Here is a 72089-nt window from a genome sequence, read left to right as displayed (position 1 = left end):
ATTGCAATGCACGCCAAGTACCTGACGTGCAGCTCTTAAGCTAAAGTATCCGATGTGTGGAATGGATTTCCTACTTTGTTGGGTATTCAGATTGTTTTTGATCAATTCCGTTGAAATGTAGACGATAGCTTTAAATATTCAGAGCCACAGAATCCAATCCTTCAAATCGAAATGAGACATAATTTGGAGACAATGTTCTAACAAGGCTTTCAGCTGTTTGCCTACCTTCAAATTAATTTGCTGCCTGAAAGGGAGCATCACGCTCATGGTGCATTTAAATTAAGCACGCTTTGGTGTCTGTGGCTGTCTTACAAATAAGAATTTCACTGCCGCCTAACATGTGTCCTCACAGGCCTGTAATCACCACAATGCATATGTGTAGGGTGACCGACCCAAAACCCGAATGATAAAAACAATCCGAATTAGGCCAAATTATCAATGCAATTGGAAGAAAACAATATTTGATAACATGCAAAAGTATCAGAGGCCCCCAAAGAACTGAACTAACACTGAGCTCACCCCATCCAAAGAAGTTACAATTTTTATAGCGGAAAACCGCAAATTAACAAACTATGCATATGAAAGATCACAACATGATACCACACTCTGCATTGGCTTACACCTATACACATTTCTAATGATCCCATATAGTCCATTACCATATTGGCCACACATTATCTAAAATGTATTCCCCTAAACGAGTGATCCACTACATAAGTCACTATGAAACTTAGAAGTTGATTAACTACCAGGTACATTGTTGCCATAATACATTTTGTTAATGAGTAAAATATTCTTGACCAACCCAGGATGTGCATCCCTCCGTTGGATCCTGATCAAAATGTGAATAGTGAGGTCAACACTGCTTTGATAATACAATGGCTCTCCTCATTATACCAGACAGCCCCTGACTGTGTAGATACATATATTGGCATCACTGCTGCTCCTCCTGTCCCAAATCATGGTACAGCCCTAGCACAACTCCCCCCTTATCTCCCTGGGAACACAGGTGCCCATGAATGACATGTTTGGGGCACCTCTCCTCTGAGCTCTGCCGCTGCATTCAATTATCTCTTATTGACACAGCACAGCCTGTGGCCTTGACATCATAACTTCTCTCGGGGGTTTGGACTAATCTCAGAGCTGTCTAGGTTGAGCCGCAGCTCCACATTAAGCCTGCTTCTCATACTCTAAAAAATGCATCTTGTTACATGCCCTAACATCCAACATAGCAGAACTCTTTCTACCTTAGTCCCCAGACTTAGGGCCTCATTACACGGATGGCGGTGGACCAAGTTGCTATTAGCACCTTGGTCCATGCCGGTAAAATACCGGCACTGCCTTGGTGGAAAGGGGAATTACCGCCCCATTCCAAGGTTGGTGGGGCGGTAATTCGCGCTTCCCCCATTGCCCGTCCCCATTCCCATTTTTGCCCCATAGGGCTTTATGGGAATGGGGAAGGCGCTAATTACGGCACCACAAATTGCGGTACCGTAATTAGCTCCCTGGTCCCTTTGCGGGTTGGTTTTTAACGCCTGCAAAAAGCAGGCGTTAAATTCCCCAACCCGCAAAGGGACCTTGTAGTAAGGCGGTAAGGGTTTACCGGTACCGGTAAAATACCGGTACCGGTAAACCCTTACTGCCTACCGTGTAATGAGGCCCTTAGACTTTATGGCAACACTTCCCTGACTCCATCTCCTATGCTTATCTATGTCAGCTACCTCCTCACACACCCCTTAAAATATAACACCATACACTACCCCTAAATGCAAGATAAATCACCCTATCTTTAACCTCTGCAACCGCAGTGTGAATACATTGTTGCTCTTTTTGTATGGCTATATGGTGCTTCTAATGTGTGTCAAAGCTAACTTGAACATTCTGCTGCGCCCAACGAGAACTGCTAACACTAGGCCACCTGCTAAATATGTTTTGCAGTCTAAATCTCTTTGCCTGCCTGGGACATTGCATTTGCATCCCAACATATAGATATCAACCAGAAAGATCATATCTAGAGGGCCGTAGATATGGTTGTGCTGCAAATGGCATATGTATAAAGTACTGAATCTTAAAATACCATAGGTGAGAGGGGGTGTCCTCACAGTCTGAGGTGCTAGATTCTCCCAATCAAGTATTCCCTAAGGCAGCACAACAAGTGGAGATTCCGCTCCCCATGTCCATCCATCTTTGTTAGTTGCTCTTTCTAATGCTTTAAACACGTATTTACTTTAATTTAAATGTACGCTTTGGGAAACTATGTTTTCCTTTATTTCTCTTCAGAAACTATGGAATTCATTTTAGTGTGCCAGTGTTTGAAATGATGATGTTTCTTTTGTATTTTTGTCATGTCACAGTTGTTCTTACGATATTGCATGCTGATGTATTTTCTGTACTGTGCCCGAATAACTATGCATTGGGATTGTGCTTCATACATGTTAAAAAGAAAGCAAAAATAAATAAATAGCTACGGTCAGGTAACCACCTTTATTGTCCCAGTTGCCACAATAATGGCAATGCTATTGCCGGAAAGTGGAACATTGAGCCTGTTAGGTTGTGGGTTATGGACGTGATGTGCGTTGCTTAGGAACCAAAAGCATTTAATCTTCAGTGCCTGTCAAGAATTCATACCCACCAAATCCTTCCTTATTTTGCTATTTAACCCCCTCAAAATATGTCATGTTCCGAAGAACCGTGTGCTTTTGCCAAAGCAAAAACGCCAACTGACACCTTCCACTGTTGCTACGGAAAACCCAGGCAAAGGCATAGGTCAGTCGCATTTTGTGACAACTTGAACTTCAACAGAGGAGCCTCTCTGTGTCTCATTCTCACACATCGTTCAAGGATATTTTGCAGTACATAATCTCCTTCACGTGCTTTCCCGTCTGTTATTGGACCTCCCAGCTGCACATTAACAAGGCAGCATTCTGGAATTGTGAATAGACCCAGTTTACAGATGCAGTTAACATAACATTGAATTTCAATTTGAAATGAAAAGTGTTATAGGAATATGAATAATTTCAAATGTGTGAACACATACCGTAGCCAACGTCATAAAAGCAATCATAAAATTAGCCATAGATTTGTGTAAAAACAACCAGGTGGATTCGAACCATTTTGTGGCCACAACTCCTAACCTGCATCTGACACCAGGCACCTCTGGATTGTTTGCATTTCATCTTGACTGGTTAACTCAAAGCTTTGCTGATTAGTCTTCATGCGGGATACCAGTTGTGCCTGTGCTGCGGAGCGAACCTGCACTTATCACGGTTGTGGTATCCAAAAAGTAGCCCATTCCCTGTGTCTCTTCAGGCAGTGGGTTTCCTGGACTGCACTGGTCGGGAAAGACTGCCACATATAACCCTGCTGCAGTGCATGCATGCGCCTACCCGTGGGACTCAGACACACAATGACTCACTACTAATGGTCATTTGTTTACATCTCCAAAGTCCAATATTTTGATAAATGTTGTCCCCTGCAGGAACACTGGTACAAAAAGTAGTACTCAATCCTGTGGCCGAATGTTGTATCCTGTGTGATAGAGTGGGACACACAAGTTGCCACATATGGTCATGGTTTCTAACTTCCTGTAACGGATTGCAATCTGTTAGCCAGTAAAGAAGGCCCTTGCCTTTTTGGCACCCAACCCCTTTTGCAAAATAATTTACCTTAGGAAAAGTTGTCATCATTCCTTGATGTGCAAACACGCTGAACGCCAGAATATTGAAAGACTTCAGATGCTCATAATTTGTTCAATTCTAAGGAATCGCTCCAGGGAAAGAAACGTACACTGTGAACAGTAACTAAAAGACACTAATTGCATTGGATTTTCCATACAGAGAGATGATCAGTTGATCACATAGAGAACGTGTAATTTTTATCAAAACATTGATTGGAAATGCATGGGGAATTATAAAAATAGGAATTGGCCAATATTACTTAACGATATTGAATGGGAATTAATGTTTTGTTTTGTGAATTACCTTCACATACAAGTTCAGAATAGGAAGGAACTCATTGATAGTAATTTGTGATTCATAAGTAAACATGATTGGATTTTGCTTGATAAAACCCTTCAGGGGTAAAACACATGCACGTGCACCAGTTGGTTTGTGTAGGCATATGGAACAACATTATGACAAATTTCACTTTTTTCATTTTTATTTATTGTATTTCTTATGTTGTATCCAATAGGTTCCAGCACACTATGCTTATTTGATTTTGGTACAGACAGGGCAGATGCAAGAGGGAAGAAAACAAAGGCAGTTAGACTCAGGTCAGGCTCGTGTATCACACTCATAACTACAGAAAAGTCTCCAGAGCCCATTCACTGAGACAAAGGGCTTAGCATTGAGTAACGTGTGTATAGTTTGTCGGTCTATATTACATTTTGTTTTATTATTATTATTTGCTTATACATAATAAGCTTTAACAAACAACAATACAAGCTAATGCAAACAGTGAAGAAAAACAATCCACCAGGTTATTACAATGATAAATACAATATTACAATTGCCTCAAGTTATTTTTTCAACACATTTATTTCACAAGTAAAGATAGCAGCACATCAGAGTAAAAATAATCCTACAAGAATATCAATTCAATACACCAAATACCTATAAAGCAAGAATTGAGTATAAAGCTACCCCTCCCTCTAATGTCCAGACTTTGCATCACCTATAACACAAGTGCAGATTTGCAATAAATGCTGCACAGAGCCTCACTGGTCCTGTTACATTAAAACATGTTTTTCAAATGTATTTATCAATATTTCATGACACACAGTAAGCACAGTTTAAGACAACGGAAAACTGTTTCCCATACATTTAACATTCAACATAACATTCTGTTCAATGAGCAAATGAGCAAAGTACCATTTTTCCAGCTCTTTGAAGCGCACACGTGCGATGTGATGTGAGTAAAAATGGGTATGCTCACAATTTCGATTAAATTAAATTCTCTCCTTGAACTCTCCAGCCTATTCTGTGACCACCTTCAGCTAGAATTTGTTAAACCTAGCCTGCTGCTTTTCATACCTACCTCCAATGCGTGGTTGAACAGGGTAGCTGTTGACTCTTCTTTTCTCCCTCTATATGCAACTTACCCTCTTGAGTCAAGCCCTCCTTAAACAAAAAAGAGGGTTCCTCCCTTTGCCCGATCTATCTTTTACCTTGAAATAATACATTTGATAGTTTATTGATGCTAAAAACTTGAGAACTACTAATCTATTTTAATGGAGATTCAAAACTAACACAATCTACTTCCAACTTCCAGTCATCATTTGAATCTGCCAAATCAAAACCCTTTGAATAGTCATTTGGCTTAGAGAGGGAAAACATTGCTTTAAAATAGGACACCCAGTCTTTTTCAGACACTGGGTTGAGCTGAAGAGCTGGATGAGAAACACCTTGGTCATTTATCAACATCCAAAATGCTTGTGAATCTTATTTTGCACAATTAGTAACATACATTTGGCATCCCTTTTACTCCTGAGTGCACAATTCCCTCTTAGCCTGTATTTATATGATGATTTATAACCTATTGATCTTGACATAAGTTGCTAAAAAGTCAAGATCCCCTTTTAACTTTAAATGTATCATCTTTGCTCTCATATATTTCAATTCAGCAGTTACATCAGCATAATAATCGTATAGATGTGTCTTTGTTCGACTAGCAAAGATTTTGAATTAGACAAAGTTGAATTTAAAGTATTCCCCAAGAAATTATCAAAAGTATCAACTGAAAATGTTGGGTATTTCCAGTCTAATGAGGAGACCTTCAGACATGAGGCCAGAACTCAATTGAACACCATGATTGAGCATCATGAACATGATTCACGGAACTAACATTTCAGTTTGCTCTATTGCCTGTCGGCTTGACTATTAAATCACGGTCTCCTTTTCCAACATCCTTCCAAACTTGCACATCAAATTCTGCAGTTAGCAGACAGTGATCACTCCCATCTGTCTCATCAATCTTAAAGGATTTGCATTTATAAAATAACCAGCTGCCTACAAAAATATAATCCATAGTGGAATGCACAGTCCTGTTATGCCAAGTATATTTCCTTGGAACACCATCATGGATAGCCCCATTCAACATGCACAGGCCAAGGCCACCAAGATCGTTTACCAAATGCCACTCATAATATTGGCATCCTTTCATCTGTTTGTTCTACATCTATGCATACAGCATACCACCAGATGAGATAATCTGACCATCTGGTGATTTATCACTTGAATAATTTACATACTGTGGGATGTTTTTACCCATGCATCCAAGCCCTACCACAAAACTGTGCATTACTGGCATTGAAAACATCATGATGGCCAGGACTCACCAGAAAATGCACAGTGAAAACATGAAAAATAGGTTGCCATCCATTTTGCCTCTGTCAAATATTAATACAAGAGACCATTGGCAGGCCCTAACCTTGGGCTACACACAGAGCTAAAACCAGTGCAAGAAAGATGGTGCTGTTCAAAATCCTTTCTTTTTGAAATGTATTAATTCAAGAAAACTCCTAAAAAAATAGGTGCAGTACCGGCATTGGACACTAACCGGTGCTAGCGGTCTAAACTCTGACAGGAGAACTGTATTTCAGTAGCTGACAAAGGAGCATGAGCCAGCCTGGACTTCAAAGCCTTGCTGGGTAATGGAAATTCTTAACACCTGCGGTTCCCAGAAGACAGTCTGATTCAATTAAGAGTCCAAGAGGCTGGGAAACCTTCTCACTTCAGAGACCCATACCAGGAGGCAGGATATCACATGGCCCTGTTGATTGAGAGGGAGGGGACTTCCCTGCAGCCTGCTGGACCCAACACAATAGACCTTTTCAATTGAATGGGGTATGCTGATTTCGGGTGTGGGCTGTAAACAGTGCCCTGCCAGCACAGAAGGCCATGTGACCATCCGACTCCCCAAGCTTCTGGGGGCGGACCCAGACACTTTTGTGACTTGAATTGAAGGCAAATATATATTTTATAAAAATACTGATAACTAATTGTAACCAGATGACAGAAATGTACAACTTTGAGATTCTTAAAATGACACAATTTTACTCACGGTTTAAGGCTCAGCTGGCTGCTCTGTGATGTTCTGAGGCAAAACCCTGCTAATTATTAATACTACAGACACTGTGTTTATGCTAGAGACACAGTAAATTACTGGAATATATGTAGAGAGATGGTGTACATCTGTGTAATTTTTGGTAAAAATCCAATATTGGAAAACCAACCAAAAAGCGCAAAATGTTGTCATTTCTTAATCCAAGCTCTTAGAAACATCAGAGTTGGAACAGAGACTACCTTATGTGATATATGATGTGTGTATGTAATGTCAACCACTTGGGTATCTGGGAAATATCTGTTTTGGGGTCAAATTCATTTTCTAAGCAAAAGTAAAGGGGAGTGTTCTTTCTGTATGCCATAAGATGACACCTGATGACTCACTCTGACACACAACTCAGTTCCCCAATCAAGGGGGAGAGGAAAACTTGGCCAATGATAAGTTCTGAGGGGCAGGCTTAGTTACGCCCACACACACACCTATTTTCAAAACACATAAAAAGGACCACTGAAATCCAGGTAGGGACATTTTTTTTCAAACCTTCAACTGAATTCAGGCGCAGCACTCTGACGGAGAACTCCAGAATCCAGAACTCCACAGATCCAGACTGACTCCAGGACAAAAACTCCAAAGAACTCTAGAACCCACAAGCTGAGAACTCTTCTCAGCAGGCCTTCAGAATCCAGCAATCCAACCAACTATTCTACAGCCGGGCGAGCTGTTGGATTATTTGCCAAGAACTTTTGACAGAACCAGTACCCAGAAAGCAGTGTGGTATCTAGAATCCACTTGATCCAGACCAGCAGAACCAGAGACCCAGACCAGACCGTTGTGAGCAGAACCGGTGCCTGATTGAATCGCCGAGCAAAGGGAACCACAGCTAAACCTGTTGACCAAATCCGTGATGAGGCCATTCCTTTTAAACTTATAGTGTGAGTACTCAGCCTGAACTGTGCAAAACCCATATCTTAGTTTAAAATAGTCTAATTCAAACTATTTTAACCTATTTAGAACTGCATCATAAGAACTCGTGTGGCCATCCTGTTGATTCAAACCTTCCAAAGTGCATCTGTCATTCTGAAACTGTAATTTCATTTCTAAAAAACTACCTTCACAAAATTGCCCGTATCTTTGTAACCGTGCATCCTAGGAACAAAATGTAACTTTTATTTTAAAGCTACTCCTTATAGTGCCTCCGTAATCGCGATCGATGCACTCGGAAAAAAGTGCTGCGATTTGACATTTTTCTTCATTTCACTCCCGTGTAAAAATATCTGCCCTTTGCTTCCATTACTGAAATCCGTTTTCAACCTGATAATCCCTCATTAATCATTGTTAGTGTGGACCTGAACTCATTCAAAGTAGCTATCACCTACCCTGAACCTCCTATAGGGAATCAAAAGCAGTTTTAGCATATTTTAACTTCATTGCCACCACATTTAAAGGGATCTTGCCTGCTTCAAAATCATCCCTGGTGCTATAAGCTTGCTAGGGGGGAACTGAAATTCGCATTGTATTGTGATCGTATTCCTGAAGACTGTGTGTGTTACTTCCATCTCCTTAAATTGCATAGGGGGGGAGTGAATTGCCACAAGGGGAAAAGTGAACATATTATCTCTTGTGAAACCATATCAGTTTATTTCTGTACTGCATTTTATTCATCTTTGCATCTCCTTGAACCATATAAAGCATTCTCTGCTACCTTATTCCTCTGTTCCTATTCATAAGCATCCAAGAACTATGCTACAGTAGGATTACCTATTGCTGATTACTGCTCATATTCACAAGTGTGCTATCAATTATCAATTTATTTATAAAAGTGTGATATATATATATATATATATATATTGTGTGATTTTCAAATAAACCTTTTAATTTGCAAAACAAACCTACTTCTTGGCTCAGTGGGGTCATGGGGATTCTGCGAGAGGGGTGTTATATAAGGATTGTCATCCAGAGTAAACGAACTGGACATAAAAATACATCAATAAGGGTTTCCATCAGCATCCCAGACTAGGTATTGACTTAGATGTAAGTGTTGAATTGAAGCCGCTTACACAATGGGGGCTCAAGCCGGAGATTCTGGATCAGATCTACCATTTGTGCAGCTTAAATGCAGTGTGCTAACTGATGGGATGCATACATCCGGTCGGATCACCACGCTGTGGTACGCTGTAAAGCACTCCTCAAAGGGACGCTCTAAGGAGACGGTCTGTTTTGCAAAATAAAATACTAACGTCTGTAAATCAGGAAGGAAATCAATTTCCAAAATGACGACCTTGGTAGATATGAAGATAGCTAGAGAGCACCTCTTACATAAACTTTTTGTGAGAGGTGAATGGTCTGAACAGGACCAAAATGTATGGTTGCAGGCGATCACACAACAGGTCACTGCAACTGGGTCAGATATCTGAAGAGATCAGGGTCCCTTACATGTAGCCCTGAGTGAACTATATATGGCTCCTAAAGCTAAAGATGAACACGACAAGATTGTCAGAATAGCGGCATATTATTATCTATATATGGGAGCCGTGCAGGACAAATGTGCTGAAGGCCAAGATCTGGCAAGTAGACAACTGTTGGCATTAGAGAAGGCCCAATCTGATCTGGACTCTACTGAGCAGAGGCTGCACAGGAGCCAGGAGTCAGAAAATGATAGTAGACAGTACATCATTAAAATAAAGGAGGGCATGGATATCCCGCAACAGGAAAAGGCTGACCAGGATAGCAGAATTCTGGCTTTGCAGAGGGAGCACTAAGACAGTTTGGACTCCTTACTGCAGTGCCAGAAAAAGCTGGAGCAACAGATCAATTTCAACATGGCATGCACAGAGCAGGTAGCCACCCTGCAAATCCAACTAGACAGAGAGAAAGAGGAAAGCAATAAATGGATTTTGAAAGACCTGGATACCCAGGCAGAGTTTGATCAAGAACGCCAGAAAGCTGGTGCCTTTCAAAAGCAGAGGGATGACCTGGCGGCACAGATGCAGGCTCTTAGTCAGGAAAGGGACACCTTAGGCCATGAAGTCTGCCAATTAAAAGAAAAAAATTGAAGAAAATCACTTGGCCCTCCAGGGACTGGGTGACCTCCAAAAAGAGCATCAGAACTTGTTAAAGCACACCAGGAGGGTGGAAGATGCTCTGGCAAGAAAGGAGCAGGCCAATAGGGATGGGACTCAGGAGGTAACCCTCCTGCAGCAAAGACTTACCCAGTGCTCCAGGACCAATCAGGAAGCACAGAGGGAAAATGAGGCTCTCTGTCAACACAATTATAGGCTCCAGCAACAGTTAGCCATGCAGGAGAGACTGATAGAGTCTAGTAAGGCCTTGGTTGAGGAACTGAAATCCCATGCTCTTGCATTGCAACAGGGAGCAAGGGCTGATAGAGATGAAGTTCGCTGGGAAAGGGAAACCCCTGAGCATAACCTCAGGAACCCTAGTACCAGAGGCCTCCACCTCTCCCAGTCCCTGGACTCTACCACCCCCATGTCCCTTGGCGCACATGAGCACAGGGCCAAAGGGATGGCAGATTACTATCCAGCCAAAAGTATAGGGCTCATAGGCCAGTACCACCCAGGAATGGAGGGGCAGGCATCCGGGTATGGGCACCCCAGCACAGTGCAATTTAGTGGGGAACCCCAGGAGAGTAAGCCCACTAAGGGAATCCTGAAAACCTTTGCCCAGTTAAGTCAGTGGGAGGGGGGGGGTACCCATCAAATCCTGGCAGCAAGGAGGGATCTGAAGACTCCTCTGAGCGTCACAGGACACAGGAGACTGGGTCCCCACATTCTGCTAGCCATTCCCAGGCTCGCAGAATCCGGGAAAACCTGTAAGATCAGACGGGCACCTCTGGGAGCAGTGCTTCTGAGTTAGAGGGTGAATGGACCAGGGTTACCCGAACCAAAAAGGCCAATAAGGCAAAAAGGGCCTTGCTTAAGGACCCGTTAAAACAGATTAAGGCAATCAGGAGTGTCATCACGGCTTATCACAAGAACTCCAAGTATTCTGTTTGGGAACACTTGGAGCTCTTTGAGCAAATGATGGAGACTTTCCATTTGAAGGACAGCAGTAGCTGCATTCAGTACGTCAAATGGACATTCTCCACAGAATACTCCAGTTTCTTTGCAGGGCTGGAGGACCAAAATCATTCAAGATGGTCCACCTATAGGGCGGCCAGCTTGAAACATTTTTCTGTTCATAGAAAACCTCAAGAGGCTCGCAAGGCAGCCTACAATTTGCAATGTGGGGAGGATCAGGCCCCACAAGAATTTGTGCAGGAGTTAAAGCGTGCTTTTGCGCAGACTACAAAAAGGGTGCGCACGGACAGTAAAGAATTTGTTAATACGTTTTTCCATGCCTTACCCAAATACATAATGACTCAGCTCGTGAGAGATTTTCACGAGAAAAGATCTTTAGACTGGGTCATTGAGCAAGCCACCCGCATCTATGAGGTGCAGAAACTGGTGGAAAACAAGAATCAGCCCAAAAACCCCAAAACGAACAGCACCCCTGCTGCTGCCAAAGTGGCAGAGGTAAGGGTTGCCCCCGTTTTAGATTTGGAGATGGGGGGGCCTAAAAACCGGCCTGCACAAAATAATTCTAAGCCCAGAAGGCCCTCGGGCCAGTCACAGACAGGGAGCCAAGGAGGTAGTCCCACAAATGGGGTCCCTCACTCCCCTGATTATGTAAGTCCCTGTTACAAGGGAAACCGACCCATCCTGGGTTATGTGTGGTCTCCTCCAGCGCAAGGGGGAGGATCCAGCCAAGTACCCAACCCAGGACCCAGGGAACTCCCCTCCTAACTTCTCACAGGAGGGCAGAAATTCCCCAGACCCTGGGCAGAACTTTTTCCCCAGGTATCCACCCAATTTCCAACCCCAAAATCTTCCATCCGTTTTTCCCCGCTTTCCTGAGCCCAGACCACCTAATCCGGGACAGGGGAGGCCAAGGGTGGAGGGGTACCCGGGCAGAATTTCACCAAATCCTGGGCAGAACTTGTTCCCCAGGTATCCACCCAACTTCCAGCCCCAAAATCATCCATCATTCTTTCCCCAATTCCCTGAGCCCAGACAACCGAATCCGGGAGAGGGGAGGCCAAGGGTGGAGGGGTACCCAAATCTTCCTAACCCAGGGTACTAACAGAGAAGGGATAGCTACCCTTCCCAGGATCAGCCCCGGGGAGAAAATAGAACCCCGTATCAGCCTAAGCGGGTTTCACAGTTAGAGCGCCAGGTCCAAAATATGGCATGGGATCTGGGTCACATACTGAGGGCTCAACAGAACCCTCAGATGAGAATGCCACCGCAGAATGCCCCAAACTCTGGGCCTGGTGCTCCAGAACAATGAGAGGGGCAGCACCCCGATAACCCACCGGTTCCCAGGGACGAGGCACAAGTGGAAGGGGCCTTGGAGAAAGCTTCCTTCCCCACTTGTAAACAGCCCCTGGAAACCCAGGAACCGGAAACAAAATCTCCTACCCCTGGAAGTCTGCCACCCAAGGAGCAGAGAGGAGGTAGGAGAAACAAAGGACCCAAACAGACCCATTTTGTGAAGGAGGTACAGGTCTTCCAATTTGAGGGAGAGGGATCCTCAGAGGATCCTGGGAAAAGGATCTTCTCCTTCAGAGATGGGGGAACTCCTCCCACGGAAAAATGGGTCCCAAGGGATTCCAATCCAGACTGGGTAGATGTGGGGATTGAGCTGTCGCCGCCCATCATTCTATTCCAGAACCAACAAGACCGAAAACCCCTGGTTCAAACCCATCCTGGTGTCTGCCTCCAAAAAGGGGGGGGGGCGGCCCAGAACCGGAACCAGGGGAACCTAAAACCAAATCAACAGACTGGGTAGATGTGGGGATTGAGCTGTCGCCGCCCATCATTCTATCCCAGAACCAACAGCATCAAAATCCCCGGGTTCCAACCCATTCTGGTGACTGACTCCAAAAAGGGGGGGGGGCGGCCCAGGACCGGAACCAGGGGAACTCGAAGATCCTCTTTCAAGTTGCCAACTTTTTCTTGCAGATTCCCATGACTCTCCACAGAATTCTTCCCAAATCTCTTCTCTCCCAATGTCCAAAACCAGGAAATTAGCCCACCAGTTGTCCAAAAATGTGCATTATCTGTGCCCCCTTGAGGAGAAGGAGGGAAGATACTATGCCCCGGTACAAGTACAGGGGCAGGGTTCAATTTTGGCACTGGTGGACACTGGATCCCAAGCTACTCTTCTGTCCAAAAGGGCCTTTGATGAGCTAAATTTAGGAAGGGGGGAGAATTACCAAATTCCTCTCACCTCGCTTCCTGGACAACTTAAGAACTTTGACGGGAAGGAAATTCCCGTCGAGGCGAATGCAGATTTGGACATCAAAATTGGGCGACACAAGGTGAAACACCCGGTCATAGTAGTGACTCCAGAAGGCACCCCTTGTTTACTAGGGAATTACCTCCTGAGAAGGTTGTCACCCCTAAACCATGTTAGTTTAAATGGCACGTGCCACATGGTTGAACAAAAATCTGACCAAGTAGAATTTCACTTCCAGAATAACCAAATTCCAGACATGACAGTAATAGCAGCAGGACAACAGACTGCTGATGGGGGGTCCTCTCTATTTCTGAAAATCAACCTTCCTTCCAGTTTAAGGTGGTATTCTACTCTGGAAGGAAACACTCTGAAGTTCTTTACTAATCCACAATCAGACATTCCCACTCCGATGGTCCAGAAAGATGTGAAATGAGGTCAGAGCCTGGCTGATGTTCAGCAAATTGGAGAGCAGTTGTTCAACCCTGTTCAGTTAAATGAGGGGAAGGACTCTGTTCTCGTCCGAGTGTGTGTGAACAACGGTAAGAGCTTCATCAGCGAAGCCATGTTCCGCCAACTCCTAAAAGATCCAGCCATTCCCGCATTCAAACTGATAGACAAATGGGAAATGGACCTGGAAGCACCTAATTCCAAACATCTCCTGCCAAGCAGGTGTTTGCTCAAAATCTCAATTGGCAACAAGAGGATAGTCCATAATTGTTGGGTCGTGCGAGACGTCACTGCCACCTTGTACTTAGGCAGTGACATTCTCAATCGCTTTGCCATTAGTTTGGACCTAATAAACTTTAAAGCTTGGTCCCGATTAGCGGATAATCCCATGGGCTTTGATGATCCAGAAAAAGCATTTAGGTCAGCTCAATTGTTACCTTATGCAGTTGAAATTCAGATTAAAGAGGAAGTCACCATCCCAGAAAGGACACGACAATTCTCCCTGGAAGTGAAAGTTAAAAGAGGACAAAAATTGAAAAACCCTGATGCTTATATTCATCTAAATGCTTCTCTCCAACAGCAAGGGTTGGGGGTGAACCCAACTCCACTAGTCAATCTAGAGCATGACACCATTCCAATAGAGGTGGATAACAGCGACTTAAAGAGTATCACTCTAGCCGCAGGCACCATTATTGGAATGGCGGTTGATGACCAACATTTTTCCATTGATCTAGGAAATGAACTGTTAGGACCAATCCCCAAGGATTGTTTTGACAGTGACAGTGATGACAATACAACACCAGACAGGATCTTTACCCGGCATGGGGGGAACTTCCTGGTGTACACGTCCTGCCCTTATGGTAAGGAAGATGTGACTTGTGACTTCAGGAGGGATGAGGTGATTTTCCAGGTCCATGAGGGCTGCCTTTCCCACCTGAAGCCTCCAGTCCAAATCAGCACTCTGACCAGGGATTTCTCCACCCAGCTGGAGGAGGCCGCTGAGATAGCAAAACCAGAAGTCTTTCCAGGCTTCAGGCAGATGGTGGAAGAGAGAGTCGACCTAGCTCATGCCTGTGTGACTCTGGAATAGAAGCAAAAGTTGAAACAAGTTTTCTTGGATTTCCAAGATCTCTTTGCGGTAGACTCATATGACTGTGGTCGCACCGACATCCACACAACAACAATTCCCACGGTCCCTGGCATGACTCCAGTGTTTGTGAAGCAATATCGCTTGCCTCTCGCATCAATGGAGTCCCTTACTCAACAAACGGGTCCATACTTCCCGATGGCCTCTGCCCTACATTGACCAAGGGCTGGTCCAGATTCAGGGGTCACAAGTATTCACTGCAATAGACCTGACTGAAGGATACTGGACCGTGCCTGTCAGTAGGGAGGACCAATACAAACTGGCTTTTACCTTTGGGGGCCAGCAGTACACATGGACCCGGACTCCCTTCGGATACCTCAACTCCGGCAATGAATTCAACATTTTTCTACACAAGGCCAGGCCCGACCTGGGTGCAAGAGGTAACTTGGCTTATGTAGATGATGTCCTCATCAAAAGTTCATCTGTGGAGGAACATATAGTGGATATCCGTTATGTTTTGACACAGTTGAGGGCCGCCGGAGCAAAACTTTCCTTTCAGAAAGCACAGTGGTGTAGAACCTATGTTAATTTCTTCGGGCATGAGATTACTCCTCAGGGTCTATGTCCCCAGGAAAAGAAAGTGGAAGCACTTCAGAAACTGAAAGACCCCACAACTCTGCAGGAACTAAGGAGCCTCCTTGGACTGACTAATTACAGCAGAAAGTTCATTGAGGGCTACGCAGAGATCAATAGACCCCTGATTCATCTTTTGAAGGGGGGGTCAAGTGGGAATGGGGTCCAGAACAATCCGAGGCAGTAAGACAACTCAAAAGAAGCCTCTCACAAGCTCCTTGCCTAGCTTACCCTGTCAGAAACAAGGAGTTCTTCCTGGAGACAGTGTTCTCTAATACGTGCTTGACGGCAGTATTATACCAAAAGCATGACAAGGTCAATAAAGTAATATCCAATGCGAGCAAAACTTTATCCTCTGTGGAGGAAAAATTCAATGATTGTGAGAAGGCACTCCTGACAACAGTGTGGGCATGGAAAAATTACCGCCCATTCATCCAGGGGGAACACATCATAGTGGAGACTCCACACCAGCCTCTGCAATATCTCCAAAGTGACAGAATCCGGGCCGGAAATGTGAGTAATTCCCGAATTACTTCCTGGATTCTGTCAATGCAAGGCTTTCCTGTGGAGGTCAGATATGGACAAAACAAGAAGAGTCCCCTCGCGCAAGGTCTGGCTGACTTGCATGATTGTGCCAGAGAAAACTGTCTCGAGGACGAAAGTCTGAAAATCAAGGACAACATGGAGGCATACCTTAATTCCCCACACAAAGGGCCTCATTACACGGATGGCAGTGGACGAAGATCTCCCCAGTCGCTTACAAGATCCGCATCCCCAAAGGTAGTTTGGCAGAGGGGGAAGACAAGTGGGTCCATATTAATCAGCTAAAGTGTTGCCATCCCAGGCACGCTCTGCAACAACTGGGGGAGTCATCTGCAATACCAGAGGGGGCAGCTCCAGAGTACATCAGTTCCAACACTAAAATATTCCACATATCAAAATATAGTAACATAATGTAAATGTCTCCTAATTATATCCTATTTTTAAAAAAAACTGCAAAATGTATCCTGATGTATAAAATGTATCTGTTCGCCACACCATTAATAGTGGTGGAAAAATGTTTAGGAATGTGTATTGCCGCTTTGCTTTGTCATCCTAGGAGAAAGAAAACCTGGAGACTGACCACAGAAGACGACCTGGAGACCGGAAGCAAAGATCCGAAGGGCCAGGGGTACCGCCCAATACTCCCATCAGGACCGGCGAGGAGATCCATCCTGATGGAGGAAAAGATGCTGAACTTTGTCATCTGTGGAATCGAAAGAAGATGAGGCGGACATCCCAGATCTTGCGAGTTCCATCAGTGAAAGATCAGAATGGCCATTGCTAGAGGGGGGGCTTGTGGGATGTTTTTACCCATGCATCCAAGCCCTACCACAAAACTGTGCATTACTGGCATTGAAAACATCATGATGGCCAGGACTCACCAGAAAATGCACAGCGAAAACATGAAAAATAGGTTGCCATCCATTTTGCCTCTGTCAAATATTAATACAAGAGACCATTGCCAGGCCCTAACCTTGGGCTACACACAGAGCTAAAACCAGTGCAAGAAAGATGGTGCTGTTCAAAATCCTTTCTTTTTGAAATGTATTAATTCAAGACAACTCCTAAAAAAATAGGTGCAGTACCGGCATTGGACACTAACCGGTGCTAGCGGTCTAAACTCTGACAGGAGAACTGTATTTCAGTAGCTGACAAAGGAGCATGAGCCAGCCTGGACTTCAAAGCCTTGCTGGGTAATGGAAATTCTTAACACCTGCGGTTCCCAGAAGACAGTCTGATTCAATTAACAGTCCAAGAGGCTGGGAAACCTTCTCACCTCAGAGACCCACACCAGGAGGCAGGATATCACATGGGCATGTTGATTGAGAGGGAGGGGACTCCCTGCAGCCTGCTGGACCCAACACAATAGACCCTTTCAATTGAATGGGGTATGTTGATTTCGGTTGTGGGCTGTAAACAGTGCCCTGCCAGCACAGAAGGCCATGTGATCGTCTGAATCCCCAAGCTTCTGGGGGCGGACCCAGACACTTTTGTGAATTGAATTGAAGGCAAATATATGTTTTCTAAAAATACTGATAACTAATTGTAACCAGATGACAGAAATGTACAACTTTGAGATTTTTAAAATGACAATTTTACTCACGGTTCAAGGCTCAGCTGGTCACTCTGTGATGTTCTGAGGCAAAACCCCACTAATTATTAATACTACAGACACTGTGTTTATGCTAGAGACACAGTAAATTACTGGAATATGTGTAGAGAGATGGTGTACATCTGTGTAATTTTTGGTAAAAATCCAATATTGGAAAACCAACCAAAAAGTGCAAAATGTTGTCAATTCTTAATCCAAGCTCTTAGAAACATCAGAGTTGGAACAGAGACTACCTTATGTGATATATGATGTGTGTATGTAATGTCAACCACTTGGGTATCTGGGAAATATGTGTTTTGGGGTAAAATTCATTTTCTAAGCAAAAGTAAAGGGGAGTGTTCTTTCTGTATGCCATAAAGATGACACCTGATGACTCACTCTGACACACAACTCAGTTCCCCAATCAAGGGGGAGAGGACAATTTGGCCAATGATAAGTTGTGAGGGGCAGGCTTAGTTATGCCCATGAACACACCCATTTTCAAAACACATAAAAAGGACCACTGAAATCCAGGTAGGGACATTTGTTTTCCAACCTTCAACTGAATTCCTGCTCAGCACTCTGACGGAGAACTCCAGAATCCAGAACGCCAGAGATCCAGACTGACTCCAGAACAAAAACTCCAAAGAACTCTAGAACCCACAAGCTGAGAACTCTTCTCAGCAGACCTTCAGAATTCAGCAATCCAACCAACTATTCTACAGCCGGGTGAGCTGTTGGATTCTTCGCCAAGAACTTTTGACAGAACCAGTACCCAGAAAGCAGTGTGGTATCTAGAATCCACTTGATCCAGACCAGCAGAACCAGAGACCCAGACCAGACCGCTGTGAGCAGAACCGGTGCCTGATTGACCCGCCGAGCAGAGGGAACCGCAGCTAAACCTGTTGACGAGATCCGTAACTCGGCCATTCCTTTTAAACTTATAGTGTGAGTACTCAGGCAGAACTGTGCAAAACCCATCTAATTCAAACTATTTTAACCTATTTAGAACTGCATCATAAGAACTTGTGTGGCCATCCTGTTGATTCAAACCTTCCAAAGCGCATCTGTCATTCTGAAACTGTAATTTCATTTCTGAAAAACTACCTTCACAAAAACGCCTGTATCTTTGTAACCATCCTAGGAACAAAATGTAACTTTTAATTTAAAGCTAAGATTCTCAGATTTCCAACAAGCTCTAAACTGACTCGCTACTCCTTATAGTGCCTCCATAATCGCGATCGACGCACTAAAAATGTAAAAATATCTGCCCTTTGCTTCCATTACTGAAATCCGTTTTCAACCTGATAATCCCTCATTAATCATTGTTAGTGTGGACCTGAACTCATTCAAAATAGCTATCACCTACCCTGAACCTCCTATAGGGAATTAAAAGCAGTTTTAGCATATTTTTACTTCATTGCCACCACATTTAAAGGGATCTTGCCTGCTTCAAAATCATCCCTGGTGCTATAAGCTTGCTAGGGGGGAACTGAAATTCATATTGTATTGTTATGGTATTCCTGAAGACTGTGTGTGTTACTTCCATCTCCTTACATTGCATAGGGGGGGAGTGAATTGCCACAAGGGGAAAAGTGAACATATTATCTCTTGTTAAACCATATCAGTTTATTTCTGTACTGCATTTTATTCATCTTTGCATCTCCTTGAACCATATAAAGCGTTCTCTGCTACCTTATTCCTCTGTTCCTATTCATAAGTATCCACGAACTGTATTACTTTAGGATTACCTATTGCTGATTACTGCTCATATTCACAAGTGTGCTATCAATTATCAATTTATTTATAAAACTGTGATATATATATATATATATATATATATATATATATATATATATATATATATATATATATATATATATATTGTGTGATTTTCAAATAAACCTTTTAATTTGCAAAACAAACCTACTTCTTGGCTCAGTGGGGTCAGGGGGATTCTAAGAAAGGGGTGTTATATAAGGGTTGTCATCCAGAGTAAACGAACTGGACATAAAAATACATCAATAAGGGTTTCCATCAGCATCCCAGACTAGGTATTGATTTAGCTGTAAGTGTTGAAGTGAAGCTGCTTACAATACAATGAAATTTGCTTAAAACATATTCAAGATTATTAATTCCAACATGCCAATAAAACTTTCACAGTAAAATATCTAAAACATTAGACTCTCAAAAAATGTTAACCTGGGTAGCTAAAACACCCATGCATAAAGTTTTGGATTACATGACCTCAATCTCATTGGGTAAATAGGCTGCCAAAACGGTCTACCCCTACTACTATTTTGGGCAGACTGAAAAACGGAACCCCATCCATCAAAATAAGGAGAAACCATTAGCCATATCCCTTGTAGTGAGATAAGATTTCTTCAGAGCAACGCCAACCAATGAGTTAGTAAATAAATGATAGTTTCCTAGCGTGTTCCACAACATAAGTTGCTTGGAGGAGTGAGAGAAGTGACCATGATTCTCAGAGCACAGCACTCCTATTAACTACCTCTAATGACTATCTGGATCAGCAGAAGAGAGCTTATTCTGAACCACTTGAACCTCACACGCTTGCCTAGAGTCATGATCCAGTGAAATAACTACCTCCTTTGGAAGCAGTTGTTCGATCAGTCATTACTCCAAGAATACACAAAAAGGACCATTCAAAGAAAGACGCTCTGAGAGGTTGCAGTTCCTTCACGATGGTTTCAAGGCCAATTTTCAAGTTGATATATATTAACGCTTGATCAGTCCTGTGGAGATCTTTAAAATCTACCTGGTCATTGTATTTTTGTGGACATTGCCCGCGAATTAGGAATTTCACCAAGGAGATGAAGGATATTCAAGCAGTTTAGGACTTTATGTTTGTTTTCAGGCAGCACACTTCCCAATAAGGTTTTAAAGGAGTGACCAAAACGAAAATCTCTACAAATAGAGTGTTAGTCTGAGTTCACCAGCTGACGAAAATGGGAGTCAAATAAGCCATTGTTAGTTTCAGTTCCTTTGGTACCCTTTAAGACACTGTAGACTACAGAGCTAATTTTGACTTTGTCACCTTCTTCCTCTTTCTTAACATTAAATTCAGGCCTCTTCCCACCTGATGATTATTAACCATGCAGGAATTTCCCGCAATATAAAGAGTAACCCAGGTCTAGATCTGAGCTAGAAAGTGACGAGCCTCCCAGCTGTAGATGTTCAACACTTTGGGAGTCTTCCTCAGTTCGATGACACAATTTCAAAATTGCCAGTTCAGGACATGACACGACTGCTGGAAGGTCTGTTTGTAAAGAATTTGAGGCATATGTTTTGACCACCAGTCTTGGGGAACTGAGGAAATAATAGCAACTTAGTCATCCAGCAAAGGGCCCTCTACATCTCCGGGCAAGCTCTATTGGCTTGACTTGCTTTTAGCTGATTCCTTCTCTAAAGCTGATGTAATTTTCGGTTGCCTAATTAAAGAACGCACACACTTTCTTGAGGTTTGTTTGTTGGTATTTTGTGAGGGCTTATTTTAGTTTGTTTTGTCTGATTAGCTGTTCATTTAGACATTTGTTTCACATTAAGTTTATCTCTTCCCGTCTGCCCTTAACTACAGGCAATTCCACATTTGAATCTGGATAGATGACTGTATCCATTACTTCTACCAAAGATGTATTGCTTGTAGAAAGATTATCATTCCTTATACATTCAGAGATTGAGATGTCAGCATCTGAGTACAACTGTATGCTATTGGTATGGTATTGTTTATTTATATAGTGCCTATACACAGGCAAGTGTTTCAAAGCGCTCAAGGAGTGTGGGAACATGGGGAAAAACAACAGTCACTCAGAGCCTTTGAAATTCTGATACGATACGATAATAGTCTGCACAGGCAGAGTAAGAGCATATAATACATTTAACACGTTGATACACAACAAATAGGCATGACAGTGATTCTGCAGTTTTACCGGTGCAATAAGAGGTGAAGACAATGGAGAACAGACAGACAATCTTCAGGCACAGTGCATTTGCACGGATGTAGTGCACAGACGGTAACAGGGAGTAAGAGGTCCAAGTGAACCCGGTCGGTGTAGACTGGGCTAAGTGCAGAGAGAGCCAGTCTCTTGGGTTATTCTCAAGTGCAGTGAAGGTGGGTGGGGTGTAGGGCCCTGAGGCAAGTGTGAGAGAGGACTGGTGGGGTGCCCTGGACCAGTCAGACTCTGAAGTGCTCCAGGTGGCCAATCAGCAAGCTGTTAGGGGAGGAGTGAGAGAGGGAAAGAGTAGATAGCTAGGTTAGCAGGGCAGCGAGAGAGAGAAGGAAGAGGAGAAAAGGAAGGTCTTGAGGAGTTTCAGATCAGGCTCAAGACTGAGGGCGTCATGGAGGCTATTCCAAAGGGGGGCACCTGCTGAGAATAAGGATCTCCCTCCAAATCTCTGCTTGGAGAACCAGCTCACTCACAGTAGGTTGGAGGTAGATGAGCTGATGGCTTGTGAGGGACAGTATTTACATAGGCAGTGTTGCAGGTTTGTAGGTCACAGGCCCGAGAAAGCCTTGTGGACAATGCAGAGTGTCTTGAACTTGATCCTTGCAGCCATGGGGAGCCAGTAAAGGGATTTCAGTGCTGGAGAGATGTGGTTCCTGGGTTTGAGGCAAAGGATAAATTCTGTTCTAGATGAGTTACAGAGGGCACAGGGCAGAAGAAGGGGAATAGATTCAATCCCTGGGCAACGCCACAGGTTGAAAGAGCTATAGTCGGGAGAAAGGCTCCAAGTTCCACCTAGGATGGGCGGTCAGAGAGAAAGGAGGTTAACCATGCCAGATCCTGACCTGTGATTTCCAGGGTGTCATGGAGACATTCAATCAGAATGTTGTGGTTAACTGTGTCAAAGGCAGAGGATAGGTCAAGGAGAATGAGGACAGAGGGAGTGTTAGTGTCAAGATTTGAGATCTTCACAGGTGTTCAGAAGAGCAGTTTCTGTGCCCCTGGATGCTCTAAAGCCAGACTGATGGTCATGGAAGCAACAATTAGATTCAGTGTGGAGGGTCAGCTGAGAGATAGCCAACTTCTCCAGGAGTTTACCCAGGAAAGGAGTGATAGAGACAGGGTGGTAGTTTGCCAGAATGGAGGGGTCAGCAGAGGGATACTTGAACAGAGGGTGCACCAGGGAGTGCTTAAAGGCTGTTGGGAAAACTCCAGTGGAAAAGGAGAGATTGCAGATATCAGTCAAGGCTAGGGCAAGGAAGTCAATATTGTCCTCCATTGTTTTTGAGGGGCAGGGGTCTACCTGTTTGGATGAGGCCTTCTTAGACCGGACTTGTCTGGTGACCTCATCGGGTATGACAAGTGAGAGAGAGGAGAGGGTAAGTGGAAGTGGGACCATGGGAGGTTTGGGCGTTGGTGTTTGCTGTGGTGTGGAAGAGAGGGTGGAAAGGATTTCTTGGGATTTTGTGATGAAGTGTGCAGCCAGGTCTGAGCAAAGGTCCTAGGTCGGTGTGACCGAAGAGGAGGCTGCTTCAGGATTAGCCAGTTCCTTGCAGACCTTGAAGAGTTTAGCCATGTTGTTTGATGCTGCGGAGATGCAGGCTTGAATAAAGACTCTTTTTTTGGAACGGATGCAGAGTCGATATTGCCTTTGAAGGAGGTGGCAGGCCACTTTGTCAGATGGTCCACTCAGCGAGGTCCATTTCCACTCAGCTGTCCTACACTTGCGTTTAAGGGCAGCTAGATTGGAGTTGTACCAAAATATAAATGCAAATATAATTACTGTACAGTTAAATCCAAAACAAGGCACATGGAAACATGCAAACTCGCTGCAGGCCTTATATACAGTACATTCTTGTTTGATAGTCATGCTGTAAGTGGGACAGGTACAGGACATTCAGGATGTCAGTATATCAGCATTATGATAGCAGGGGTAGTGCAGCAGTAGGCACATCAAAATTGTGACATCAATATTAATCCTCATTTGCCAGGGCACCAACTTCTCCAAACATGATTGGAACTGAACCTGTTTCTCTATTGTCACCTTTAACACCCTCATCTGTTCACAGAGTATGATGGGAGATCTAAGATAAAAGAAATAACCATCAATAGGTGAAAGGTCAGGGTCCTAAATCATATGTGTATTTTGCCAGCAGACCTCGCCATTATATAAAGGAGGGTGGAGGTGCAAGGAGTGAATTTTCATGATGAGGATGATGTTCAACAACTCCAGGAACTCTGAGTTGTGCTCCACTATATGCCATGTATGCCTCATGCGGAACAATATGTGCTTTATATGGAAGAAGATCATGCACACATGTAACAACAACATATTCACTCCTTTACTAATAATCCCAGTACCCACCATCCTGTCATTGACAGCCAACTTGAATGCTGTCTCTCCTAACCCCCCCAATGGAACTTTCCCCAGATAAATAAAGATATGTTTCAGAATGTTTACAAGTATTTATAAAGATCAATACCAGGAATATCTTTATGAATCAAGGTCTGCAAATAAACACACTCAAATACTGTTTTGTATGTGCAAGGAAATATACCTTGGTTGGAGTAGACCTGGACATGGGGGAAATGAAAAATCTCAATATACATTATTTAACATTACTAACCACAGCACATTAATACACAAAGGGCCTGATTTATAAAAGCTTTTTTCAAATGCAAAATCACATTGGAAAAAACGTTGTAAATCAGGCCTATAATGTACGTAATATATTTATACCGAAGCTGAGTAAACAAGGTTTGCAGGTGCTTTGGGTTAAAATATACTTGTAGCTATAAGTCCATCAGACCTTCTCATTGATATTCTTGGTTCGAGCTTCTGGGAGTGGAAGTCCAACATATTTGATGAGTGAGACAATAGGTGCATTTCCTATCTGCATACGTGTGACCCAGGAGTAGCTGGGAAATTAAAAAAGACATGCTGATTGGTATCATTAAACATTACTAAACACATTACAGTACTATTGTATATCGGCATAATGTAACCAAACACATATGTATAGTGAATCAGAGGAACCATTCTATAAAATACAACCTCTAGGTTACAAGATGTTTTAAACCAAAAGATTCCTCCTCACAAAGTGCATGTGACTGGTAGGCAGACAGCAAAGGAAACCACATGTCATGCCCATTGCCACTAACCAACAATAATAAACACAAACACATGACATTACCAAATATTCGTTGCTAGGGAGTGTACTGTGGCGGCTTCCCAGCCAATGAGGAGGCTCGAAATGGGGTTCTTACCAGACAGAGAAAGGCCCCGCTCGGAGCCTCCTCGCCAGGAGTCAGGTGAGTGTGCTTCTTGCCCAGCCTGCGCCCCCGTCTCCCCACCCCACCCCACTTGTCCTCATATTTAGGCAACCCCCCTCCACCTCCCACCTTACCTTGTGCAGCGTTGTCCTTCACTAGAACCAGAAACAGTAGTGTTCCCGGTGCATCTCTGCCTCTCGAATGCTGCCATGGAAAGGGGGAAGGGACTACATATAGTTCTTTCTCCACAATCTATGGAGACCATTTGTTTTGCTAAGAAGAGCTTGTACCTCAAAAGTCAACACAACTAATGGGCCTTTCATTGGTAGATGATGAGTAAAAGTGGTTTATAAATGGCACAGATGAACATTACAATGTCTCAATATGAACAAATTGGCAACACATACCTGCGGATCAATGGGGAAACCTGCATTTGTGTTGAGGTTGTACATTATGCCACGCTGTAATGCACTGTAACAAAACGTCAACTTATATGAATTTGCTAAATTGTTGTGGGACATGATGTTAGCCTTCAAAAAGACTATGAAATGAAAAAGAAAAAAGGCAATTTAAAGCTATGATTTGTACACCACGCTCTTAATTATTATAGTTTATTAGGGTTTTAATGTGCATGCCTAATAAGAGGGGCAGATCCAGAATAATATGAGTGATACAGTAGTAGTGAGCATTTAATAAATATGGAGTTCTACAGTGAACGTCATGTCAACAAACTTCTTTTTTAAATGCCACGGTAGCATGAGACAAGTCGAGGCAGATATTGTTATGAAGCTGGGATCAGAGATGCATGAAAGAATAAATAAGTGTCCCTACCAGCTCCTAGAGTTTAAGCTGCCATATATGAACCACCAGTCTCCTGTACTGAACAATAATTCCCTACAATTCTGTATGACTAAACAACACATGCATTGACTCATCATATATGCAATAGTGCCTTCCAGCGGGCACCAGACAGAGTTGTTAACAGAGCAAACCAGAAGAGCAATATCATACCATCGTACTGCGATAAACAATCATGGGACTCCCAGCATTTGCGTGCCCACCGGTTCAATTTGTGTTTTTCTTAAAAATCTAATGGAATTAGATGTCAAGAAGTTCTGAACCCTACTTTAGAGGATGCAAGCACCACCTCCATCTCTCACAAGTGCGGTCACAGCACCTGGGTAAACGTCTTAGTATCTCGGTTTTGCTGTTCATGGACATCAATACCAAGAGAAGCCACACATCCTTCTTCGCACTGGGAGACCAGTGTCCTAAACACTTCACAATCCAATACCATTGGTAGGAAGGCAGGAGAAACATAGATGTACAACAGCACATCATTCTAAATCACCATCCGCCCGGCGTATCCAAAACAAAGCACATGTGCAGCACAGTTTCTGTCGGGAAGCACACCCGAGTGGAGAGGTGATGTTAATTTCAAATTGGTGAATGAAAACATACATAAATAAACCAAATGTCGCTCACTCAGACAAAAGGACTTGTGTTGGGGTAAATATACTTTGTATGTTGGCTGATATGTCAAATATTAATGACAAGTACAGTGTATCGGCCATCCAGGTTCATCACCATGGAAAATACCCTCACAATGTGTTTGTGTTAAATACATTCATGCACAGATGGGCAGAGCACAGGTGCCCACAAAGTTTATTGAAACAACGCATTTCTGTACCGCTGATAGGGTAGAGCACAGGCCCCAGAAAGGTTTTTAAAATGTATGCATGACTGCCTAGGAAGATCTGATACGTGTATGATGTGTGGCAAATGCTCACACACATCAAAGAGCAGCCAAACAATAGGTGTTGCTGCTATGTGTTAAATGGACGCATGTATACATGACATAACCCAGGTGAGGGCAATGTGCCTCATTACAGGTTTGACAGTAATTCAGTGGTAAATCCGCTGAGTTACCACCAAAATCATTTAGCGTGGGCCCCTCAGGCCCATGGGCTTACCAGGGGAATATGAGTTTTAGCAAGGCAGTGAAAATCACCATATTTGGGGTCCATAGATTTCCATAGGGATTCTAGCAGATGTTAGTTGAATTACTGCGTGTCGTAATTCTGCTGCAGTAATTCAGCACATTGTTTAAGGTAACAACGAGGATTTACCTTCAGCTTGTCACTGGGGGTGAATCCTCCCCTCTACTTCCAAACTGAGAATGTGGCAATGCAGTTATAAGGGAAGTAATTCCATTACCACCAGAATAAGTCTGTGCAACATGAGATGGTCGTGGAATCACTGACATGCTGGCATGTTTGGAAAGGGCTCCAACTAAACAAACTCCTGTTGGACCCCCAAACAACACACTGTATACTTGTCATAATTTAAGGGCATGGGATGTATATATGGATTTGTTATTAATATTCCCATTATCTTATTTTAACATTGGTACGGATGTTCGACTTGTATTTGTAATAATGAATTATTTGATATTTCTATTTTATCTATAGGATCATGTATTTAGAATATGTGTAAAGGTTTGTTTATAACCAATAGCAGAGTGAAAAACATTGTTTTAAACAAAACACTATATAGCTACCTTCGCGTGGCATTGTACGATACAAAAATTAAACATGTGACCCAATACAAAGACATCTGTGATGCTATCTAGAATTCAATGAGTTTGGCACACTCTAGTTTAAAACGGTTTACTTAAGCGTAAATAGAACTTTCTTTGAATCTGATTGGATGCGAACACATAATCACAAACAATGATCAGTTCTCCTTAGCACCGAAAAGGCTTGCAAAATTATCTCATGTTACTTAATGTCATTTCCCAAAGTATTCTGGAGAAATCTTTTTTTGCGATTTCGATTTCATCTCTTTCTAACCCAGGAGATTATTAGTATGTGTAGTAATAACACATTGCCAGCTTTTTGCCTACGCTGTAATGATGTGGAGACTATTGAATCTCTGCATCATCTTTTCGTGGAATGTCATTAGGGCATGAGACCTGTTTAACCATTGCAGTCATCAGATTTTTAGTAGCAATCAAACTGATTGTATTGAATACAATTTTAGTTTGTAGTATGCAGGGAAGTGCTATTGTAATGAACGAGTATTCGATGTGATTAAATATTGTATTACTGTTTTCTGTTTACTTCATTTTTATGTATATGCGAAGTCATCCTTACTATGCATCAATGTACTGCTTGATTGAAATAATTTGTATATGTTGTGTTTATTAAACCAACCCCCTTAATAAAAAATAAATAACTGACTTTTTTACCACACTCCTGAACTCAAAATGATGCTCAATATGTCTTAAATGCACACATTGGAGGCACGTGGATTGACCAAATCCATGTGCTTACTATGGAACTCATTACATCTTTGCTGGTGTCCCGGCGGTAATTCCGCCAGGATACCAGCAAATGGTAGTACTGTTACTGGCACTACAGTCCTGCAGAAATACTGGTAACGGTGGTAACTCACCATTGGCTATTTGCTATTGGCTATTCCATTACACCTTTGGCAGTGCAGTAAACAACTGCCAGTGATGTAATTACTGCCACTTTATTTTTAGAATGTCTGCCACTTTTACTGCATCACCAAATTCAGAGTATTGATCTCGATGTGAAGGGCTTCCCTACAGCAAGATACTGCAGGTGGGCCCTCTACTTTAAGGCAAAATATAAGCAGATTTTTCAAAGGCGTAATTACTGTTTTTGGTCAATCTGATCCTATGGATTGTAAAAATGAGGATTTACACTTATACACCACCTTAATACCACACTGACTATATCATTAAATCTGCTTGACTGAGTGGCGATACCCGTAAACAATTGTGGCATTAATATCGTAGAATGAATGGAAATTTACTGCCAAACTAGAAATGTTCCGGATCAAATGGTGAATGCACACATCCGAGACGGATCCCGTTTTGTCTTGGCCTATGCAGAGCAATCAAATATTTCCATGCAGTGTACACGAAGGTCCTCCAATCTTAGATTTTGCTTTGTGTTCTGGGACTTTTTGCCCTGATTTTTTAAATGGGCTTTACCATCTGACAAGTCTCAGAATGCAATGAAAAAGAGCAACACTGAATGACCCACTGTGCCATGAGGACATTTGGGTGTGCTGACTGTTAAGTGTTTTTCTCAGGCACCTTCAATGTTATTGCATTTGAACATATAAATATGTGATTTAGTAGTGTGAAAGGACAGTTATTTTTCAAAGGTCCCTGTAAGAAAAGGCACTCATTGAGATAGGAATGGAGTGTTTCAAAGTTCTAGTTCAGCACCAGGCCTACAGGCCAAGAAAAACAAAAACATCTTTAGAGACCTTACAACATATGAAATGCTAGTGAAATGATATTGTCATACGCCCACCCCTTGCTCTTTGCAGAGGTCCACCTCCTCACTTACCAATATAAGTGAAAAGCTACCTCCACCCAAAGAAACGCAATTCCATGCCCCACAGCATATATATATATATTTTTTTTTTTATTTGTTTTGGTTTAGAAAAACCTTTACAAAAGTTAAAATACATTACAACATTTCCAGCAGAAGCTTAAATCACATTACATTACAGTTCAAAACAGATATCGAACAATGTACAGCAAATAAAATAGAATCCAGTATTTTTTAGTGCTGGTCATCGATATTCTTGTATCTTGTGTAGTCATTAGTATGAATGCTCATAATTTTACCAAAAACGACAACCAACTCCTTCTCGAACTCTTACATAGTAAGAAGATCACAACAAAAATTTCAACACTCTAAAAGATTCTCTATACATTTAAAACAGAGTGCAAACATTTCTTAGAAATGTTGCAACCCTGATATTCAGGTTGCCTTTGCAGTTATGTAACAATTTATACCAAATCAGCTCTCTGTCCACATCCGCAGTATTATTAACATATTGGGCAAAGTATACCATTCTTTTATCCTTCAAAGCCGGACAGACCTGGAGAATATGTTTCAGGTCCTCGACCAACCCTTCTACCATACAAAACCTACACCATGGCCATAGTAGTTTACCATTGGATCTAATTGCTAGTATTTGGTTTGTAGGCAGGACATTGAATCTGAAACGCATGAAGTCATTTCTGATTGTTATATTAGGATACTTATTTAAGTAGCATTCCATCATTGATAACCATTTATTTAGTGCACAAACTTGTTGGTAAATTTTTGTATTCAGTATTACATTTTTCGTATGGATCCAATCAAATCCCAAAACACTTTCTTTCACCCTAGCAGGGTTCTTTCTCAGAGAAGTGGCAGATATCCCCATTTTCCTCAAGGTATTTGTAATTTCTACTTTCAATTCCGCCATAAAAGGGTTAGAGGTATCTTGGCCTGCATAATAATACAAGGTATTTATGTCAGAAAAATAGCATTTCCTCCATAGCGACATCCTTCTCCAGGTCACTTAGGCTTGCAATGAATGTAAACCCAGTTCGTACTTGATTAGGTTGAATGGGATACATTTTGGCAGATAATACAGTACCAATTTCCAAATACTACTTTCAATTGCAGCCCATACACTCTCCCATGTTAAGGGGTAAAATTCAGCCCTATATGTCAATCTAGGGATCACTTTTTTGGTATAAAATTCTCTAATGGGGATCATTGAGAACTTCCCGAATTTTGCGTCAAGGGCCCGCATTTGAGAAATAGCGATATCAGCCTTAAGTTTCAGTTGAGTGCGCATCAGCGGTCTAGAAAGAGTGCCAGCTATCGAGAAACCCAAATATTCAAATTCCCCCTTAGCTTTCAGGCTAATATTACCCGATAACCATGTCAACCTATTTAAGGTATGGTTCTTTCTCCCCAGACGTACAATGACTGTTTTGTCAGGATTGATCTTTAATGCAATTGAGTCAATGAATCCCTAGAAGGCTCTAAGCATACGCTGAAGACCCACTCTAGTTGTATCAATTAAGAGAAAATCATCAGCGTATGCTAACCAGTCCATCCTCAAAGTCGAAATTCTAGGTGAGACTAACCCTCTATTCAATAGGGCCATGAATGCACCACTAACATATAGGTTGAAAATTGTGGGAGCCAGTCTGCAGCCTTGACGCAAACCATTATGAACAGTGAATTGGTCCGAAAGGGTGCCCGCTGAATCTAGTCTGACTCGCACATCTGTCTGAGAATATATTGCTTTTACAATATCCAACAAAATTGCCGGCATGTTTAAATTTCTTAATTTGATCCACAATATATTCCTATCCACCATGTCGAATGCAGAGCTTAAATCTATCGACGCAATAAAGACAGAGGTCCCCACTTTTTTCATAGCTTCCGCTCTCAGGCAATGCACAATGAGACCCCCACATTCCGTCCCCATCTTTCTTCTAAAACCAAAATGTCTCAAATCCAAAACCTGCTTCTCGTCAATCCATTTCTGGATATCTCGTAACACGAGTGACGAGAATATTTTGGATTCCGGGTCTGCCAAGGCAATTGGCCTGTAGCTCTTAGGACATAACCTAGAACCCTTTTTAAATTTGGGTATGATAATCGATACCCTCCAGGACATAGGGAAAGTTTTGGTCACCAATATGTTTGTAAATAGCATACCTAGTATTCTTGCCCATAAATCAGGGTCAAATTTGAGTATTTTATTCGACAAATTGTTGGGTCCCGGTGCCGTGGAATTTTTAGATTTTATTATAAGGTTTTTTATGTCCCAAGTAGTGAAGTTCAAACACCAAAGTATATCTTGTTTCCCTAGCACATCCATCACAGCCTTTTTGGGGCAATACAATTTCGCAAAGTGACCCTTCCATATTACTTCATTAATGGGATTCGCCAAAAAATCTTTTTGTGGTTTATCCCAGTTATTAATTAGATGCCAGAAATTTCTTGAGTTAGTACCCCTTAGTGACGCCAATAGTTTTTCCCCGTCACTCTGGCTTTTGATTATTCTGTACTGTATAGACCAATTTTTATATGTTTGTTTAATTTTTTTGATACTATCAATCATGTTGAAAAAAGGGCACTCCCGAATTCTTAATTATTCTTATGTCTTTCCGCATGTTCCGCTTTTTGTTTCTAATTGCTAAATCAAAATTATGGGCATGTCCTTTCCTTGGTTGAGTAACCCTCTTATCAGTTTTATCCAATTTTTCTAAGGCACTCCAAATATATTCAGTGAAATTCCTGGCTGCATAGGTCAATTCCCTCTTCTGTTCTGAAAAATTCTCACTATCAGCTATCATAGATGCAGTGAATTGTCTAGTTTTGGCTCCAGTCCATGTAATTCGATTCCCATCATCTCGACCACTTCTTGAGGTGGTTCCTGTGTGGCGTCAACCATAATTATCTCTCCCTGTGGGGGCTCTTTAGCAGGGCCGTCGACCTTCCCTTCCCTTCCCACTCTTTCCTAAGAGATTTTAACAATATGTCTGATAATTTGTCTGGTAATATTTTAATTTCAGTAATTAAATTTGCCACACCCTCTGTGTGCTTACGAAGTTCCGACAAGATTAAGCGGTTAAAGATAGTCATCATGACCGTGAATTCCGAAGGCGAGGACTTCGATCCAGTCTCGTTTGTCTTCTCCTTATCAGAAGTAGTACCACAGAAAAGTCCAGCAGTTTGTCATAGTTCAGATTATCATAGCCGTTATTGTAATTTGTTTTAAGGCTCTTTTATTGCTCTTTATTTCTATTAGTTATTACGTTACCATTACACTTAAGAATATTCACGAGCTCTTTATTTCCGTTAATTACCGTCCCTATATGTTGGTCAGGGTTCCCTAAGTCATCCTCCCCAAAAAGTGATTGGGAGGAATCAACCAAGTCCTCGGTCATTTTCTCCAGAAGGGACCTTTCTTAGGCAATTTTTAAAAATTCTGCCTCTTGCGAAGGATCTATTTGGTCCTCAACTTGAATTTCTAAATGGGGACCTTGTTGTGCACATTGAAGTAGGTCTGCCTCCTCCTCATTAGCCTCCGGCAGTGGTAGAGCAGCTGCCCTCGCCAAACTTGCCCTTCTAGTACTTACTGCCACAGAAAATCTGCCCGTGCATCTTTGTGGGGCGGAAGTTTAGCTTTTCCCATATCATACACTGGGGGGTGCTTATATCTGATTATAACTTCAGAAATACCAAATCGCCTTGAAACCACACACCCCTTACCCAACACAACACCCCCACCACCAGAACAAAATCAGCAGGGCCCACAATAGTACCTACCCCCTCCTCCCTCCGCCAGCCGAACAGCCCAACAGCCTCACTTCCATGCACTTCGGATGCGCGCGCGAGATGCGCGTGCACCAGTGCCTTTAAGGAAGTGGAAGTGGCTGAGGGCGAAGGGTCCGGCGGTGGGCTGGCCCAATGGGCGTGTCTGTGGGTAAAAGAGAACCAGAGAGAGTTATTCACTCCCTATTCACAACCCGCGGTAAACCCGCGGTTGAGTCAAAACAACTGCGTCAGAGAAAGAGTGAAAACATAAATACCCAGCAGTCCAAAAAATAGTGAAGTCCAAAGTAATGCGCGTTACGCGCTAGCAGGGAGATGCAAGGTTCCTCTTGCCGACGCCTCCTCCTTGCGATCCGCTTCAACAGTCACAAGACCAAATTCCAAACCGGCAGCACGGCTCAGCCCAACAGCCGCACTTCCATGCACTTTGGATGCGCGCGCGAGATGCGCGTGCACCAGTGCCTTTAAGGAAGTGGAAGTGGCTGAGGGCGAAGGGGCCGGCGGTGGGCTGGCCCAATGGGCGTGTCCAGCAGTCCAAAAAATAGCGAAGTCCAAAGTAATGCACGTTACGCGCTAGCAGGGAGATGCAAGCTTCCTCTTGCTGACGCCTCCTCCTTGCGATCCGCTTCAACAGTCACAAGACCAAATTCCAAACCGGCAGCACGGCTCAGCCCAACAGCCGCACTTCCATGCACTTCGGATGCATGCGCAGCATATATTACATATCACTTGCACAGTACTGTGCCTTGTATTTCACCCCCAATGAAGTGGAGGAAATTCTTTGGAGAATATCTCATGATGTTGATAAAGCCTGACACCTTCAGAAGATGTGCAGTGACCGCGCGTGCGTTGCTTAATTGAGACCATTTCTCGTAATGAGGAGCCTACCAGACTGTGTCCTGATCTTGTAGGAAAACAATGTTCTTGAGACTCTTCTGATTGTACAGAATAGACTTTGTGGCATCTGAGGCAAGATGAACAATAGATGGATGTTGACCCCAGTTTCTCTGGGCCCGCAAATCAGATCTTGGGGATACTCCCTAGGGAAACAAATGCACTCTTGGAACAACTGACCTGGTCTTCGATCCATACAGACACTTGATTGACCCATTGAATCAAATTCCTAGCTCAACTCGATCGATCTGTGGAAACAACCAGCTCAGACTCCAATTCGACTTGCCACTGACTCACAGTCTCGAATACTGACTTGACTCCACAGTACCTATGTTTCACCATGAATTCAAATGCCATCTCAAACCGTTGGAGGTCACCACCTCTACTGTCTTGCAAGCCGACTTGATCCAACAAGAGGCTGTGCCTTGAACTGACTTGATTCCCACTCATCATTGGGAACACATGACTCGACCATCTCAAAACAAGTTTGATTACAGCGAAGTGCCTAGAAGCCCTGCTTGATGCTGTTGAGCCCCATTGATAAAATACAAAAAGTATTTGCTGAGGCCATGTCTTGCTTACATGACCAAAGTCCATTTTAAGCCCGGCTACTTTGCCTTTTTAAGCCATAATCTTGAACTGAAACATTGCTGCCGAAACATTTTGCATGTACACTCCGGCTCATCAAACCAGGGTGCCCTCCCTTATTGAAGTCAGTATTTCTCTGTATGTATCTTACAATGATGGGCCTGTAGCGTTTTTAGTTTAGTGCATTGCATTGCTTCTTTTTTATCAAACACCCTATTTTTATATATCCCTATTCAGACCGTCTTTTATTTTGGTACCACCATGCTATTTCTGCTTGTGTTGAAGCTGTATCAGCTCACACCTTTATCAAAGAAATAGCTTGTCCTCGGCCTACACTACTAAGAGAGGCAAAGGAGGCATGCCCAATGGGCTGTACCTTTGTCACCTTTATTATCAGTATCACTGTTGATTAAGTAGTAGTGTGGGGCTGAGTAGGTGGTTTAGTCATGACTCATCCCTTCTCTTCTGCAGAGCAGTCATTTCCTGACAGTCCTAGTAAGATATTGCACGTCAGTCATGAAAGTACACGTCTGCAACCAAGAAAAGCACTCCTCACAACAGTTAAACTGCTACAATAACATGAGAGCCACAGGATAGGGGAGAACAATTTGGGGAATGGAGGAGTTGGGAAACAATGGAAAGAGGGAAGGAGAAGAGGGACTGAAGAAAGAACTAACGAACAGAGGAAATAAGAGGAAATTGATAATACCCCCAGAGGGTGTAGGCATAACACCACATTAACACCACATAAAGATATCCCCAGAGGGTCTCATCATAACACTGTACAAAATCACCTCAGATTCTTTCATACTGGTGTACACATTCCCGTCTCTTGTACCAACACTTTTCTCAAGAGGCTAGCATCCACATATCCGACATCCAGTTGACAACATGTGGCTATTTTATAAAAGTTTGAGTTAGGTTATTTCTTTAACTTCGCCACACTTCTCAAGGGATCTGGTAGTTGAAAACAAGGACCGGCTACTTGAAAAGCAACTGTTCTCTCATTTTGAATGATTATGGAGTTTTGATATTTCTAGTTGTTCCTTCTACGATTTTGTATTATACTTCCTACATACGATTTTGTATTATACTTCCTACATTTTTTAGGTTGGGTGTTAATTTTTTTATCGAGTAAGCAGATAAACCCCATTCCCAAAGGGGGTATAATATGGGTGAGTAAAATATATTTTTACTGTAAAACAGGCATAGTTTGTAATCCACAGGTTCTTGCCTCAAAGTATGCTTGTACATCTTAAAATGTGTTTTTCACTTACCCTTCCTTTTCAGAACAGGTATTAATAGAGCTCCTTTCAGTGCCACTGCTCTGTCGGTCCCACTGATCAGAACATATCCACAGAGCTTTCTGTGTTTGGAGTGGAAGTAGTTGTATGTCCTATTCATTTTTGTCAGATTATTTGCCTGTTTTTAGAGGTGAAAGTTGCATGGTATGATACCTATCTATGGGGGTGGGTCTACCTACACTTTACTGATCCTCTTCTGAATGAGGGGGGGCTATAGATATAAATATACTTCTAACACGATTGCACTGATTACTTGTGACATTGTTGACGATCGACAGATTATTGATAGTATTGGAAGCTTTACCAAAATCTGCATCCATTTCTTTGGCCTACAAACAGGCAGTAGCATTACCAACAGTGTTGGCCTTGCTAAGGGTATCTTTGTTAAGGGCACACATGCCTGCTTTCAGGTTCCAGCCAGACAGACCGAGGGGTGCCTGCATGGAAGAAGGAGCGCCACCCCAGAGGTGGGGGAATTCATTCACAGTTCTAGTCACCTGGAGCGCCTGCCTTTCTGGTCCTGGTGCTTTGCTGTATGAACCGTCTGTTAGTGTTTGCCTCGATTCCCCATGTTTGGTTCTAAATCTCCCTCGATAAGGACACTAGATCAATTGGCTGTGCTATAGTGCCACCCACCCAGTCACCTATTGGGATATTCAACAGTAAATTTGCATCATATATTATGAAGATGTAGGAGAGGGCTTGAACGTGGAGCATGGTAGAAGCAATATTAATCAGGATATGTGAACAAAGAATAGGTTTACTGCAGCGGGGAACACAAGATAAACATACATGCTGTGAGTCATGTCCAAGACACGCAGAACATGCAGAGCCGAGGCCTGGTGATTAATTAGTTACAAATTGCAGTACATTACAGCGAAAGCATTCACATTTTAAAATGAGCTTTTTTTTATGCAACTAGTTGCTATGCGATCCAGTTGCCACACAATGCATGTAATGGTTTGATGGTATAATGCGTTAGGATTGCAACCTATTCATAGGTTTTTGTACCAAGCTGCACAGCTGGAATGCACATGTATCCACAGGTCGCAATCGGACCTTAACGAAACTATGTAAGGGATCCTTTTTGTATGTGCTTCTTTTGATTAGTCAGCCACTATGGGGCCCTCCTGCTGCCTCTCAAATGACTACTTCCACAGACACCTTATGTCAGCAAGCCCCATACCATTTTCTTTTACCCAACTCATTTTGATAGTTTTTTTTTTCCAGACATTGCTTTACCTTGACGATGTTACTATGTTATTTTGCCAAAACACCTGTCTCCTTTCATTAAGAACAATTCAATAACTCTTAGATGCATGTAAAAGGCATTTTCTGTTGGTTGTATTTGTTGTAACAGACATTAGTTAGTGAAATAATGTCCACGTCATTAAAGAGGGGCTTCTCTTAAGGGCTATTGGTTTTGCAAAGAAGGGAGACACAATTCCATAACTCACAAAGGATTTAGGGTCGGGGAGATTAAAGAGGTCCTCTGTGACCCTTAAAATGTTAAAGTGGGTTTTAAGCACAATTTTCTTCTTCCCTCTAATTTTCACATCGTGGTACAGGCCGTTGTTTTATCTCGATTGGGTAGTGGCAAAGACAGTGTAACTGACATCTTTATGCAAGGCTCCATTAAAGTCTCGACTTCATTCTGCTACCAACCTGCTATCTAGCATTCAAATAAACATGTGTGCACATACTGCCTTTCTTTTGTCTTCACTGTCTTCCAATCCCCCTTCTTGCACTCCTCTCCTCAAGATGTTCTGCATTATCTTGTTTCTAACTTGCACATTGTCTGGTGGTCAGGGTCGACTCCCATTTGGGATACATTGAGATGTGTCACCCCACAATTTAAATCTCCATGATATTCTGCTGAAGAGAGTATAGTTCAGGAGCAACGCCCTGCTCAACACAGAGCAAAACTGGGTCAAACCCTGGTTCCGCACTGAGAAACCTCTGTGGTATTAAGCATGTTATAAGAAAACACTTATCATCATAGAAGACATTTCTTTGGGTGCATCACATACTAGAATTTGTTCCCACCTCCTATTCACCTCTTGCCCTCTCCGTTGTCTTTTCATAGGGCTCTCAGCAAACATTTATTTGAACTACCCTTTCCTTAAACTATATAATAATTGTCTTTAAGAAATTGTTAAGTATTTTTCCTTATGAATGCAATTTGAACTGCACACAGTGCCTCTACCCATGGCTGGGTTGCACTTCATACATTTATAAATAAAATAAAACAAAATAGAATGTTGCCCTGGATGTTTCCATCATGGGTTCTTTGGTACGAAAGACATTAGGGTTATCACATTTGACCAACATCGAATTTAAGAGATCAGCATGTACCGATCACCATAGGATCACCATAGGATTGCAAGTGAAGCAAGATCATAATGGAGGAATTCACAGAATAGGATGGAAGACCAACCCCCCCCCCCAACATCCTGCTCTCTGGAGGGAAAACACCATAGCCAGAGTCCAGTTATTTCTTACCTTTTGTAAAGCCACACAATGGAACATTCCCACTTACCCTGCTACCTAATCCACAAGTTCTAAACACAATTGATGAACGTGCAAGGTAGGTGGTTAATGTGCTGCCCATTCAACCCAACCTTTAACCTCATTAGGGCTTAACGAGGATAGCAAGAAAGGGAACGATTTAGGGGATTTTAGAGTTAGTGGAGTGCTCTAAGAGTTGAAATCTTCAGACATTTGAGGCTCATGGGCCTGGATTAATAACAGTATCTTCATGTGTCTTGCAATTCATTGTAAAGGGGCTCTTTTCAATGCTCATATGATCAAGATCATTTGAGTCCATGTTGTCCAAATTCCACACATCTATTTGAGGGACAATGTTGTGTGGATTTGAGATTGCTTGATCTGGAAAATACAACTAATATCTGACCCCCAGATGTACCTTTTTCATATTCAGTAGGGTTGTGGACAAGGCTCACGCCTTCTAAATGCCCCCTCAATCAGGTGCCTCATAGGTTGATGGAAAGTACATAGAGTTGTGCTGCACAAAGAATAATGTTTTAATTAATAAGCATGACGAGACTAAAGCAGAGGTCACAGTTGTTTTTTGAAAAATCAAGGAGAAGGTGCTTAGGGAAAGTTCTAATTTACGGGTTTATGACACAGCTCTGTAAAGGGCTCACCATATATCAACTCAACTTTATCTTCAAATTGAATGTGTGTTGTTCAGACGCCAACGGTTTTCCACGCATTTGGTCTACGCCTGCCAGTTCTATGATGCTATGTTTACGGTTATGTACTGTATGTCTGCCGATTATGTGACACATTAGCTTGGAAGCATCATGTGCTCTTTTCTCCCAGTGACTGAGCACACATTCCAAGCGACTGGTTAAATGTTTCTGTGGCTACAGTCACCCCTTGTTTGTCGCAATTCACATGCTGCAAACTTTGAAGTCATTAGCATGATTCAATGGGTCAATCAAGTGTCTGTATGGATCGAAGACCAGGTCAGTTGTTCCAAGAGTGCATGAGGCCAAAAGCAACATACTGTGAGCCCTGATTTTACTTAAACTGAGTTGACCACTGTTGAGCCAGTTTGAAGTAGACTTACAACAATTACAACAGGTTCCATGCAGGTTCTGGACTTCTGGATTGCTGGGTGTCCGAAACCAGGGTGACCAAGGACAAGGAGAGAGGTGAAGTGAATCTAGGTAGTAGTTTAGCACCTATTAAGGAGCTTTACCTCGGTGAGCAGGATACTGTTTCCAGTGCACAGGCAGCAGACCGGACTTGGTCCACATCTGTGTCAACCCCAACTGTTCCCTGGGTACTGTTAGAGTATATTGGATTAGAATGCATGCACAACATTGTTTCAGAAAACCCTTCTTCTTTTGACAGCCCAAAGATGAATCCACCAACAAGCAGGATTTCTCTCATTATATAGGTATAATGTTACAGGGAACTCGTGTTATCATGGATTCTGTCCAGGATGCTCTAGCAAGTGCCCTTCGCCTTGTGACATCATACCCAGACATAACAGTTTTGACAGTCCTGCATTGTTTTGTCTGCAGGAAGCAGAGAGGAAAAGGAAGTAGCTAGAGCACAACAAGAAAATAGGACTTCAAAAGCAGTGATCAGCACCTTGGTGTGATTGTGACTTTCTTATGTCAGGACTTCCTTTGAAGCATAACTATGGGGGCTCCTGCAGAGGATGCCAGTGCTGTTTTAGGAAGGTGCTGGCCTTCCACAGGAGCCTCCAAAGGCAACTTCACATGCCTGTTCTTTAGGCAACAAGGACAGACAGTTACTATACATCAGCCTCATCATAGCTCAGCACTGCTCAGGAAGTTGGCATTAACATGATATCAAATTCTGTGGTTTTATAATTGTGTGACCCTAGTAGCCACTATGCCATAAACAAGCAACACTTGCATTTACAGTTTAATATTTTATCAGGCTGTCTAGGTTGCACACATTTTTGATTTGTAATCTGATATGCAGATGATTTAAAGTACACCTCTGCCCATTAGAACGTTGATTTGCCAGAAGTTGTTAGGAATGCACATGTGATCTTTGAACTTGCCCTGTTGCTATTGATGAGCTGGTGTGCAGGATATCAGGAGACAGTCTCCACAAAGGTGCATGGGCGTATAATAATTTTGCCATGGAGCATTTTGTAAGAAGGGTCTGATAAGCACTACGCCCATTCTGAAAGAGAACCACCCACATATTTTATTAATCAAAATTTAAAACCAACTAAGGCATTTATACCTTTGCAGATGGTTTTCTTACATAAGAGCCAAAGTGCAACCATATAGCTATGCTTTACAAGTCTGAGCGACATGATATTTTTAATGAAAATTCTATATTTTATTTTACCTTAAAAAAAACAATCACATGTAAAATAAAATAAATGGTTCCACCTGTAATGCTGAATGTGTATGTTTGTAATTATTGCAAGAATATGTTAAGCAAAGCACTGCAATGCAAACTTGTTATACCAAGAGCATATTATACCCATAATTGAAGTAAGGAAAGCTACACAAGTGCAGACAACATAGGACTGGTGGCTGTAAAGATTGAATATACATAATTGGTTTATGTAGCGAGGTTTGACATTCACTACATAATATGTACTACTACATATGTAGTGAGGTTTGACCAGTATCAAATTCTAGGGCATTCTTTGAGCAAAACAAGTTCCCTAGTCAGGGTAAGGAGTGCTAATTGTGAGTCTCCTATCTCAGCCTATAATGGTTGCATTCCATCTATTTAGTTTGGATGGAGTTAAATCCAGGCTTTCCCCAGCCCTATCCCCAGTTTGGGGGCAGTGGCATGGGTGAGAGGGTTTGCAATTCTCCAAGATAACTGGGTGATTGTAGACATGTTCAGGGATCCACCTGCACCAACAGAGAGCATACACTGAGACAATGGGACCTAGTATTGGATATTGGTGGAAGTAGTGGTTGTGGGAGTTCAAATCTCCACATCCGCCCCATGGTTGTGCCAAGGGGATCATCAGGAGGCATGCAAATGGTCAGATTCCTACCAGGATTCACTATGGAAATCCTGCTCGCACCTAGAAGCAGAGGCTATTGTGCAGAAGGATCTCCAAAGTGATGTCACTGATGTGACGAGACTCACACATTAGTGGGTTATCTCCCCGTTTTTTCAGCTTGGGTGCGTGGGATGATTTCCATTTGCAAGGGGGAATTGACACGATTATTTTACATTTTAGGAGCGCGAGTACATTGACTCTGCCATGAATGTCAGATCTGCTAAACAGTCTTGATTTCCAACAGCACTCTAGGGTGTTATTGTCCATGCAGGGGACTGCCTACATTTACAAATGCATGCCTCATGCAATTCTCGTCACTCTCAAAGCAGAAAGTAAAACTAAAGAGCAACACAGGGAAAAATCACCAATACTCTTCAGCTTTACCCTCCGCTTTGAAAGATATAAAACACTGCCTGTAAATGTGTTGTACAGGCAGTGAGTCATATTGTAGTCTATAGAATCCACCTGCACGAAAAGTGTATGCAGATGTAAAACCAAGTACTCTACTGAGACTTGTGAGAAAAGCAGCAGGGCGATGATGTCTCTGCTTTGCTGCACTCCAACTCCTCTGGAGTGCAGGAAAATGAGCTGGAGAATAAAGGCAATGTATACTATCATGTTCTGCTCCGCTCACTGTGAAATAACACCATCTGTGTTTTACAAACTGATGTTGGAAGGTCTGTAACTCGATGGGCATGGCATGCCAGTCTTTGGGTGTATGATTGAACTTACAAATATCCAGCATACATGCTGCTACGCATCAGTAATTGCCATGCCAGCAGCATGTTAGCAAGAATGGGGCTTCATTTTTTCGAAAATGCCCCAGTCGATTCCTTAATTAATTTAAAAAAAAAATGTAGACACGTTTTTCGTTGAAATTCTGCTAAAAATGCAATGGTAGTGTAGGGAAATTGGAGGCAACAACCATGGTAACTCCAAATTATGTCTTACTGGGATTTTGAGAACCACATCAATTCTGAATTTTACCTTGCCCTTTTTTGTAAAAAAAAAATGTTAATTACTTTAAAAATTAAACAAGCAGTTTTCAATTGTTAACTGTTTTCCCAAGACGTGGTGGAATTTAGAGAGATACATAAAGATAACGGTACATTTGCTTAGCTATAGTGGTCTTCCTTTCTATAGCTCATCCACCTATGATCCCCTTGATTCATTTTCCTCCATCTGACTAAGGTCTGTCGATCAATGGGTGGGGACACAATACACCCTAAAATCTCAGACAAGGATAGACATTTGTAGACCACTACAATGGTGATTCGGCCAGGATAAATGCACAATATTAAATCGATCAATTAATTATTTAATTATTTTGGAAATATAAAGTTATTGGTAACTTCCATTTGATGTCTTCTGGTCAACTGCCTGCCCAGTGACCCATGCAAACTGTCAGAGCATTGAGTATTGATGTCTGGGAATGAAGCCCACCAACCACTGGAAGTTGGGAACAGCACTAGTGGTTGCCATTTGTTCTCTACTGAAAAGGCATCACACCTTCCCTGGAGAGGAGAATATGCTCCAAGAGGCCTGGGTAAATGTCCCAACAGTAAGGGAATGCTGAAGCACAAGAGGAAGGTCATACCAGGAGGAACATGACTGGATTCCCTTTTATGGACGAAGAATGGGTGGGGGGGTACAGCCCATGAGAGAATTAAAAACTAGGAGAGGGGTCCCACCATCGTGGAACATCCTAGGCCACACATACTTCATGGATCCCCGCCCCACTTCCTTCAGACAAATAATTCTTGGTCTGACATCAGATGGCAACACATCTTTTCACAGCAACCTGTACTGCCTCTTTCTGATGGCTTGAAACTATCCAATATTATTTAACAGAATCCTTAAATATGGGGGATAAGCCCCCTTAGTTGAATCTTTGTAAATCTGAAGAAGAATGATGTTCCTGGAACTTTATTGGGGTGCAGACTCACTGAAGCACTTCCTTCTCACACATTTCATAGGACCAGATGAAGTGACCTGCTTTTGGAAAGTCTTCCTACCTGCTGAGACACTGGCACACAGGACTGCAAGTGCTATCTGGCAACCATCCTGGCTGGCAAGTTTAGACTATCAACTCACCTTTACTCAGAAACCCAGATCAGGGTCTCATAGCACACCAAGGACTCTCTATTTGCACCTGGAACACTAGTAACCCGGATTCTTGGTTTCTGAGAACACAGCCTCATAGCACACCAAGGACCAGCTGCTGAAAGAGGCATGTCAGCTGTTTAAACACTGGTCCCAAGGAGTCTTGCCTGGAAGTTTCCGTGGGTACCTTAATGGCTGGGAAAACAGAACAATTACTAATCTTTCCTCAGAAAGTCTTGGCACGACCTCACAGTATTCTAAAGCAAAAGAAGTTGCCTCTGGCTCTCTCCACAATTTGTAACCACCTTGCGTGTTTCAAATCTGCGCTGACCCAAAAATTGTCTGCCTATCCCAAACCTATTTGAGCCAAGTTGTGTTACCGTTGAGCACTGACTTCGATTCAGGAAGTAACAGAGCACTTTACAGAGGTATACAGCAATGCAGATACATAATATAACATTTTACAATGGTCTACAACAGTACAGATGCATAACGGAGCACCTTTCAGAGGTAACAACAAAAAAGATATAGAGCGGGGGGTGGGACACAGAGGGGCACAGAGGAGGGGTACTGGCTAATGGGGAGCAGACGGGCAGGCGGCATCTAGTGAGTCAGGTGGAGCAAGGGGCCATGAGATGGTGTATGTGTTGAGGCAGAGAGATTCCTTGACGAGGTGGGTCTTGGGTTCTTTTCTGAATTAAAGGAGTGTGGGGGCGAGTCTGATGCTGATGGGAGGAGGTTCCATAGTCTCGGGGCTTGTTTTCTGATCCTTTGCTTTTTGCAGTGGTAGATATCAAGTTTGCACGTGTCCTGGCTTCTGATGGTGTGCTGTCCACAAGAGATGCTGAGTTTCTCTGCAAAGGTAGCAGGGTGACTTGTGGGTGACTGCATTATATATGATACAGTATGACTTGAAGGTGATTTGTGCATGCAGTGGGAGGCAGTGAAGGTTGATGAGGGCCGGGTGATGTGGTTGTATCCTCGTAGACCATTGTTGACGCATGCACCCGTGTGTAGGAGACTTCTCAGGGGTACAAGTGAGGATGAAGGGAGGCCTTCAAGGAGTGCATTGATCCCCAATCAGTGCTTGAAGAGTGGATCTAAAGCTTTCCAGTGGGAGGAAGGGCTTGACATTCCACAGGAGGGAGAGCTGATACCAAGCTGTCTGAGTTTTCTTAGTTATGTGTGTCTTGAAGGAGAGCTGTTTGTTGATGTGTAACCCTACTGACTTGGCGAAGGAGACGAGTTCACGTGTGAAGACCTCAGAGTTTGTGGTTGATAACCAGGTCTGTATGTCTGGGGGTTTGGTGTTGTCGGTGAGGAGTAGGAATTCGGTCTTGGAGGGGTTATTCTTCAAGTATGCAATGGACATCCAAGACTAGATCAGCGAGAGCCAGGATTTTGGACTATGGATGTCCTTGATGGAGTAGATCTTGAGCTATAGCTGTGTGTCATCAGCGTATTGGTGGATGTGGATGTTGTGTGTGGCTATTAGGGCTCCCTGCAGCTCCATGTAAAGATTGAAGATTACTGGGGTGAGGATGGAACCCTGCGTGGCTCCACAGATGAGGGATGGCATTGGCAATTTAGAGGAGTCCATCTGAACAAACTGCAGTTGGTTGGCGAGGTAGGACTTGATACAACGTAAGACAAGTTTGCTGATCCCCATGCACTGATTTAGGACATCATTACGTGCCTGGGGGTAAGCAGTGTTAAAAGCAGACGAGAGGTTGAGTACAACCAGTAGGCAGGGGTAGCCGTCATCAAGAATATTGATGGTATCGTCAACCACCTATATGGTTGCTGTCTCCAGGCTGCATCTGGGTCTGAACCCAGATTGGTAAGTATGGAGGAGATTGTTGGTGCCGATGTGTTGCTGCAGTTGTGCGGCTACCGCTTCCTTGATGATCTTACCTACGAACAGAAGATGGGTGAGGGGGCGATAGTTACCTAGGTTGTCAGGATCCAGAGTGGGTTTCTTTATTAGAGGGAGGATTTGTCGTGTTTTTAGGGTCAATATGATATGATATGATATGATATGGTATTTGTAACGCGCCTATACACATGTGTTTCATAGGAAGGTGCCTTGAGTTAGGGAGCTGGTGATGATCTGCAGGTAAGGAAGGTGAGCCTCTGCTTGGAGGATATCATCTGTATATGACGTGTCTTTGAGGGTGGCCAGGGTTTCTGTCAGGTCCTCTGTCGAGAGTGTCTTGAATGTTGTCCAGGGTGTGGACATTTTGCGAGGCGGGATGTGCGGTGGGTCTTTGGATGCAGAGCTGGTGTCAATGCGCTGGCAAATCTTTCCGATTTTGTCAACGAAGAAGGTGTTGATGATGGTGGATTTTTCAATGGAGTGTGGAATGGCATGGATAGGTAGCGGGTTGACGCAGTGCTTGACCGCTTTGAATAATGCTCTGCTTTTCTTGTCAGCTTCTGCTATAGTGTTCTGATACTAGGAGGTTTGGCTGTGTTTATGAGTTTTCAGTGGGCTGATCAGAGTTCCTTCAGGAGCGCCAGGTCGAATGCAGTCCTAGAGTGGAGCCAAGTTTTCTCTTGTTTCCTGATGACTCTTATGCTGAGGTTGAGTTCTTGCGTGTAGCAGGATGCTGATGGTTTTGGTTTTCAGGTGCATTGTTTCAGAGGCGCGTCTCGGTCGATGGAGGTTGAAAGAGTGGTGTTGATTGCATTCAGTAGAGAGTCGTAGTTTGGTTGGGGGTGTTCGATCCATGTAAGTTGGAGGTTGGCGAGGTCTCTCGTGAGGGCCCCTCCCAGGAACTTCTTGATGGACGTGAAGATTTGTCTGATGGATTTCTGCTGGGAGTGCTTGACTGGGGTGGTGAGCAGGATGTTGAACGGCACAGCTAAGTGGTCAGACCAGTCAAGCAGGAGAGGGGAGCTGTAGTGGAGGGAAGAAGTTACCTTTCACGTGTGTTGGGTCTTTAGGGTGCTGTGTGAGGCTGAGGGTGCCAAGCAGGCCTATTATGTGGTTTTGTTGCCTGGGAGGTTAAAGTCACCAAGGAAGATGTTTTTGGCGTGCGTGAGGGACATGATGGTGACCAGCTAGATGAAGTCTCTGATGAAGGCGGTGTTGGATTTGGGTGGTCTGTAGATGAGATGGAAGGTGACTGTGTCTGTCGGGGAGAGAGGAGAGTGGCAGGAGAGGACTTCCAAGAACTTCAAAGGACTTCAAAGTAGCCAATGTTGTGAATGTCAAGTCTGGTGCAGGGCCACAATGTCTTGTGGATGACTGCAAGGCCTCTCCCGGTCTTGTTCCATTAGTCTCTGTGTTGGATGCTGTAGCCATTGGGGAGACGGAAAAGGATGTCTAGGGTGTGGGTGGAGATGGGTGTCAGTCAGGTCTCAGTGATGAAGATGGCATCAAGGTCCTGTGTGGTGATGAGGTTGGTGATGTCTGTTGTGTATGGGTGATAGCTGAGCGCATGTTGGCGAGCATCAAACTCTGTGCCACATTTAAATACCCACTGTTTACCTTTTTAATACTTACACTTGAATTTCAACTTTGCTGTACAAATCTATAGCTTGTGTGCCCCTGTCTTTATACAGAAAGTGCCACGTTTAAGCAAAAATCTACAAACTCTGTGTATGTCATTACAAGGTTGTGTTGTTAGTGTTTTATTAGTGTGTCCTTTTAGTTTGAATGCTTTTGTAGTTTTTATAGTAACATGTTTGGACATGTGGTTTATATTTTGTGTTTGGATGCTTCCTTGCGACGCACAGCCCTTTTGAAGAGTACAGTCTGTCCTTGCCCATACTACTTTAAAGAGGCAAAGGAGGTGCTGCATTAATTTCTTGGTGTTTTACCTTTATAATGAGATCACTGCAGGTTTAGTAGTAGTGTGGAGTTGAGTACAAGTTTAGAAACCACTACCCATCCCTGGACCAGAGTAGAAGTCTTTTCCCACTACTCAAAAAATACGTAACCATAGGTACTCGATTTTCTTCAATGTACTTCATGTGCTGTTCAGTGGTCGAAGTGGGTGTGAGCATTTGGGAGTGGTGCTCCTCTACTTTTATTTGTTGTACTATTCCTATACTTTTATATTCAAAAGAAACCATTCCAGAAAGGTTTTGTTTTAAAATAAGAGTGTGGGAAGAAGATGAAACTTGCACTTCAGCGCACTGCACTGAGCATTCCCTTAAACAGCAGGCGCATTTTTTTGGGGTCGTTGGATTGCGCATGGGAGTGGGTGTGGCGATGGGGCTTGTGGGGAGCAGGGGCAGGCCAGCAGGGAACATAGTTCCACTACTTCTTTTCGTACACTTCGACCACTGGTGCTGGTAAGGAAATGTATCAAAAGTATTTGCAGTCTTGTTACTGAGGGTGCCGGGGCAGCACTGATGGTGCTGTCATAGAGCGTCACTGAGATTCAGCGCAAGGTTGGAGTGAGGGTACTGTTAAGTACTTGTTTACCTTTCCCATTGACCATCATGACAGCGAGAACTAATGTTGGCGAGAAAACCATGCAAGAGAGGTCATAGAATGTGAGCAATTTGAATGAATGGTCCAAGGGAATGTTACTTGAGGGTTGAACTAGTTGAGTAAGGTAGCCAGTCAGTGCTTTCTGTCTTTTATGTAACTTGAAAGCCTCACAATAAAGTGTTCACGTAACAAACAATAAACCTTCCATCTATTTGTAGTTCTGCCACCGGGACTGTCTTGCATCATACAGGTACTTTGGAACAAGGAAAAGTGTTGCAGATATTGCCAGATAAACAAATACTATAACCATTTGCGGTGCCTGGTACTCAGCCTTGACCATTAGAAACATTACACACAACAACACATAATTGTCAAGAACTGTAAAAACGTATAAACAAACTTGATTTGTTGAAAAACCCTATAATGAAAAAAATCACATGCATGTGTCCATTCCTATAAGAAATGGTCATTGCCAATGTTTCCACTGTCAATATTGTTGTGCTTTCACAAAAATCATTAAGTTATATCATGACTTCAATCATTTGCATGCTTCCATTACAAAGTCATGTCGACACACTGGGCCTCATTACGGGTCTGGTGGTAACCCTGCCGGTGATACTGGCAGCTTGCCGCTAGACCTGAGAAGAATTACAGGCGTCTGACTTCCCGGTAACAACAGCGTATTACGACTCCGGCAGCCGAGAAGTCAGACGCCGGTAATTTTGTAAGTCCCCATTCCCATGGAGTCCCATAGGTGCTTCCGTGAAACTCTGCTGGCGGGTGCTGTTCCGCCCGCCAGGTCTGACCCTGGCAGGAGGGACGGCACAGACCCGCAGAGTCGTACTTTGCTGGTCCAGTAACAAAGGTGCCGGTAGGCATACCAGCAGCGTTGTTACAGGACCGGCACAGTCGTAATGAGGCCCACTGTGTTTTGGCACTCTGAGAGCGATATCCTCTTGCTCCCTGAATAATGTGGCCGTCATAAGAATGAATTTGTTAAATAGAGTTAATAGTTATAGGTCAATCTGGTGTGTATTTTTAAGTGTAGTTTTTTTTCTTTCAACAAGTCAAGTGAGTTTATAGGTTTTACTAGTTCGTCAATTTTCCCAAATTATGTCATCAAACTCCTTACATTGGAGGACCCATTACATTATCATTCAAACCCACTGCCATGGACATTGTGCTCAATCCCACTCAGATTTGTCATGAGGAGTGCAGGTGAAAGTGAATATAACGCTGGACTGGCCTGCTAACGTTTACACCATCTTTGTCTTTTGAGTACTACTTTATTGGAGACGTATTTCTCTGAACAGTGAATGTGTGGAGCAAAGCAATCTAATCCATTTACATGTTGCCCGTTTATCTTGTATTAAGTGACCAAAATCTCGTTGTTAATGCTGCATTACACATAACAAAACGCTTAATGTCTATATCAGAAACTTTCGAACAACAGAGCATATCATACAGATTTAAAGCACCTGGAGGTTTGCAGAGATATCACACTATTTTGGGTGTGAGTGAGATGTCCAGTCTGCTCTGCGCTTCAGAGTGAATCACTAATACTTTTGTGGGATAGTCCTAAAACCCCCTTCCTTCTAGTTATGTTGATTGTTTTGTACTGACTCCTCAGATACGAGTGTGCTCATCTGTCAAGGATGAAATGTTATAATGGCAGATATATACGCTTGAACGGAGAGGGGATACCCTAATTTCACAGGTCTTATTGTAGCCAAGGCGGTGGGTGCAGCTGCTTCAAAGTGTATTTTCGTTTATGTATTCACTCAGAAACTTTGAATTTACTGGTAATATGTGTTTGCTGTTTGCATTGTTTGTATCTTGTTTGTTATTCTTTCCGAAAGTCTGTGCTATGTAGGTCGTTAGCTGTCAGGTAGGCACCCTCTCTTCCTCTTGGCCCTTTTCTCTTAATCATGACCTGCTGTACAGTAAGTGGGAACACTACATATACAAACTTTCAGTATGTCTCTGCTACTCAGCTATAGTTGTTTGGGTCGCCTTCCTTCTCTAAAAGTGTACATTTCTGTCTTCCTAAAAAGACTTAGAAAAGGCAAGAATTCCAATTTGTATTCACTACCTGCCATTGACATTGGTGATCTCTGATAATATTGCATTCTTCAGAGACGTCAATTCACCAAAATGCCAGAGGTAGTGGAAGTGTGATGTTACATGACCTTTGACCTGGAAGGCATCAGTTCCAAAAAGGTACTAAAGCAGACAAGAATATTTAGATACCAACCACATTTACCATGCATGCTGCCTTCTTAATCCATGGATGGGGTTTTGCTATTACAGGGTTAGGCCCAAAAGAATAAACAGAGGCAGAGGTACTGCCATAGATATGCCACTTCAGCATTTTATGGCCAGTTACTTCCATATTATGCCAGCTATAGCTGCATTTCAGGTATTGTCATTATAGTGAGCCCCCGCATTGCCATTTGCTGTAATATTGCAGTATCATAAAATCCAATAGATTCAAGTCACCAACAATGCACAGGAGCATTCATGCTTTGATTCCTGATAATAATGTGTTATTCAGATTTGCCAAACCACTAGACATAGCACATATTTAAATGCAATTATCATTCCAACCAAAGTTGGTAGTCATTAATCAACCTTGGAAGAATGAAAGGTTTAGTTGGCTGCGCCAAGATAGGAACCAGCAAACTGCAGATCACACATAAATTGCAGCAAAATTGCAATACCACTATAAGAAAACATGTCAGAACTAGCTGCACAACATAGGCGAAGGAAACGTAATAACACTTATCATCTTAGCAGTAGCCTTGATAATGCACATTATAAAATGCCATGCCAAAGTAAGACATACCTAGATGGGCTGCACAAAAATGCCAATCTAACCACGTAATAACACTTATCAAGTTTACTTTATCATAGATAAATGCAATTCTAGCTACGTAATAACAATTATGTTACTACATTTTATATGCCCAGAAATATACCATGACACAGTAAGCAAAGGCTATTCTGGCAGCATCCAAATGCCAGGCTAGACATGTAATACCACTTACCATGCTGACTTTATTATAGATGCCCAGTAAAAATGTCATCCCACTGTCAGAAATGACTAGAATCGCTGTACCATAATACCAGTCTAGCCACTAACATATTTCATGCCTGCTGTATCATTGATGACCTTTATGTATTAGAATACCCCTCTCCTGCCCCACCCTTTCCACATATTCCCTCTTCCTCCCACTCTCCTCCTCCAACCCTTAAAAAACAACTTCTCAGCCCGGTATCAGCCCAATGCCCCTCTTCCACATCCCAGTACTTATTCATGAGTGTCATGCGTCCGGTTACCTGGAGGATCTGGAATAAGTACAGATGGGGCCACCATTAGTGATTCCATCACGTTCTTCTGAACGTTCTGGTAACAGTCTAGTGTTTTGTTTGCACTATTGTAGCTGGGAGGTTCTTATACTGCTTCCTCCCAGCATTCTTTGCGTTGCAATCACTTCACAGCTTTCGCTCTGTTGCTCTACGGTTCGCGAATGCTTTGAGTGATCTTTCACTTTATATTCTGCATTTTTCTTTCTTTCTCCATACCTGGATTCCGCACTGCTCTGCGCTGCGCGGTCTTTCCTTCCCTACCTTGTTGCACCGCCGTGCGGTTCTCCTTTGACCACACATTTTTCCCAACTGCCACGGCTTGCTTTCGGGCTGTTCTGCCCCACTACGCGGCTGTCTGTTCTTCTTACTTTTTGTTTCTATTGCCAACCAGATCCTGCTTTTGCCCACGGCCACTTTTCTACCTTACCATTTGCACCAAGTTGTGTCTAAAGAGCCTACATCACCCAGAATCCACCAGAACCTGCTTCCGCGACTTCTGATTCTTTATTCTTTGGAACCGCTTACCTGCAACCACTGTTGTTCCTCTTCCTGGGGTTTTTTCAGCCTTTGGCTTTTTCCCCATTGCGGTCTGTCTCGGTGAAGGGGCCATAGGGCTAGAGCACACCGGTGGCCACTGTGGCTTCCCATCGAGACATATCACCTCAGCGGAAGAAAGAAGAAAGGTACAGGTACAGACAAAAACGGGACATATATGGATCAGACTCCAGCAGTACAGGTGGGGAGACGGAGGAGGGCAGTGGAACAGAGGACCTTGAACAGGTGTGTGAAAGAAGGGTACAGGTGTGTGACCGAACGGAACAGGTGTGTGACAATGAGGCAAAGTGCTTCATAGGCAAGTACTGGGATGAAGAAGAGTGGGGCCAGGAGTAATAAAGATTACCGGTAAGTAATCCAGGTATTTAACACAAGCACACACATACACACACCAGTTCCTCATTTACACATGCATTCATTCACCATTCACTCACACAACCATGCCCTCATTCACACACATGATGTCATATATACCCATGTACATCGCATAATACACATACACACACACACACCAACACACAAACACACACCCTTACATTTCAGAATCTTTTGCTCCTCCTCTGCAGGCATGACCTTGTCTACTGTGGTCCAGCACACACATGTCATGAATAGCACAGCACAGAAATCAAACCCATCCCTGTCCTGGGGGAGTGGTGCCTTGGACTAACAAATTAAATTATTTATTTTTGAAGTTGCTCTGAATAACTTTTAAAACAAATTATTTCCATTGAAAAAAACAGGACTGGAAATCATTTCTTTTTGATGTCAGAGTGACTTCAAAAATGTTATTTTTTAAAAAAAATCTGAGCCCTCAGGGGTCACATAGGCTCTGTGCTAGGGGTTACACAAGAGTTACCAGGGGTCGCAGTTGCAACCCCTACCGAACTACACATTACGTTCCTGGTGCTCTTATCCCTAAAAAGATAGTCCACATTTTAGCAACCAAACCATTTCTCTTTCCCTATCATGGACACTCCAAAAACAAAACTAACTGCATGACTCTATTGTCTACCTACGGTACCAGCGTAAGCCAATACCATTGCTTATGTGCACCCATTTTATCTATTCTCCTTTCTTATATTGTGTAGTGGGGTTGATGCATGCAGCCCTCAATGTCACCCGGCATTTACTAGTAGGGCTGGGTCGAATTATTTGTCCAAATCCCTAATCTCAAAGCTTTTTTTTCATATCCGGGTTCCACCAAACTTCCCACATTTTAAATGTAAACAGGAAACAAAGATTTGGTGGGCATGATCAACTGGTTATATAGATTGGAGCTATTCAGTACTTTCACAGAAGAAGAAGGGTGGTATGGATTGGTGGGTCTTTGCTCTTTCAAAGGTGGAGCATTTTACGTACATTTTTAGGTAGGGATTTTTGAACGTTGAAACAATATATCATTGCCTGTTGGGTATTTTATATTATTGCAGAGAATTTCTGTAGGGTGATTCTAAGAAATGCTCAACAGAATAAAAAGTTATTTTATATTTTTACAAAGCCACTTAAAAGCAGTATGCATTTCACAGAAAGACAAGCTACCTTAAGAGATTTGTTGTTAGATTTCTCTGCCATGCAACTGAACCATTTTCTTCTAATATGAGCACTATGGTTGCTTGATTGAATATGCTCTTCCACACAAGCAGTTTATTTGAAATGACAAGTCAAACATTGAGTGAACAGAAATTACTTTGGGCTTGCTTTATACATTTGTGGAGGTGGCTGACACTGGTATCAGGTTGTCCGGCTGTGTGATGCAATACACCAGTAGCATCAACATAAAGTGAACACATTCTGAGGAGGAATGCTTCTTTGTATAGCTTGCGTGAATGGTCACACTCACATTCAAAACCAGCATTTCAATTGTTTTGGAGGAAGATAACATTGTAGGTTTTCTGGAAAGAAGATTGGAGGCAGTGGGCAATTAGTGGCAGGTGAATTGGCTACGTAACAGAACAATGCAACTGCTAGAGCACATTGAGACGTGAGCTGCAGGTGTAATTTGAGCTGGACCAGCTTGTCTGAACAGACCCAAACTCATTCAAAAAACTATTTAGTTGTGTTAGGGAAGTGGATATTTTGTGGGTGCCAGAAAAATTGTTGGAGGAGGTTGACAATTAATGGCAGGTTGATTAGCTCTGTGGCACAAACTTGAGCTGTAGGTCAGAAGAGGAAGTTCCACTGGGACAGCTAGTTAGTTTGATGGACACACTCACACTTAAAACAATTTGAATTTCTTTGAGTAGAAGAAAACATGTTGAGGGTAGAAGAAACATTGTTGTAAGCAGTGGTGGTTAATTAGTGGAAGTTTCATTGTCTCTGTGAAGCAGCAAACAACCTACTTGACCACTGTGAGCAGTAGGCCAGAACAGCAAAATGCACTGGGCCAGCCTTGTGTAATGGGCAGATTCATACACAAAACAAGCAGATTATAGGGGGGAAGAGAATACTTTGGGGATGATGAAAAAGTTATTGGAGGCAGTGGTGGTGAATTAGTGGCATACTGAATGGCTGTGTGATGTGACCAACCATCTACTTGAATACTCAGTATTCAGTAGGCCAGAGGAAGAATTTGCACTGGGCCCGCTTGTTTAAACAGTTGCAACTATACAACAAACTAGCAGTTTAATTATGTTGGGGAATAGAACACTTTGGGGGTGGTGGAATACTTTCTGTAAGCAGTGATGGACAATTAGTGCCTGATTGATTGCCTCTGTGATGCAACATACCACCTGCTTAAGCTCACTGAACAGTAGGCTGGACTAGGAATTTGCCCTGGGCCAGTTTGATTCAATGGGACCATTAACACACAAAGAATATATTTGTATTGTTTTGGGGAATTCAATAATTTGGGGGTGCTGGAAACATTGTTGGAGGCAGTGGTGGTGTCAGTGGTGGGTGATCACAGGTAGCAGACATACATCAATAATCTCTTTTGAATAAGGCCCTTCTAGTGTCTGTGGCATGTGAGGGAAAAACAACACCAACTGATAAGTCCTCAAAGCCAAAGGCCACATATGAGAGGAGATGAGGAAGGCGCCATGTCATAAACAGTAGTTTATGCAACTTCTGGAGATGCACATATTTTGGGTCAGTCAGCAACCACAAGTTGTAAATCCACCACTGATACAAGTACCACAAACATGGAATCTCCAGTTTTAGGGGTGGCAATTAGTACTTCCATTGTCATCTTTGTGTTCGCTTTTTCTGCCACTTCAGTTCCACAAACCCAAACCTCATACTTCCAGAGATCATAATCTGGCACATATGGGGATGTCTCCCATGTTCCTTTTGCATCAGCCGATTGTTTGCATACATGTTCTTCAGAGGTCTGTTATTCCTACTTGCACCCATCTGGTTAATAGAGGTAACAACACCATACATTTTGATTGCTGTTGGACCTCTAATGGGACCAAAAATACCAAAGCCTGTTCTCTCCCATGCCAGGCGGTGTGCACTAGCGATAGTCATACAACGTCTATGAGTGTTGTATGACATATACCTGTTATCACATGTGACACAATCTCTCACTGCTCTCTCCACTTGCAAATCACATGCAGGCCACCAGAAATCCTGTCTTATTCTCTGTATCATCTTGGTGATACCCTGGTGACCTTTGTGAGCTGTATCTATTATTACTTTTCATACACCTTCTGGAGGAATTATTTGATCACCTATCCTTCAATGTGAAATATTGCTTTGACACAACATTTCATATCAAACTTGCTTATTTTATTCAAACATTCTCCTTTCTCCAGAATAGATATTATTGTACTCAACGCATTTTCGTTATACATTACTGCATCCCTTGATCCTCTGCTCTGTCATCGTTGTCTCAATTTTATGTAAGCTTAAATAGGCAGTCTGCAGCCCTATTCTTGACACCCAGTACATGTTCAGTGTCTCATTTACATTCTTGCAAGCTCGATACCGTTTTCCAAATCTAAAAAGACATTTTGTTAAAACCTTTTTTCCAGTCAATATTTATTTAAATGGTTTGTGATCCGACTATATTACAAATGTAGTACCCACAAAAAGACTGTGAACTTTTCATCAACCGACTTTATGGAAAGTACCTCTTTTTCTGTGAATAATTCCCCTCCGCTTCCCTTAAAATTCTTGATGTTAATGCAATATTGTATTCTTTTGTTCCATTTAGTTTTTGAGACAGCAAGGCTCCCAATCAGAGCATCTGTGGTCACTATGTTTTTACAGTAGGGGTTGTAACTTTATTAATGATGGTGCTTATTCCTCTCCTCATGCCAGTGACATGCAAATCACTTTTTGGCCAATTTCCTCATTTTACACACAGAAATGGCAACCTTTGTAAGAAGTTTGGTATAACATTCTGCTATACCTAAAAGGATCAAAGTTGCTTTTTGTGTTTAGGTAGTGTATTTTATATAGTGTTTGCCAGATTTTTCCTGAGTTCAATACTTCTTGCTGATTTACTGTGTTCAAAATATTGAATTTGCATTTTATATAGCTTACACTTGCCCCTACTCAAGGTCATTCCTCCATCATTCTGTATTTTTTAGTGCTCAATGTACTATTGAATCATTGTTCTCATTTCTCTGATTTAATTGGGTTTCCATACCAGCATGAGGGGTGACAACCGTTCAGCAAACTTTACTCTTGCTGTTACTTCATTCTTCTCCATAGGAAGTGGTTCTTCTTTCACTTCTTTCCTCAAATACGTTGGTACATTTCTTATCCTTTGGGCCACCATTTTGCAACCTCCTCTGAGGTCAAATTGGTATAAAAATCCTTTTAGACACCTAAAATAGTTCTTGGTACACTTCATGGTGTATGACGGTCAGTATATGATTCTTACATATGCTTTGTGAAATCTTTCTGTTATCAATTACAAATACAGATTCATCAACATGCATATTGTGTGTATGCATAATCATTTCTTTGTGTGACTGAACCAAAAGAGGTGAGAATCCCTTATGAGAAAAATATATTTTTTCCTTCACATTTTTGTCCTTGGAGGTTAAATCCATCCAATACCATCCAAGCAAAATCAATTGGTTTGCTACTGTTAGGGAGAATTCTCTGTTTAGGCTGAATTTCCCTACCTAGTGAGTCCCCCAGCAGCTTTGCTGGATTTCTGGGGTTTATTTTTTTCTCCTGCCAAGAGTGAGACTCTTTTTACCCTCACTCCTGGGCATGTTGAAGTGTGTTTTCTTGGTTAAACCTTGTGTTGAATGGTCTATGGGGTCTTTTACTCCATAGGGCCTCATGTATTTTTGTGATGTGGGTTACACAGCACCCTCTGTGCCGTGACCCAGGGGTGTCCTAGGGACTCCCCAACATAGACTCCATACCCTGGGACTGACTACTGTCTCCCAGGATATGTAAAGTCACCAAAGACTTTGCTAGTCTTGAATCCTGAACAGAACCAGTACAAACCATCATATTGTGGACGTACTGGCTGGGGCAATTCGATTGCCCCAGGGTCTGTTAGTCGAGGGGGCACGTCTCCGTCCCCCCTGATCGAGTTTTGGCTGGTGGCAGTGGAAACTACGTTTTATATTCGACCGCGAATATTTTCCTATGGGATTTCACATTGTTTTAGGCTAACACATTTAATTATTTATTTACGGTAGCCTTAAACATACCGCCGGTTTATATATTTATTATTATAACTCCGGTTGGGATTTTTTGCCAAAACTTGATGCTAAAATGGCGTTGGCATTCGCCTCTGTAACTCTGACCCAAAGTGGAGCCCTTTGTCCCACTTTTGGCGGGCTTCTCCACAGAAGCCCTCCAAAGTGGTGCCACTCTGTCTGGGGTACTTAGGAGGGGTGGAGGGGGATTTAGGCACCCTGGACTGGGTTACCTAGGTAACTCAAGTCGCACTCCGTCCTGATTGGCCCAAGTGGTGAGCCGGCCGGATCACCACTTAGCATGTTTGAGTGACAGCTAGGCTGGGTGAATGGGGGTTTGCTGCATAAAAGCAGGGCTTTGGGGACTGGAACTTCAGAAGTCGCCACAGGACCTAAGAATCCGACGAGGGACGAGCTGAGCTGATCTGCTACGACGACACCGCCGGTGGAGCCCTGCTGAACCATCTCACCACTTTTCCCGACGACCGAGGAGAACTCTTAACGGAGTGGCTCCTTCCCTTGACTGGTGGGGACAACCAGTTTTCACCTTCTTTCCGCTCTTCGAGGTATCTCGTGGCCGCCTTGCCAGTGCCAAGCACCCCGGCAACCGGAATACCCACCACTTTTACCCCAACCGCGAAAGTCGGTACAACCCTTTAACCGGAGGACTCCGCGGCTGGTTTCTTCCCGGGCAGTGCAACGACCTTCTTCTTCTGCTCTTCAGCGAGATCTTCTTCTCCCCTGACCGACGTCGAGCCTTGCTGCCACTGCCTGGAACCACTGCCCCCGCTGGAGGATCCTTTCCGTTAAGGTACCGTGTTCCGCCTGGCTTCCCTTGCCACCGACTGTACGGGGTAGTTTTATCCCCCGGCTTTCGATCCTGGGATTGCCTGGGACACTTTGGCTAAACTTTCTAAGCCTCTCTAACTCTTTTCCGAACTCTCTTGCAAGACTCTGAATCCCTACCAACTGTGTGATCTTGGGCACGTTTTCGCTCTGTCTGCTCTAAGAGTGGGCCCTGCTTAGTGACTTTTGCTCACCTGTGACTTTGTGCTTCTTTGAGCTTACAAAAAGTGTTCTTAACCTTAGAGTGGTGTGTTTATCCTAATTCTGCTCCTTCTCCCTTCTTTTTACCTACTAGATTGTCATCTAACGTTAATCGCTCACCTCTGTTTGAATTACGTGTTGTTATCTTAGAGTTGTCTAGATAGGAATAAGGATTGAGACTGCTTTCCATATAACTGTGTTTAGAGTGTTTTACTATATTTTGCTAGAGTGTTTTCAACTTATGTGTTCTTGAAAATAAATAACTATATACTTTTGAAACCAAGCTCTGGTCAGTGTTTGCTTGTGCTATTGTGTCTGAGTACATATTGTGTATACTTTACATACTGCCTAACTCTTCTTGAGGGAAGTCTGACTGCTCAGCCACAGCTACCAGGTAAATCTGGGTGGTGCGGACTGCTACCAAGTGGGTTTACTGCTATACCTGTAGTCTTAAATCTTTTGCAGTGTTCCCCAAGGGAACTGCACAGGTTTCTGCCTAACACTGGTGTACAGCGGTGGGATTTGTATTGAGTATACATTTTATTGTGCTTTAGATACCTTAGTGCAACTAACCACAAAGCTTAGCACTGTAAAAGTGATCCTCTAACATGTCAGTTATAGAAAGCTATAGTCAAGAGTCCCTTGCAGCCAAAACTGCTGATTGTTTAAGAGTGCTCTGTAAACATAAGGATCTCCTGACTAAGGGCAAGAAAATGGAGCTGATTGAAAGATTTTTAGCTAACCAAAGTCTGGGTGATGGTTCAGAGGAACCTACCACTCCAGTAACTGTAGATGACAGTATTGAAATTAACATGGAGCAAAATGTTGATGATTCTGAGGAAGAGTCAGAAGAGGAGGGTGAGGCTGTTGTGACTGTCCCCCCTAGGCCTCTGCCTGCTCTACCTGCTGTACCTACTGGATCTTTACCAGGTCCCCCATTTAGTCCTCAGTACTTTGAACTGGAGAAAATGAAACTAGAATTGGAGTATAAGAAACTTAATGCTCAAACTGACAAAGAACTAAGGCTAAGGGAAATGGAGCTCAAGTATGACTTAGAAATGAAGAAATTATCTGTTGAGAATGCTTCTCTCTCTGGCTCCTCTAGAAGTTCCAGTCCTAAAAGACCCCGGATGCCTAAAGAATTGGTTGGTATGTATGAGCCTAAGTTGGATGTGTTGGAGTGGTTGTCTCTGTTTGAATATAATCATGGGCTCCAGAACATCACAGGAAATGACTTACTCACCTGGTTGTTCTCTAGGCTTCCCCCTGTTGCAACTGATGTGGTAATGGAGATGGGGGAGGAGGATAGGAAGGATTATGAATGTGTGAAACTAGCCTTGATAGCTAGATTTGGGAAGACCCCTTCCCAGTATCTTAAGAGGTTTAGGAGCCTCAAAAAGCATGATGGTACCCCTTGGGCTACCTGGGTGAGTGAAGGGTTGAAAAACTTAGAGGGATGGATTAAGGGTTACAAGGTGAACACCTATGAAGGTATGAAGAATTTGTTTATGTTGGAGACTATTTATGATGCCTGCTCTCCTGAGCTCAGACAACACTTGGCTGATTCCAGGGAATTAGATTCCCGGAAGCTAGCTAAGGCTGCTGACTTGTGGGTTGCCAACAGGGCCACTCACAAGGATTCTGGGGTAACTCAGAAGAAGGATGGGGAGAAACAGCCTAAAAAGGACTCCAAAGAGAATTCTAATACTACAAATTCCAAAGAGGGCCCCAAACAAAACTATAAGGGTAAGCCACAAGGGAAACCAAATCAGGCTAGTGTACCTTCTGGTCCCAGACCAGAAGGAGGTCAGAACAAGCCTCCATTCCAGCGAGCCTTTGGCTCATGCTTTGTTTGTAAGGCTACTGACCATGTGAAAGGAGATCCCAGATGTAAGGGTAAACCTTCAGGGGTCCAGCTTGCCTCCTTAGCCTTCGCTCCAGAAGAGGAAGTACATATGGCAAGTGGAAACTTTCTATTACTAGCTGATGAACCCACTGGAGTCTCAGCTAGTGTTTCTTTAGTCTCTCTGGGGTTGTGGGAACAACAGAATTTAGATGTCTATAACTCTATCCCAGATAATACTAAAGAGTATTATAAGGACAGTGTCCAGGTGAATGGTCAGGAGACTCCTGCCATTAGGGACACTGGAGCCAGCATAACTGTGGTGGATGAATCATTTTTCAAGGCAGAGGATGTTGCTAAGGCACCCAAATGCCTCACCAAGTTAGCTGGTGGGCCTGTGCAGATGTGTCCCCAGTTACCAGTTCTCATCCAATGTAATGATATGGCTGTAAAAATACCTGTCAGTGTACAATGTGAAGTGCCAGGTAGGGTTCTTTTGGGTAATGACCACAAAGCTCTTGGAGTTGTATCACATACCCCCAGACCACCTAGCAAAAGGTTACAGGAGCTCACAAAACCTGCAAGAGAGAAAACCCTGCGAGGGTTATCTCAGGAGATGATGACAGAAATCACTCCTCTCCCACTGGAGCAACTTACTGCAGTAACTACCAAATCAGGAGCAAAGGGGCAACCCAAGACTCCTAGGAAAAAGCCAGCAGCAAGCACTCCAGTGCTTCCAACAAGGACTTCCCCTAGGTTGTCCAAAGTTACACCTGTAACTCCACCTCCAGCTGGGGCTGAGAGGGAGGTACAACCCTGTGTGGTTGAGCTAGACTCTGAGGAAGAGCTAGAAGGAGGCCCCAACCTTATTGGAGATTTGGACCCTGAGGACCATCCTGAGCTGCAGTCTTTACTGGCAGAAGGTGGGCCTAGCAGGGCAGCTTTTCGTAAGGGGCAAAGAGAATGTCCATCTCTGGAAGGTCTCCGCCACCAGGCAGCTTCTCAGGCTGATGGGCAAGAGCCTGGGAAGTATAGGTTACACTGGGAAGATGGCCTCTTCTACAGTGAACCGACTGAGTCTGAACCTGGAGACTACAAACGCCTTGTAGTCCCACAAGAGAACAGACAACAGTTCTTACAACTAGCCCATGAGATACCTTTGGCTGGTCACTTGAGTTTCAAGAAGACCAAGGAAAGGCTCTCTCTCTACTTTTATTGGCCAAAGATGGGGGCTGAAGTAGATAGATATTGTAAGAGCTGCCACACCTGCCAGACTTCTGGTAAGGTTGGTTCCAAGAATGTGGCACCTTTAGTGCCCCTCCCAGTTGTGGGAGTCCCATTTGAGAGGGTAGGGATTGACATTGTTGGTCCCCTTGATCCCCCAACCTCCTCAGGCAACAGGTTTATCCTTGTTGTAGTAGACCATGCTACTAGGTACCCTGAGGCAATTCCTATGAGGACTGTTACAGCTCCGGCTGTGGCTAAGGCCCTCCTTGGTATTTTTACCAGGGTTGGGTTTCCTAAGGAGGTAATCTCTGACAGGGGGTCAAACTTTATGTCCCACTACATGAAAGCCATGTGGAAAACCTGTGGAGTTACCTACAAGTTCTCAACCGCATACCACCCACAGACAAACGGGATGGTTGAAAGGTTTAACAGAACCATGAAGAGCATGATAGGTGCTTTAGAAGAACCCCTTAAGAAAAAATGGGACCTTCTACTGCCATGCCTTCTCTTTGCTTATAGAGAAGTCCCTCAGGAGGGAGTAGGTTATTCTCCCTTTGAGCTTCTCTATGGCCATCCAGTCAGAGGTCCATTGGCCCTGATTAAGGAGGGATTGGAAGGTGCTCCTCCCCTCAAGCCAGTCAGAGTGACTGACTATGTGATAGGTCTCCGGAGGAGAATGTCACACATGATGGCAGAAGCAAGTGACAACTTGAAAGCTGGTCAAGCTCTGGTCAAACATTGGCACGACCAGAAGGCTAACATGGTTGAGTTTACTCAAGACCAGCTAGTTCTAGTTATGCTCCCAACAAGGCAGAGGGCCTTGCAAGACAAATGGATGGGACCCTTCAAGATTGTGGGAAAACTTGGAGAGGTCAACTATCTGGTGGATCTGGGCAGACCCAGGGAAGCTCCTAGAGTCTTCCACACCAACCGACTAAAAGCATACATCTCCAGACCTGATGTAGGAGCCTTGCTTCTAGCTTCAGCTGCAGAGGAAGAAGAGAGTGAATCTCTCCCTGATCTCCTCAGAGGTGTGCCTTTAGATGAAAAAGTTGAAGGAGTCAATCTCTCTTCAGACCTGACACCTGAGCAACAAGAGGAGTGCAAATCTATGTTAAATCAGTTTGCCTCCCTGTTCTCACTGTCACCAGGCTTGACCCCTTGGGGCCAGCATGAGATACTCACTGGTGACTGTCTGCCAGTCAAAAGCAGAGGATACAGAATGTCAGAACATATCAGAACCTACATCAAAGGAGAGGTCAAGAAGATGCTTGATCTCGGGGTAATAGAGCCCTCTACTAGTCCATGGTCTAGCCCAGTTGTGTTAGTACCAAAGGCAGGATCCAAAGACTAGAGATTCTGTGTGGACTATAGAGCTCTAAATGCAGTCACCAAGACTGATGCCCACCCTTTACCCAGGACAGATGAGTTGGTGGATAAACTTGGTGCAGCCAAGTACCTCAGCACATTTGACCTGACGTCAGGCTATTGGCAAATAGCCCTGACAGACCATGCCAAGGAGAAAACTGCATTTTCAACCCCAGTTGGCTTATACCAGTTTAAGGTCATGCCTTTTGGACTAAAAAATGCACCTGCCACATTCCAAAGGATGGTGAACCAAGTTCTATCTGGGATGGAAGACTTCTGCATGGCATACTTGGATGACATTGCAGTCTTCAGCCACTCCTGGGAGGAGCATGTGAACCACCTAGGACATGTGTTGCAGGCCCTTGAACAGGCCCATTTGACAGTCAAAGCCAGTAAGTGCCAGATCGGTCAAAGTAAGGTGGTCTACCTTGGACATGAGGTAGGAGGTGGAGAAATAAGGCCTTTGCTCAGCAAGATTGAAGCTGTGCAAAATTGGACAACACCAACTACTCAAACCCAAGTGAGAGCTTTCCTAGGCCTCACTGGGTATTACAGGAATTTCATTGAGAACTATGGGACCATAGCTTCTCCACTGAATGTAATCTCCTCTCCCAAATTCCCTAAAAAGGTAAAATGGAATGAGGAGTGCAATCAGGCCTTTGAAAAACTGAAGAGAGCTCTTTGCCAAGCTCCAGTGTTAAGAGCTCCTGACTACCACCAAACTTTCATTGTACAAACTGATGCTTCCAATGTAGGTATAGGTGCAGTTCTAAGCCAACTGGATGAGAAGGGTAGGGAGCACCCCATTTGCTTCATCAGTAGGAAACTGAAGGATCCTGAGACAAGGTGGGCAACTATCGAAAGAGAATGCTTTGCTATTGTGTGGGCACTGAAGAAGTTTAGGCCATACTTGTATGGTTCTACTTTTGTTATTCAGACTGACCACCAACCCTTGAGATGGTTAATGCAAATGAAAGGGGAAAATCCAAAACTATTGAGATGGTCAATCTGCCTGCAAGGGTTTGATTTCACCATTGAGCACAGGTCAGGGTGTCACCATCAAAATGCTGATGGACTCTCTAGGATGTATATCATCGACTAGAGGTATGAGGTTCATCCAGGAGTGGATTAAATCCTCCTGTCCCTTAGTCTGGGGGGGGCGAGTGTTAGGGAGAATTCTCTGTTTAGGCTGAATTTCCCTACCTAGTGAGTCCCCCAGCAGCTTTGCTGGATTTCTGGGGTTTATTTTTTTCTCCTGCCAAGAGTGAGACTCTTTTTACCCTCACTCTTGGGCATGTTGAAGTGTGTTTTCTTGGTTAAACCTTGTGTTGAATGGGCTATGGGGTCTTTTACTCCATAGGGCCTCATGTATTTTTGTGATGTGGGTTACACAGCACCCTCTGTGCAGTGACCCAGGGGTGTCCTAGGGACTCCCCAACATAGACTCCATACCCTGGGACTGACTACTGTCTCCCAGGACATGTAAAGTCACCAAAGACTTTGCTAGTCTTGAATCCTGAACAGAACAGTACAAACCATCATATTGTGGACGTACTGGCTGGGGCAATTCGATTGCCCCAGGGTCTGTTAGTCGAGGGGGCACGTCTCCGTCCCCCCTGATCGAGTTTTGGCTGGTGGCAGTGGAAACTACGTTTTATATTCGACCGCGAATATTTTCCTATGGGATTTCCCATTGTTTTACGCTAACACATTTAATTATTTATTTACGGTAGCCTTAAACATACCGCCGGTTTATATATTTATTATTATAACTCCGGTTGGGATTTTTTGCCAAAACTTGATGCTAAAATGGCGTTGGCATTTGCCTCTGTAACTCTGACCCAAAGTGGAGCCCTTTGTCCCACTTTTGGCGGGCTTCTCCACAGAAGCCCTCCAAAGTGGTGCCACTCTGTCTGGGGTACTTAGGAGGGGTGGAGGGGGATTTAGGCACCCTGGACTGGGTTACCTAGGTAACTCAAGTCGCACTCCGTCCTGATTGGCCCAAGTGGTGAGCCGGCCGGCTCACCACTTAGCATGTTTGAGTGACAGCTAGGCTGGGTGAATGGGGGTTTGCTGCATAAAAGCAGGGCTTTGGGGACTGGAACTTCAGAAGTCGCCACAGGACCTAAGAATCCGACGAGGGACGAGCTGAGCTGATCTGCTACGACGACACCGCCGGTGGAGCCCTGCTGAACCATCTCACCACTTTTCCCGACGACCGAGGAGAACTCTTAACGGAGTGGCTCCTTCCCTTGACTGGTGGGGACAACCAGTTTTCACCTTCTTTCCGCTCTTCGAGGTATCTCGTGGCCGCCTTGCCAGTGCCAAGCACCCCGGCAACCGGAATACCCACCACTTTTACCCCAACCGCGAAAGTCGGTACAACCCTTTAACCGGAGGACTCCGCGGCTGGTTTCTTCCCGGGCAGTGCAACGACCTTCTTCTTCTGCTCTTCAGCGAGATCTTCTTCTCCCCTGACCGACGTCGAGCCTTGCTGCCACTGCCTGGAACCACTGCCCCCGCTGGAGGATCCTTTCCGTTAAGGTACCGTGTTCTGCCTGGCTTCCCTTGCCACCGACTGTACGGGGTAGTTTTATCCCCCGGCTTTCGATCCTGGGATTGCCTGGGACACTTTGGCTAAACTTTCTAAGCCTCTCTAACTCTTTTCCGAACTCTCTTGCAAGACTCTGAATCCCTACCAACTGTGTGATCTTGGGCACGTTTTCGCTCTGTCTGCTCTAAGAGTGGGCCCTGCTTAGTGACTTTTGCTCACCTGTGACTTTGTGCTTCTTTGAGCTTACAAAAAGTGTTCTTAACCTTAGAGTGGTGTGTTTATCCTAATTCTGCTCCTTCTCCCTTCTTTTTACCTACTAGATTGTCATCTAACGTTAATCGCTCACCTCTGTTTGAATTACGTGTTGTTAACTTAGAGTTGTCTAGATAGGAATAAGGATTGAGACTGCTTTCCATATAACTGTGTTTAGAGTGTTTTACTATATTTTGCTAGAGTGTTTTCAACTTATGTGTTCTTGAAAATAAATAACTATATACTTTTGAAACCAAGCTCTGGTCAGTGTTTGCTTGTGCTATTGTGTCTGAGTACATATTGTGTATACTTTACATACTGCCTAACTCTTCTTGAGGGAAGTCTGACTGCTCAGCCACAGCTACCAGGTAAATCTGGGTGGTGCGGACTGCTACCAAGTGGGTTTACTGCTATACCTGTAGTCTTAAATCTTTTGCAGTGTTCCCCAAGGGAACTGCACAGGTTTCTGCCTAACAGCTACCATACTGAACCGGATGAATGTCTATGAGATTAAGCATTAGTTTGTGCCAAATAGTGACTTGTGTATTCCTTCTGATAGAATCATATATTTTGCAACAAAATCAATTACCATGTTTTCTAACTTGTTTTACCATATTCTATATCTACGTTTTCATCATCTACAGTTTGCACTGAACTGTTGATATTCACTTGTTCAGCATCATCATTCACATCAATGCTTTCTATAGCGAACACAGATTCCTCCAGTCTTCAACGAACTGGAACTGTTCAACATGGTCTGTTGATGAGCCACTATGACAATACTTGTCAAATTGCCCTTTTTGTTGCATTCTTTGCATTTTGCTCTGAACAATGGACACATTTCACTACTGTATGTGATACAGACGTTTATTTTAATAACAGCTCTTTTTGTCTCTCTCTCTCTCGTCTGTACCATCACCATCACCCCTTTCCTGAAAGATTGTCTCCTTTTATCACAGGATTTGTTTTGAACTATTTGTGTGTTGTATGTAGTTTTATTCTACTGTGTCTTGTTGTGGCTGTGGCATGTCTTCCCGTACTCCTTAACGAAGTGACTGGTATGTGCTATTTCCTATGCCACCCTTAATACTTCTGATGGAGTGGGGTTTCCTTTAGCACAAATAGTGTGGGGTGAATTAAAGGCAAAAAAGACTGCCTTAATCAACATGAGAGGTACAGGACTATTGCCATTGTCTGCATCACTTGCATCATATTTACTCAATTATTGTGAATCTGGTGCACCTAAGGGATGAAGTTATTCAGCTGGACACCCGAGAAACAGCACTTGACACACGTTATGGGTACTGCCGCAGACCAAACCATCTCAGCAACAATAATGGCCTTATGTAACGTTCAACCATAGGCTGGGACTTAAATAATAAAAAGTGAAAAGAGGAGACCTGTACTTGCCACACCAGAAAAATATCACTTACAGCAATATACAAGTTCTAAGTATTGGTGCGAGCATGTATACATTCCAATAGATACTGCTCATTACTCACCAATCATGGAACATGGCCTGTATTACAGAGATCTTCACTTCAAAATGCAGTTTCCTTTTCCGTACCTGAAAACTGAAGCCAAAATGAACTCTTTGATTTCTAAGACTAAACAGTGTATTCATTTCTTCGACAACTAACAGATAATCGTACAAAGCTTATAATAATATGGTGCTCTTCATAAAATATCTTACAATATACATACATGGAAAAGCAATGTTTTTGTATTGATTTAAATAACACGTATCAGACCCTACAGGATACTGTAATATTTATTTGAACATTTTGAATAAAAAGCAATTTTCTTGGCACAAATTATGTTTATTGCTGCATTTTTGCTGTACAGTTTTTTATTGACTGGAGGGTGTAGCAGTGGCAGGTTGAAATAAGGATGCAATGTGTGAGGCTGCCAGAGAGCCATGGTGTTGTTATTTGAACCTTCTGTATAAATTAACAGAAAGAGTTCCAGATGTCCATTGCTTCACAGAACAGTGTTTGTTTTGCTATACTGTTTTGGTTTAATTTGCATGCTTATTTCATATTATTAACTGTATTGATCATTATGAGTTTTAATTGTGAAAATATTCTCCTTCTATGTTCTTCAATCCCCCAAGCAACCACCAATTCCGCCTCACTACTACGTACACTCCAAAACACCTCACTCTGCCAGTGTTCACATTCTCTGTCACATTGACAAGTCACAATTCACACCCCAGTCACTGCCACACTCCCAACCATGCTCCCATCCCAGACCTTACACTCCCCAATTCCTCAGCAGTCTATAGTCTTTCCTTCTTTCCCTCGCCTTTTGCATCTTGCATTCCTTCTCCCATTCCATTACACTCTTCCCCCATCCTTTCTCTCAATCTGCAGCTTGCTGCATCTTTCCTGCCATCGCTCCCTCTCTACCTTCTGGCCCACCACTCCCGCTCTGGCTCACCCCTCCCCTCTTGCGCACTTTTTCTATTTCTCATTTCCTTTGTGATTATTTTTTAAAACATTTTTTTATTTTAATGTGACTATATTTGTGACTGTATTTTTGTCCCGATCCTCAAAAAATGGGGAATCTAAAAATATAGCAGAGGATGTGCTGTTTTTAGATACCCTATTTTTGGAAATTAGCAGGTCACTTTAATCTCAAAGGTGACCTGCACATTTATAGGGGGCTGAACTGTAGTGAAATGATGCACTGGCCTGCCACCTTGACTACTTTAGTGTGGGGATGACTCTCCACACACTAATTTTCTACAGGATCCAAGCACCCCTGTGGGTGATGAGAGCAGATTCCACTGTGATTGGTTCTTAAAGGGACTGTCACTGTAAAATGTGATAACAAAATCATGTATATTCCTTTTTGAGGAATAGAAATGCAAGCAAGACAGCAGCGGTTCCTATCTCTGGTGTCACAATAAAAAATGAATGGCAAGGTCAGGCCAGACCCAGTACAACAATGCACACATTCCAAACAAGCAAATGGGGTTGCTTTTGTTTTCTGTACATTTAAAGGCACATCCTGTTTGTGAATTTGGTATGCACTTGTAAATGCACAGAAATTCCCCTGATTGGTGCAACTGTGCAAAGGGGTTCAAAAGGGCCTCTAGATTGGAGCATAAACGTTGCGCCCATTCAGATGTCCTTTGTGGTTTGAGCTGCTCCTTTTTTGGCACAAATGTTTTGTGAACCTTACCCTTTCTTTGCAAACACAGCCATTTTCACAGGTGTTTTTACAAATATGGCCGTGTTCTTGTTTTTAAAAATAAAATAAAACCTGTATTTGCAGCATTTTACGCTATTTCAAAATCACAATAATCTAGAGGGTCTGACTAATATTAATTTTAACAGTCCTATATTGTGCTCACCTCAGTTGACTCAGGGTTCAACTGAGAATAAACTAGCCGCCACTTCCAGGAGGATTCTAGTGGATATTCTTGTAAAGGAACTACAATACTGAGTAACCAGCTGGTCTGTTTAAAACTAAGCTTCAAAAGCTAATTTATTAATTAGCTGGCACCTTTCGACCATGCACTCTCATAAAAATCCGCCATCTGCTGGGAAAAATTTGAGCAGAACAAAGGAGTCTGTCATAAGTACCCGATCAATCATTTACTTAGTGCTTCCCAGGAAGGTCTCTGGAGAGCTATTGCATGACTCATCCTGGAAGACACAAGTCCCTGTTTACAGTTTGAATGCACCCATTAGTTGCAATCGCATGCTACATAAAGAAATTAATTTGGCTCAAAAGGGAAGAGATACTGATTCTGAAATTAAAGCTGCAGTTAAGAAGAACACCTTTCCCAATTAGGTTAATGCTTAATTTGGACACCATCTGGAAAATTGAACCTCGTTCATGAGAGGTTTTGAATCAAATTAACCCAATGCAGACTTGATTTCCAAGAAGGAGGACAGCCTGACGAAGAGTTATTATGAAAACTCGAGAGAGAGTGCATTTTGAATCAGTGCCTTAAAATATATATTTCAAAGTGTGTATGAAACTCCCCAAATATACTCAGATAAGTCCACTGGAAATGTTGCCCTGATAAGTTTCTGTAGTGTATGGAAATTGGGAGGTATTTTTTGCCATAGGCACTCATTCCTAATAGTAAACATTCTAATGTGTTGTGTGAAATGCATACAGGGCTTCCTATTACATTTATAGTCCAGTGAGAATTGACTGCATTTAGAAAAGATATCATTGCTGTGCACACAGTGCAGGGTGCGGCAAATGATTATTCATAAGAAAGAGAAAACAGTATAATATTTTCTAATGCGAGTTATACCTTTTTAATTGTATTTGAAGCAGAGGGAGATTACATGCTTTTTCTGTGTTGTGTGTGCTGTATAAAATATGAAAGACTTCTGACAACATTGCATTTAAAAGATATTTTAAAATTATCCTAAGCAATTTCACAGATGAAGTTGACATTAGATCGTGGTTTGAGTTATGGCGCACCATAGCCACATAAAGACAAGGTTCATAATGTGTGATCTCTGTGAAGGATTGCCACGCATTCTAAAATGGTAAAATTGTTTGTCATGTTGGAAGAATTCTGATGCCATTGATGTTAGCCTGTATTTAAATTGCATAGACATAAATTAGATACTGATAACCCCAGACTTTGTGTGGGGGCGGAATTAATTACGGTTAAATTGCTCAACCCATAGGAATAGCAGTTTTTGGGCAGCTTATACCTTTTGTGCCATATGACAAATCCTCACAAAACTTGGCAATAAAAGTATAGAGCTTCCTCTGAATAATTGTGTGAAGTTGTGTGAGGTTTTGTCAAGGGGTGATAAAGTTATAGGGGGTTTCCAAAACCTTTGAAATCCAGATGACATGAATGGAGTTTGTTTTTTTTACTCATAGCTAAGGTCCAAACCGCTGGACCGATTTGCCAAAACCTGTACTAGGAGTGGTGGACTGGTCCTGAAAGTGTGCTTTTACAAATTTGGTGTATATCCGTTCAGTATTTTTCAATAAAATGCCCAAAAAGTAGGTCCCCAAAATGTGTGATATCTCTGTCCAGTCCATTGACTCATTTCCCACGGTTGACATTCGCAGGCACCAAATTTGCACACTGATAAGTCAATTGAAAATGCGAGGCGTGTCAAAACTTGTTGAAATGGATGCTAAATTGGAACCACAAACCATGGCCTCTATACACGGACAGTGCAGAAGAAACTTGCTCTGAATACATTTGTGTTTATTTTGAGGATGAAGGAGTGTCTGGGAAGGTTTCGCATTGCAGAATGGTGTGTTGTGAATATTTTTATATGATGAAAGGTGATTTTACAAGCAGTTGTGGAAATGCAGGCTAATGAATGTCCTCGTAGTCCAGTGTGGATGCGCAGGAGTTCAAGTTTTAATTCTACTTTTGTGTTTTAGTTTAACATATGATTGTGAAATTGTTGTAAACATTTTTAGGGTCTGTTGGCGCACATTGCTTATTGAGCTGCAAGTCCATTTGTACACTGGCCGAAATTGTTTGGAGAAAAGGAATGCTTGTAGGGGAAGATTTTTCTATTAAGCTTTCTTTTGCCTAAATGGTGTCTGCTAGCACTTTATAGCCTCGTCCATTATAGTCTATGGCAATGGGGTGTGTTTGTTCTTGTCTATATGCTTCTTCATTGAATCTCTGTGCTGCTGAAATTAGTGGTTTGTTTCTGTTTTAAATTAATATAAAAACATACTTTTCAATTTAAAAGTGCTGTCAATCAGAGCTTCAAGGATTCATTTTGTTTTTAAGTACAGAACGTGACGTGTTATATGTTTTATGAGTTTGCTAAGAACACTGCGCTGGAACCTTTTTTTGTAAAATTGACTTTCTTGAATGTTTTACTGTGGCTACAACAACATTGCTAGATAGAGTTTGAGGTTGATGTTCAGGTGGAGTTTTGTGCTACATTTTTTTTAACTTTTATTTGTTCAAGGAGGTGGATTATTTTTCTTAGTGCTGACTATTATAGTTTTCGGGAGTGAGGTTACTAGTTGTTCTGTTTGAATATTTTCTATAAATTGTTCTAGTGGCCGGTGACTATATGACATCTCTCTTTATCTGCTCTCTCTTTTCTCTGTTTTCTACAAAGTTCACTTTTAGCAGGCCTTGGGCCTCATTACGGATTTGGCGGTAGCCATGCCGCTATTGGGGGAATGGCTCCCTCCAAAACTGGGTCCGGGTTCCCTTAATGAAGAATTACCGGGCCATTCCGAGTTTGGAGGGCCCGGTAATTCCTCCCTCAGGGAAACCGGGCCTGGCCCTTCCCCATTCCCATTCGAGCCCCCATAGGGCTCAATGGGAATAGGTGCAGGTAGCTA

This window comes from Ambystoma mexicanum, chromosome 5q, assembly GCF_040938575.1.
Source record: "Ambystoma mexicanum isolate Mex_15411 chromosome 5q, UKY_AmexF1_1, whole genome shotgun sequence".
Classification (NCBI taxonomy): Eukaryota; Metazoa; Chordata; class Amphibia; order Caudata; family Ambystomatidae; genus Ambystoma; species Ambystoma mexicanum.
Note: the sequence above shows the minus strand (reverse complement) of the source record.